The 72,089-nt window shown below is 40.1% G+C and overlaps 1 long non-coding RNA gene across 1 annotated transcript; it reads right to left on the reverse strand.

Annotated features, from left to right (window-relative positions):
* Positions 1–23,696: 23,696 nt before the first annotated feature.
* Positions 23,697–30,136, reverse strand: LOC136295907 (uncharacterized). The gene is made up of 3 exons (XR_010722836.1): positions 30,045–30,136; positions 27,922–27,956; positions 23,697–24,563 (listed from the first exon to the last, which is right to left on the reverse strand). It is a non-coding gene; the product is annotated as an uncharacterized lncRNA (long non-coding RNA).
* Between the last annotated feature and the right edge of the window lie 41,953 nt (positions 30,137–72,089).

The following is a 72,089-nucleotide window of genomic DNA, read 5'->3' on the forward strand; positions in this document are numbered from 1 at the left end:
GAATTTCAGCACAATATTAGCATTCTTCTATTTTTAGCCCTTAGAGAACACCTGGTTTTTCAAAACGGACAGAAGAAAGAAAAAGGTTAACTGTCTCTGCTGCATACAATTGATGTTCTTTCTCTTTGTTCCCAGTATACAACTTTTCACTTACTTCCCTAACATTTAGTGGCTCTTTTCTAATTTCCTACCACTTCCAAATTGATCTGAGGTATGAGGAGTGCAAAGAGGTTTCTTGTTTTAGAAGAAAAACAGACAAGGGCTCAGAGGGCTGCCAGAGCATGAGGTAAAGGTGTACATTTACACACCTAGAGCTGTACATGTGCATATAAAGAAACATAAACATAAAACATTAGTTTATGCCAATGTTTAAATTCCACACCAATTCCTGCATCTTCCAAACCATGATCTACAGGATGCACAAAAAGGGACTGGAAAGAGCTGCCTGTTGTTGTTGCACATTCAATCACCAGTGGTTTTAAATAGAAAGGAAACAGAGAAATTCACAAGTGTTTGAATGAGGACAGTTTTGAAAAGTGAAATAAAAGGCACTTTAAAGGCCCACAACGCTGCAATGTATGTGACTGAGGGAAAGCAGTGTTCATTGCCAGCTTTCATATTCTTCAATCGCAGATTCCTGTATTTAAATGTTAGCACCAGCACAGAGTATTCATTTATCTATCACAGGCACCTCTTTGTACTTCTACATGGTACTTGCCTCTATTCCCATACAGTTACATGATGACATAACATGAAACATTTTTTTCATTTGAGTTAGAACTAGAGGAAAACACATTTAAACTCTTCAGCTGAAGAAATCAACAAATTTTCAGTGATCTGAGACAGCTGTTCTGTGTTCAGTGCAGGTAGATGCTCCATATTCATATGAGAATCAACAAGACAATAAATTTGGAAGCCTGCTAAATTATTATTATTATACTGACACGACTGAAAATTCAGTCTCTTTCCTCTTAAAAGCTATGTTGCATAACCTAGGAAAACTATTTATTCTTTCAGTTAGGACAATGGATGATTTTCTTCTTCCTGAAAAAAAAATACAAAGTGCCCTTCCTTTTACTCTCTAAGCTGAAAAAATGCACATATGTAAAAGCTTTTGGTTTTGTTGATGGCCAAGTACAAAAGGAGGGGAAGAGAGTGTTATATCCACAATATGGTTGAATGGAAGATTTTTCATTCTGCATATGGAAGATTTCCTCTTCTGTGAACAAGTGCAGTAATTTTCATAATTAATTCATTGGAATATAGGGCATAAATTCCCTTATGTTTTTTTCTTGCAACAAATATGTGATTAATCTAATATCCATGCTGCTTATTCTTTCTGAATGACTTCACTTCTGAAAAGTGATGAACCCAGCAGCCAAAAATCAGCAGATGACACTATCACTACAACTGGTTTCCAGAGAAATACCTGTGGTTGGAGCAGAATTCCCACATTGGGGATCAAATCCAGAATTTAAACTGAATTACGGAAGTACCTATAGACATTTTGTTCCCAAGAAGATTAGACTGGGAGAAATTCCATCCTGTACAGAAGTAATAACTTGCACCCTAAGGTAGAGGTGCAGAGTTCTCACCACAAGCAGGAAAAGCAAAACCATTTTAGTCCTAAAATCCATAGTCCAATAAAGCATGTATTTATCTGCTCTGTATGTTTCTTGTTTGTTTTCAAGAAAAGATGTCATTTGGAAGTTAAAAGCTCTTCTGAAGGTGAAGTACTCATCAAAGCGAGGGTGCTACAGTCAGGAATGTTTCGAAGGAGATTTTAGTAGCAAAGTTGCTAAACTCCCTCAGCAGTTTGCCTTGGTTTGCCCCCCTGCGCAGAGAAGAAAGTCAAGCCCCTCTTTTCTTACCTCAGTCTTGTCTCTAACACAAAGCCCCCTGTGAGGGTCCACCCTCATTGTTTGCCAGCCATAATGCACTGAGTACTACATCAGATCAGTAGAGGTTAATAAAATTTGAACTGCTTAGAGATTTGACTAGGCAGAGAAGAGCTCTTCAAGTCCCTGCATCTCCTTCCATTGCTGTTACACTCTGACAGAGCCTCCCCCACAAGTCAGAGGAAGCAATTTTGGCAGGTGAACAGGCTGCAGGGATGACCTGAACCTTGTCCACAGCAGATGAGAAAATATGATATATTGCTCAAATGTCTGAAAGGTTTTCAAGGCTGGTGGAGAGGAAAAACCTGTGGAAATGCGGAGATTGAAGGCTGAGCAGAGGGTAGGTCCAAGAGACCAAAACACACCAAGAGTAGGACTCACTGTACAGACATACTGGAAATTGCATTCCATAAGAACAGCAACTTAAAATGAGATCTATGTTTTATATTAAAGGTGTGTGTATCACTCAGGTGTTTCTCACATGCCCAATGATGACAGGAGAAGCAGGTTTTATTTGCAGACACTCTTGCCTGTGAGCATTTCCGTGGCAGAAAATCTGTATCTCACACAACAGGCATGAGCTTCTGGGGTACTTCTTACTAGGCTAAAACTTTTCTTTTGTAATGAGAAAGAAGCTGGCACCAACTTAAAATTTAATTTCAAATTGATTCAAAACCAGCCCAATTCAGACTTAAAGAGCAGTACTCTGAAATTAAATTTATTGGCCTGAATAGCAAAGACATAATATGACCGAATATACTCTCCAGCTTTAAAACTTATACAAATTATTTTGGACACCGCAACAGTTAAAAATTTATGCGGACACAGAAAAGGAATAATGTTGCTGAATGTTTAATGGTATTCATTTCCCAGTACTGCCTGCAGTAAACAGGAGTGACACGTTCCTCTCTGATGATGAGCTGTGAGGAAGATCTCTCAGTTCTGGGGCTGCTCTCCCAACCCTTCTCATCAGCCTGAGCGTGGCTGCCCGCTGGCATATGGTGCACTTGGGTGGGAATGCACTTGTGCAAAACTGGAATGAAGTGGGGGTTTATGTGATATATTTCCTTTAGCAGAAGTGGAAGCTGTATTGTACTAGACAGATAATGATCTCTAAATACATTCATTGCCTTAAAATCTTTCCTGCTTGTTTTAGCTCTGCTGTGATTTCTTGGATATCATATCTCCTCATCACAATAAAAATATCTAAGAATGAAGCATAAAAAGGGGGGAGATTTAGGTTTTCATCTGTAAAGAAATTTATGTATTCTGGGGCTGTGTGAACATCATCCTTGGATGGTTTTACCACTGTATCTCTACTTACACAGCATCAAATTGATTTAGGTCAGATATTAGGATGAAATTGTTCCCTGGCAGGGTGGGCAGGCCCTGGCACAGGGTGCCCAGAGCAGCTGTGGCTGCCCCTGGATCCCTGGCAGTGCCCAAGGCCAGGTTGGACATTGGGGCTTGGAGCAGCCTGGGACAGTGGGAGGTGTCCCTGCCCACGGCTGGGGTGGGATGAACTTTAAGGTCCCTTCCAACCCAGGCTATTCTATGATTGTTATTTAATTTTCAAATCCAGTGCAGCATTGACATTAAACTTAAACCACATTATCATATATTTTACACTTAGAGAAAAAAAAATCTGAATATATGAATAAGACCTCTGCTATATGTGTTCTAAAGTTTACTCAGGCATTCTTCAAAATGATGGTCAGCGTGTTGATTCTGACTAAATGGAGCTGAAAATCAGGTTTTCTCTATGTACCACATCAGTATACACATCTGCTGATCAGTGTTAATTGGTCCTATATTTCCCAATTTGTAATCTGTGTATGTTTTATGGGGATGTAAGTAGCAACACATTAACATATATAATTTCTCTTTGGAAAGCTTCTGCTGAGCAAGTGACCAATAAATTGCTGTTAATGTAAACATTAATCAAATTGAATGCCAGTATGGAGAAAGTATCCAGTTTAGGTGGAAAATCACCTTTGTACTGTGTATTTTGCTGTTAAACTGTAGCTAAATAAGACTGATATTTTCTGAAATTCAATTACAAAGAAGTATACTTGGTTTAGCATATTTTATGTCAGCTTGAAGAGCTAATCACTTCATCAATGGTATTAATACACACCAGTCTGTCTACAATCCCGAATTAAATGTCTATCCATTGACTGAAAAAAATTTAAAAAAAAAGGAGGAAAAATTTGCATAAGTTAGTATGAAATTATTTAATCTGAGAAAGAAGAGGTCAGCATATAATGCCAGATAGCAATGAGTACTTCAAATAAGTGTAATGACCTATATTTGGCCTAAACAAGCTATTGTCTGAGCATAAATGTTCATGATTGTGAAGAAATGAGAGACTGCAGTTTGGGCATATAAATGGTAATAAAGATATAACATGCAGTCTGTTGTCATGACCAGAGAAAGCATTTAAATTATAGTGCTCCTGTGCATTTTAATAGCACTTTTTTTTCCCCACCATTAAAAATTTCTGTTATTCTTATAGGAGTTTACTTTCCTCAGAAAAATCCCAGCCATTGAAAGAAGTGAAGCTAAACCAGAGTCTTTTATGAACTTCCCAAGGTGGGATTATGCAGATACAGAAACTGAACATTTCCTCAGAAGAAATGCTGAAGTTTGGCCAAGAAAAGAAAGCGTTGGTGAGCAATTCCCAGAGAGGCCAATTGGAACACTGGGATTTCTCAGATTACAAATACAAATAAAACCTAAAATAAGAGAAAGCACTGATGCCTTAGGAAGGCTGACCAGAAACAGAGACTGGGCAGAGCTAAGAGAATAAAGTAGGTATTTGTTGAAAGGCCTCCAGGACACACCTTGGACAGGACAGGGCCTGACCAGGGCTACACCCCAGGTGGACCCAAAATGGTCTCAAAATGGACAAACGGTCATGAGGTCTCACACTTCTATAAGTTTTGGTCCATTTTCATATCGGGGTTTAATTGTCCAATTACAGCTTCAGGTTGTGAGGTCCCATCCTTCTTGTTCCTCCCTTCAGTCTACCATTACTTGTGCTTTTGTGCCTGAAAACTTGTACCCATTGTCCTTGGTCTCCAGCAGGAAAAGGATTTGTTTTGTCTCCCTACTCTGTGAAGAGAGCTGACTGACACTTAATGTGAGGCTCAGAACTCCATCCCTGGGCAGCACAGAATCTGAAAAACATGAAAGCCACAACTTAAGGCATCAACATTACGTCAAATAAGGCCAAAGGAGTGAGATGACTTAAAACTTAAGTTATTCATAAACCTTACAGATGTTCCTTTCTTTAACAATGTCAGGGGTACATACAGAAACGTGCTCAGCCCAAAACATCCTCCTCTCAAAAGTAACTTGAACAGAAATACCTTTGAGCTCCCATGGGATGATTAGAAGGACACAGACCCAAGAGGAGAAGTGATGATGCTGAGGCAAGCTGGGCGACCACGGTGAGCTGCCAGAGACAGGAACTGAGGGATGGAGGGAGGAAAGGCAGGAGGGATCTCCAGCCCAGGCCACTGAATCTGACAGCAGTCGAGCAGCACTCCCATCAGCAGGAGTTGCACAGCCACAACACCTCAGAGCAGCCTGGAGAACCAGGCTGAGGGGGGAGAAGAGACAGACACAATGTGTGAATTTATGCAAACTTTAAGCTGGAAGAAAAGCAGCAGAACTGAGGTCTTAAAACAAAGGGAGATAACTTGCCAGAGCCTGGAAGTCCCAGCCTGCCAGGCCTAAATAGTCACCCAGAGAAACACAGAATGGGACAGCTGGGGTTTGCCTGCTCTTTCTGTCCTTGTTTGCTTTCTAGATACTGAGAACTGGGGAGGCTGGAGAGTGAGGATTGTTTTATGGCATTACATTTATTTTCCTTTTCAAAAGGGCCATTGCTCAAACAAATCCTGCACTACAGAAAACACACAAAGTCTTTGCAGGAGCATGCAAAGGTAGGTGGAACTTTTTGTCACTGCTAAGGAGTGAAGGAAATATTTTGTGAGGGAGAAGAATGTCAAAAAAGGATGTCTGCCTCTTGTAAAAAGAATGGTAGGTCATTTCTTAACTGAGATTCTAATGAGGTTGGTCTCATGATCAAAACGGCCATTTGTTTTCTGTACTACTTCTCACTATTTCCTTTTAGACTTTTCTGAATAATTTATTTGGAATGATATTAGTTTAATTGCAGTTATAACCACCACAGGAAAACTAAAACACAGTGACCTTTTAAATTAGTATTATTTACTGAAAAGAAAGAGGAAACATTATTTCTCTCTGCAGCAAAACCAGAAAAAGCTCAGGAGGTTTTGGTATTGCTTTTAGTACAATTGCAAAGATTTCACGAGAAGGGAACTATAATTAACATCAAGTACATCTTTGACCTTAAAAAATACCTCAAAGGACAATTAGGTTTAGTTCTGAAGGGTTTTAACTTGCATGCTGAATAAAACCATTTTCTTTCCGTAGTCCAAACTTCATTATGTGCCAAGTATGAACATGGTATTTTTGGCTGCAGGGAAGCACCAGAAGGTTCTGGCCACTTTAGCATGTGCATAATCACCTTCAGATCATGCAACCTTTATAAGTTTTCCTCTGCTGACTCCCTTCTAATGGATCTTTAAAGACATTTGTGGTATCATCCTTTACTGTTGCAAAGTGCTTGCATTGTGGATGAATGAACCTTCAAGAGGTTATCAGAACAGTTATCTCCGTGGAGATTTCGTTGTTTTCATTAATACATATTACACTTGCTGCCAGGCATTAAAGTAATGGAGCTCTGGTGAGGTAAAATTAGGCCTGAGCGAAGTAAAATTCAGCCTTAGCAGCAAATGTCAGTAAAAGAGCTAAACGCCGAATCAGTTTTGTGGCATTTGACAACGTTTTGTAAGCAAGACAGAGGTATCACTTCCCTGGACCTGTTACAGCAGGGATCAGATAGGTCTATTTCAAATATCAGGAACAAATCCCCCCCCCCCCCCACCCCCCAAAAGAAAATACAGATTTGGGGTTTGTTTTTGGTTTGCCTTTTTTTTTTTTCTTTTTTTTTTCTTTTTTTTCTTTTTAAAGAAAAACACCCTTTTCACAGTATATTTTTCCCCCTCAAAATCTTCCCCTCTGTCAAGGAACAAAGCACAGTTCTTTTGAAAGATTTTTTTCACTCTTTCCGTATTTTCTGAGACTGCTATTGTCTAGGAAAAAACCCAGAAGATGGTTATTTTCCAAACAAAACCAAAGCTATTTTCATTGCACTGTGAATGAAGTCCTTGACCTACAGAACTTTCTTCATGTCTATGAAAATCTTCAATTTTCTCCATGCTCAAAATACACAGTTTTCCTTTTGTTACCTTCAGAATCTGTCACAAGGCAAATCTTCATTATTCCTCATGTTCTGACCCTTGTCTCATTTAGAAGTTTTAATAGGTACAGAAATCTGGAATCTACCAAAAAATTAAAAACAAGAACCTGAAATCTTGATGGACAGGCTTTTTCAATGGCAACCACAAAAAATATTTGTTTTTTTCAGAAGGTAAAACAGTATTTTACTCACTAAAAATCAAGGCATTAGATACCTAATTCTCTCCAGCAGGAATGAGATTTAAGTGTGTTAATATTTCTGCAAACCCAGGCCTCAGACAAAGATGAATGATCCCACAATGTGAATGGTGGTGATTTTTTTTCCCTGTAATTTAATTTTTCCTTTGTTATCCCCTATTCTCTTCCTCCCCTATTCCCTCCATGGTTTTTACAATTCCTCTGCTAGTAAACAAACAGTTCACTCTTCTAATTCCTTGACTTCAGTGTGCTACAAGTCAGCCTAAGGATTAAAGTTTTAGAGCTGTGAAGTAGAGGATGGGCTGAACCAGCTCTTGCTGAGGACTCGGTGCCCCTGGCACTCAAATTCAGGGGATTTCTTCTGGACTGACCTCAGGCAGGTTCTTTGGGCTGGGAAGAGATCAGCTGGTTTAAGCTGAACTGATTGGAAACCAGTTCAATTGTTATGAGTTGATTTGTCATGTCCCAGACTGGAGGGACAGGCGGAGCATGGATGAGAGGGTTGTTACAGGTCAGGACATCCATAAAAGCAGAGGTTAAAAAAAGACTCCACAGCAAGACCTCTGGAAAATTAAACAACTGCTTATGAAAGCCATGTGTAAATTTCTACAGCAACCACAATGATGTTTAACCCTTCAAGGATGAGAAAAGTTGTCTGAAACAGAAAGGTAATGAGTTTTGAGGGCTTTTTACCCCTCCAAGTTTGGATCATGCTCAGGTGAAGCTGAAACTGAATTCCCAGCTGGAGCTCTGCTGCAGATTGCAAAGCCACTAAATCAGAGGGACAGTGCCACCAGGAACTGAGAATGTCACAACAAACTCCTATAAAATACAAAATAATTTCTCATGCTCTCTAGATCATTACTGTTTTGTGATTGTAAAGAGAGTTGAAGACTGCACAATGATATTTTAGGTGTTCTTGGTCTCATCCACATCCACAATTTTATTTTTTGCAACTTTTTTTTATTATTTTGCTATATTTATTAAAAAGCTTCTTGGTGTAGAACATCTTGTTGGCCTATAATCTTAACCGAATCTTTCTTTACATTGTTCCATTTGCATTTTTTCATTATTTTGTACTGAGTAACCTGTGTAATTCATTGCATGAAAAGAGTTGTGGGTTTTGTTTTTTTTCTCTAAAGAAATCAGACCTACTTTTTGGATCATTAAGTAGTGCATAATCTTCAAATGGGACATTAAAAACTGTAATCAGTGACATCACCATGACAACCGATTAAGAAGTGTCTAGAGAAGCCTCTGAAAATGTAATTTTTTAATATAATACATTTAAATGAGTTCATCAGAACAAAGCACCCTAAGTAGATTTATTGTGCACTGAATCTCTAGAAGTAATTTGGCTACATAGCTAACACTAAAAAATCCTGTCAATGTTGCTTCAATAGATTGGGGGTGGGCATTAAAATTCTCCCTGTGATGTCAATGGTGAAGGGAGGAAGCATCAGAAGGAAAAAAATTGTTTTCCTGGTCCAACAGACAAACCTTCACTTCTTTTACAAGTTTTTCAGTTTTGCTACAGCATGAATTACTGTTTTTCAGTGCATTCTTCTTCCTATGTCATTTACAAAGTCTATTAACATGTAGGTACATGTTACACCAGGTAAGGGCCTCTAAAAATGAGAGATTGCTGAAATTCTGACTGTGTTTTCAGCCCTTGGTTAGGATGATTTTTGCCCATTGTCCTGCTTGCTCTTATAAATGAAATTTGAAGCAGCAGAAACCTCAATATTGCATAGAGCAACAGTAAAATGTAAATAAATTATGCCATAAAATGCCTACCTGCAATATATGGTGTTAAAAGGTTACATAAATTATATGCTCAGTAGTTGAGGAAAAGGCACCCAAACAAAATAATGCATATAAATGTATTGCAAAAGCTTAAAAAGAGAAAAAAGCCAGTACTTCTGCAGATTATCTGTTTGAAGAAATTAGTTATACCTCACAAGAGTAAACTACCCAGCACACTCCCTGCAAAACTCCTGCTTCATGCTCCAAACAGCAGAAACAACATCAGAATTTCTTCTGGTGTCTCCCATTTTCCAACCTGTCAATCCAAGTTATGGCTCGCTCTTGTCTTTTATGTTTCTGTCCCCTGCTCCTGCCAGCTGGGTTTATGATGCCCTTTTCCAGATGAGATCTTGAGTTAGTTGTGTCTGCTGCAAATGAGGAATAAAGCATTTCCAAAATCCTGTCTGCTGGTGAGTGGTGTGGATGCCTGATTGGGGCAGAGGGTGTTCGCAGCTTTCCCCAGAGCACAGAGCTCTGTTTTGTCCCTTTCCTACTTCAGGGAGTTCAGGATCTCCACTGCCCTAACCTGGCACTGCTCTGCCTACAGCATCTGGGGCTGTGATATTTCACATCAGCTGCAAACCTGCCTCATAAACCATGCTGTTGTCCCCTGAAAATTGTGCATCTAGGTGGTTTAGAAAGAATTTTGCCTGGGATGGATAAAAGAGTCTATTGGCTTTGGGGTGCTCACCCTGAAAGTGCTTTAAAGCAGTTGCAGGGAAATGTCTGAAGCTCCTACTGAAAACGAGGTGTTTTGAATTGATATCAGAACTGAGGCATTCCCAAATCACCAATAGCTTCTGAAAACCCAGGCCATTATCCTTACAAAACTCCGGCTCTCTATTAAACTCCTTGTTATTCTTTTCCTAATGAGACACTTTACCAGCCTGTCATCACCCGCTGTGATTAATTCTCTACTTGTAAAATTTTAGCTCTCTCTCTGCTGCTGCTGTTAATGTGCTTTGTACCAAATAAAAATGAAGTTGATGTTTACAGATCCTGTCTGGGGGTTGCTTTAAAAAAGCTCTGCTTTGCCTTACATTAATGAGGCCAAGTGTACTGATTTTTGTTCTAAATTGTCCTGGATAATTAAACACTGTAACGGACGAGCACGGAATGTGTGAAACTCATCATTGCTTAAAGAGCTTTAAAATATAGTATCTATGAAAGTGTATGCTTTATTATTACCTGCCTGTGGCTCACACACGAGATTGCATGTGTTCTTTTAATCTTAGTAACATTAGTGAGTCTGGGGACAAGCAGGAGAAAATAATTCTAAAAGGTAGGATCTATGAATCCCGCAGTTATCTTGGATAAAAAGTGCCATGAAAAAGCTGAAATGAAGGAGATGTTTCTAGTACGTAGATCTCAGTTGATTTTTTTTTTTTTTCATCGCTAAGTAGATATTCTAGGTGGTCTAGGACATAATTGGACAACATGAATGAGAAATAGTTCTGAATTACACTTTTAATGTTCCACAGTAACATACTTGCAATTCAAGACTGGATGCCTGAGCATCCTCCTGTATTAAAAGGAATTTCAGAAGCTACTCTGCCTCACAATTTATAAGGAATGAAGGAAGACAATATCTAATTCATCTAAAAAGCACAGTGCCAGTGTTCAGATTGCAGGCCTCTCAGGAACTAATGCGTTTAAAGAGCTTTTATGCTGGAGACAGTTAGCTTTCTCCCTTTCTCATACTAAATAAATTTAATTAAATTAAATAGGATGAAGCCATCTGCTTTCTTTAAGTCTTCTAATCTTAAAATCTTCTAATGCCTTGCAAATCTCAAATATCCCAACTTCAGACAGCAGATGGGTCTTGCAAAAATGCAGATTTCTAATCATATTTCTTCTTCAGTTTACTCGGATACACATATTTACTAGAAGAATACACACAATTTTGTATTTTAGCACCGTGTGTGTGTTTGTGTCTACTGTTTCCCCACTGGTGGGTGGCTCTTCGTGGGAAATCAAACTGAGCTCAGCAGAGGATTTCACATGAACAGTGGGATCCTTCCTTTCTTTCTTTCCTAAGATCAAGGCTGAAAACCTGGGGTGTGTCTACAGGGATGGGAACAGGCAAACACGAGTTCTCTGCCAGCTCCCAGCTCCGTGAATTCAAATAATTGCCACTAAAAATATCCTGTGGGTTTGTTAGTGCTCAGATGAATGGGCAGCACCCTACCCAGTGCTGGTAAAGCCCCCACAGATGCAAACTCCTGGGCTCCACTGTGCTCCCTGGCCACTCAGACTGAGCTTAAAAGTTCCATTTTAGGACTGCATCATTTGGAGAAACCTGTGGAATGCATTTGAAGGTGCATCTTTATATTTCATACATTACAAACTATGTCCAGATGTGAAGTGAGGACAGAGAAGCATGGTTATCAGCATACCCCTGATATGGATGTATCCAGTGTCACAGGGCTGCTGAATTCCTCTGCAGTTGTGCTGAGGACATCAGTAGATCACACGTTCTGACCATATTCCATGTGAAGCCACTTAAAAGAGCCCATGAGAAGAGCAAGACATTCAAATGCCCATTGTTCAATTCTGTTTATTTTTTTCTGTCACTGCATTCTCATTAAAATTGCTTATCTTTCCTTACTAAAGCCTGCCACATTGATATAATGGATTATCTATGGGAATCCCCTACCAAGTGCTTTTAACATGTACTTAAAAAAAAGAAGCCAAGTGCTTCTGTGTTATTTTGTTTATAACAAATCTAAAATTATTATTTACTGCAAGGCCATAGTTTAAGTAGTTTGGTGTAGTCAGACTGCTCCAAGCCTATAACAAATCAACAAATACTCTGAGGAACCTCTGAACTCTGAGATTTTACCCCATTTCATGCCTTTTGTGACCAAACAATAGAGGAGCACAGCAATCAGAGGTGGCTCTTCCTCATGCTCCCTGTGAAACACTGGATGTTGAGCTCTGGCTGTGAGTCCCTGTGGGATCAGTCCATGTTTGTGGCTCTCTCCAGGCAAAGCAGTAAACAGCATTAATGTTTGAAAAAGGGGAACAGCAAATTTCAGTGGCACTGTAAACCGAGATGACAATTTTGGACAAATGGATGACAGGTCTACACAGTGCTTTTCTTAAATTACATTATTGCAAGTGGCTCCACTGGGTAACACATGAGAGAGACATGTATAAATAATATTAAAATACATTATTACAGGATGCTATCCATTATTTCGTAGCATTTACACATTATAATGTGCATTAGTTCTCACTGTCCCACTCAACATTGACCTAAAAACTAAGGAGGAAAATGTGTGTTAATCATTTAGTGATTACTAATATATTGCTTTTATGTGGCCATAAGTCAAAAGTGTTTTTACAACTGATCTTACAAGTGAATTTTACAATGAAAATGTGTTCCTTAAGGCACAGATGTGATGAACGTAATGTAAATTCTATATATTTATATGTTTAACAAAATTTTTATATAGTTCATGGTTAGGAATGTGGGCGACCTTTAAGAGTGACAATCATATATACCAAAACAAAGAGGCACTGCCCTAAAAGAACCTATACAACATATGGTGGTATTCATATTAGAGGTACAGTTTTATTTTCCCCCCATAGCTGGGTTTCCTCCCATGTCCAAACAAACACTGTTAAAGTCAACAGCAAAAAAATTTCAAATTACCTGAGCCACAGCTGATTTGGATATTTGATACCCCTAAACTCACAATCAGTGTAAAAATGTCTTCTCCCTTCTTGCCAAAGATACACGCGGGAAAAAAAAATATGTTAGCAAAGACATAAATGTCAGGAATGTCAATAGGACTTAGATCACATATGCTGGAATTCTCAAGATATCCAAAATGGTTTGGGACCATTGACGAGCAAAATGCAGAGGTTATCTGAGGAATGACAGCGACACTGGCTCTCCTGTGATGTACCTGCAGGTTATGAGCTGAAAGTTGTATTTCTGCAACTGCAGAATCAAATCGGGAACCTGGTCAACAATTACCCCATAGCTTCCATGTACTCCTGGTATGAAAAACTCTGCTTGCATGGAATTGCAATCTTGCCTTCTCTTTTCAAACACACTGTCCACATGGAATAATAAGATGCTGACATAAAATAAGTTTGGGGTTTACAGACTTGTGAATTTGGAAAAAAGTTTTGTTTCACTACGGCAATTTAGAGGGAGATGGTGCAACCAGACCCAGGGGATTGTACTGCTCTGCCAGGGCTGGGCATCAAGAGGTAAAAAAAAGCCAAAGCTGCTGGAGAATGTCCAAAGGAGGGAGCTGGGGCTGCACAGGCTGGGGTTAAATTCTCCCCACATCCCCAAGTCCCTTGCTCCCATGGAGAGCCTGCCTGGAGTTTCTGTGGAGCTCCCTGATGAAGAAGATGAAACTCCACATCATTTGCTCTACAGCCACTTCAGACAAGTCAGTCTGTGGTGTTGCCTAAGAACTTACTTTCTACCGACCACACCAAGCCTTTCCTTGGAAAAGTCTGTGCACGCAGTAACACTCCTCCTACACAGGGAATTCCTGGCGTGATAGAAAAACTTAATTTTCTGGTTTAGACCGGATATGGGTTTCTTTTTTGCAGCTAAATTTTCTACAATTCTTTCTCCATTTTCTTTCTCTGTATGTTCAAAATGATCTCTAGATAAAAGCACCCTTTGGAGAGCAGCATCTGTTCACCAGACTAGTTCAGTTAAATATTGCCTGATAAGTAATGAAGCTCATATGTTTTCTACAGATTTGTCTTGAAGCAAACTTTGCTGCTACTGGCATTTGAATTTTCTAAGAGTATTTAGAGTTTTTCCTAGGGAAGAATTCTAAAATGAAAAAGAAGACAGCAAATGATCTACGCCACATTTCATTAGCCTGAAAGTCTTAATGAAATCAAAATTCTGAAAGATATTCCTTTTTTAATCTACTGATGGGTAGCTAAATAAGGTGGCAATACTACTTGGTATCTTGTCTGATAAAATACCAAAATATTAATTAATCTGGTTTTAATTTTGTATCTTCACAGAGCTTTTTCATCTCCAGGTTTTACTTGGGGAAGCTGAGGCAGGAAGCAAGATGCTTTTGCTGGGGGCTACCCCATTACACTTGGAGCCCTTTAGGCTTTTGCAACCCCTGTGGTGACATAAGCAGGGGCAAAACTGAGATTAAGGATAGGTCCCTGCAGCTCATTTAACAGCATCAAATACCTGCAGCAGCACCAGACTGTGCAGTTTTTTACATTCACAATCTTTAAGTATTCTTATTCACGTGCCTCTCATACCCTAGAAACTGTTCCTTTCTGATAGAAAGCTCCTGAAAACAAGAAAGACCTCATACATGAAAAGGAACCTGTTAAAAAACATGAACAAGTTTCTCAAGTAAGTGGAGGGACTGTCTGGCTCAGGGGAAGGTGATTGAATTTCAGAGAGGTTTAAATCTAAGACACCTTCTGAATCCATGCCAGATTCCCCGCAAGTGAAAGCCATTACCATGGTATTTGTGCTGAGGTATGTGAGATGAATTTGGTGTCTCAATCCAGCGTGTTTGGAGCAGTCACTCGGATCACAAAGTCACTGTGACATCCCTCAGTAACTGGCATTCTTATTGATGGAATCAACAGGATTTAATGGCCATGGAGACTGCACTATCGCTGCTCACACTCGAGGCATATAGATGAGGCAGGGTGGATGTTTGTGCTGTCACTGACTATACTATCACAGCCCCGAGATAAACAGAGGGATTTCAGCTTTCAATCCTGTCAATCTGGCATTTTTCACAAGGAGGAAACACACTAAAATAAAGAAGGGAGCAGTGCAGCTCCAAGTGACACTAATACTGATGAGTGGCTGGGAGGGCCATGCTTAATATCACTCATCCTTGTTAAAAATAAAAGGCACATGCCATGTTGTCCATGTCCCGATTTTCAGCCTGTTTTAACAGAACCACCTGTATGTGGGGAAGGAGAAAAGACAGCACAGGTGTAGGTTTTTAACACTACACTGAAATTATACCTGACAGAAATGTAGAAACTCTGCATACAGGAGTTCAAGACCAAAACACAACATGTTTCTGTATTTCAAGCAGCTCAGGCGCAACAGGAATCTAACCAGAATGAGTGAGGACTAAAAGCACTTCCATGGAGTGATGGCTTCAGTAAAACTAGTCATTATGGAGAGGGAACATATTATTTTTTTTTATTTTCCCATGACAACGAGATTTCTAACTGTTGACAAGTTCATCAGAAAACTTTGTGAGGTTTATTATGACAGTTCACAGCCCCTCGCTTTATAAGAAAAATTCAACTGGCTGGCAACATTTTGTGGAAAAGAAAAGAAAAGAAAAGAAAAGAAAAGAAAAGAAAAGAAAAGAAAAGAAAAGAAAAGAAAAGAAAAGAAAAGAAAAGAAAAGAAAAGAAAAGAAAAGAAAAGAAAAGAAAAGAAAAGAAAAGAAAAGAAAAGAAAAGAAAAGAAAAGAAAAGAAAAGAAAAGAAAGGAAAGGAAAGGAAAGGAAAGGAAAGGAAAGGAAAGGAAAGGAAAGGAAAGGAAAGGAAAGGAAAGGAAAGGAAAGGAAAGGAAAGGAAAGGAAAGGAAAGGAAAGGAAAGGAAAGGAAAGGAAAGGAAAGGAAAGGAAAGGAAAGGAAAGGAAAGGAAAGGAAAGGAAAGGAAAGGAAAGGAAAGGAAAGGAAAGGAAAGGAAAGGAAAGGAAAGGAAAGAAAAGAAAAGAAAAGAAAAGAAAAGAAAAGAAAAGAAAAGAAAAGAAAAGAAAAGAAAAGAAAAGAAAAGAAAAGAAAAGAAAAGAAAAGAAAGGAAAGAACTTTCATAGTAACAACTGCTGTGTGAATCTCGGACTGTGGGGACTGTATTCTCCTGTTGCATAAGCATCTGAAAGTGAGGGCTGTACTTTGACAGCAGAACAACTTAGGCAGCCTGCTTTAATAATTAAAGTGGAAAGAGAAGATCATTCCTTCAGCACCTGCTTTGCAGCGAGAATATACTGAAGATTTTTCTGTGGAAACAAAGAGGAGAATAAGCACTGGGAATGAGGGTTCTTAAAAATCTTGCAAGAAAATTTCCACAGTTCCAGCACTTGAACTGAGACACGCAAGAGGAATTTCATAGGAAGTTATGGGATGGAAGGAGAAACAGTCACCAATCAGTTCATCACCTTCACAGCTCATTGGGACAGTCAGCCTCAAAATACATTTCTTTGCAATGCTGCTGCAACCACTGAAAACCATGCAGAAGGGTTTTAAGGGACTTTTGTCTTTCTGGCTTACTTAGACAACAACATACCAGAAATACCACAGGAGAACATTTATCAAGATTGATATTACAACCCTAAGTTTTGTTGGTTGGAGGCAGCTTAAGAGAGGAAGTTTCTTTTCATAAGCAAAGTGATAAAACACCATTGTAAAAGAGGCACTTGTGAACACATTGGCCTTTCTGTCTCATCTTTTCACTGCTCAGCCTTTGACTCTTTTTTGCCTTTCCTTGAACTTATTTTTGCATCTTCTTACACTACAACATTAATTTCAGACACTGATTGTAACATCTCTAGGAAATACTAATTATGAAACAATCTTCTAAATTTTATTGGATTTTAATCAGAGAGTTGATACAATTAATAAAATCTACTCCTCTTCTGCATTTCTGTTGCTTCCACAATAACCAGCATAATTTCTGAGTAAAGAAAGACATTTTGCCCTTATTAAGCAGGAATTATTAGAACACCTGTGTGAGTTGCAGGATTAAATTCCACAGAGTTTTCATGGTGCTCTAAAGGATAAAAAGACATTAGTAGAAATCAATGGATACTACAGCACCAAATGATGCACTTTTTAAAAGGTCATTTTATAGTAGGGAGTAAAACCTGGGTTTGATCACTTGGTTATCCTCTGATACATGATCTCCTTCTGAAGATCTTATCAGAGGAAACCAAAGAGAAACCAGCTCGTAGCTGTCACTGGCGGTAAGAAACTGCACCTGCTAAAAGTTCAGATTCAGGTTCAAGTCTACTCCCTGAAGACAAAGAAAATCAAAATGTTCATTGCAGCTATGGTTGTCTTGTTGGATCCACACTCGTGAGGAATTTTTTCCCTTTGGTGGAGGTAACTGTACCAGGCATTACATACATATATATAAATTCATTCTCACTGCTTCCTCGCCACTCACTACTCATTGCTAGGGGGCAGTCACTGGCACAATTCTGTATTTTTATCTATTGCATTATACCAATTTATCTTCTCCCTAGCAAATATAATCTCCCAATTGTTCCTTGAATCCAATAAATACTTTGAAACTGGACTGAGTGGTGCATTTAAAATACCAACCAAGTACAATTAAAATACCAACCAAGAGACTTACAAATAATCCTTTCTGGTTTTCAGTTACAAATTAGTCATATCTGAAGCAACAATGCAAAACCTGTATTTCAGTTGGCTGCCCTGACAAGCTGCTATAGAAATTACATGTAAGTAAATTAGGGTTTCTGATGTAAACACCACTAAAATATATACCATGCTTGTGCTGACAAAATGCAGCAACAGAACACAATATCCACCTTTCCAGATTGCCAGCATCAAAAACCTGATAACAATATGTTTCCCTGCCTGGTTGCTCTCTGGAGATAAAATTAAGAAATTATTCCTGTAACACTGCAGAGAGTAGAAAATACTTCTGTTTTATGTGGAATATCTTTACATTCTCATCTGAATAAAGCAAAGCAACCCAAAGCAGTGTACAGACATGTAAAACATGCATGAAAATGGAGGATAGACCTATATTTAAACAGGAGAAAAAAATTTGAACAGAACATTCCCATAAACAATATTGTACACATAGAAAACTCTTCAAAAGGATCATATTGAGAAAAAAAAAATGGGGCAAAAGAAGAAAAGCACGCAGAGTTACCTGGGCTAAAAATCCAAACCCCCATCACCCTTTAATTTACTATATGATATTTTCATATCTCTAGTCCTTCAGCTCTACACAAAAGTATACAAGTTTGTGCCAAATCAAGAGCACTGGGCATTTAAAATTCCAGAAACATTAGCTCTGCCTTGGTAATCTCTGACCCCTGTTTCCTCTTAAAGGGTCACAGGATTAAAGGCTTGTATCTCAAGTTTATTGGCTCTTTAGTAACCTTTTTGCTTTATTGGATTATACTTGTATAAGTTTTCTACTTACAGCACTATGAGGCTATTCGATATGTGATGCCAAGAAATGGAAGTCATTCACCAAGAAATGTCATGTCATTTGAATTTTTTTTTGCCTAAATTTAGACACATTTTGTGTTAAATCCATTCTCAATATACATAGAATATATTCTTCACTATTTATTTGTGACATTATTTTGTTTCTACCTTTGAGTTTCCAAGCGGACTCAACAATATTCAAACACAATGCAAAATAAATAATAAATCACTTTCTAGCACCTAGTCTCACTGATACTCATTACTTCAGTATTCCATCTATATTTTCACTCTGTTCTTTGTGTTCACAGCTATTTTCTGTCTGTAGCTCTACAAGATCCCTTGTAAACTGCAAAACAAACCCAGTGCTGCACAAGGCCTGGGAGTGTTCTCTATTTTAGTGCACATTACAGGTACATTCTGTAGTAGCTGGGAAATTCACTTAGGCAGTGAACTGTACCCATGCAGATTCAATGCTGAATTCTAAATTTAAATCACCAAAACACTATAGGGTGCAGTTTCATGTCTATGCTTCCTGTGTGGGAACCACAAAGAATATTCTGTCTGAAAATATCCAGCAGAGATTTTTATTGAAATGAATGTGATCCTTCTGGGTACAGGCATTCCAGCTTTGTATTTCCTTGCCTTCACACTTCAGCCCATGGATGTGACCAATTAAGCACATAACAGGGCCCAATACTATCCCAATATAGTTATTCTTTTTTATGGAGAGCCCATTAAGCACACAGACCCTGGCAGTCAGAGCCGACTGATATTAAATGAGTTTCTCAGGGACTCTGGGATTACAGATCAAGAACCTTCACTAAAGTACCTGATTTGCCACAGTATTGGACCTGTGAGAAAAATCCATTGCCTGATATTTCATGGAAGCAAAGCAAATTCCAGGAGGGAAAGGCTGACACTGGGCTGGTTCATGGCTACCGTGGCCACTGCTTCAGGTGTCTTCATTCCCAGCCTGACCTTCACCCTCAAAACAAATCAATTCCCTGACTACTTAAAGGGACTTCAGTAAACCACTGCCTGCTGTATTATCCAACAATAATCATTGCATCTTCTCCATTAAAAAATTATATATTACTTACATAGGGTGGTTTAAACTCACACTCAGCCCACATCCTTTTGATCTGACCTCTCCCAACTGGGCAGTTTCACAGCCTGAGGAGAAATTGGTTCTTTCTCCCCACATATAGGAAGGTGCCAACACAATTCCCTCACTACAGAAGAGGCATAGCATCCATAGGTGATGAGGTTCACACAGAATCATTTGTTAGTTCTGAGCACAGTGGCCCCAGCACCAGCGGAATCTATAACTCCCACACATCCACCACTTCTCAGCGTGCTCAGATCAGGAATCAAAGTTCAAATCAACACAAAAACCACATCCTGAATGGATGTGAAATAATGTATAACTCCAGTGCTGAATCTGGATTGAATTTATCCACTTACTGATGGCAGTGCCATGCAAAGCCAACCCCAAAGGTGTTTTGCAATATTTTCTGTTGCCCTGATTTTGGTGCTAAACACACATGCCAGTAAATACAATCAGTTTTGTTTGCCTGTTTTGATGTAACAAAACATTGAAAATTAGAAAACTGGGCAAAAGAAAAAAAAGTTGCAAGCCTTTCATTTACATAAATTGGAAAATGATCTGAATTAAATAGACATGGTTTTTCTTTATAGTTGCTAACATTCTGCACAGCTTAAAACTTTCTGCTTGAAGTGGTTTATCATAAATAGACATTTCTGAAGGTCCCCCAAGGCAGACAAGTGCAGTTCTAGAGAAGCAGACACCGCTTTGTTTGAAACCAGCCTAAATGTCTTTAATTTCAATGAGAGAAAAATTGTCAAGTAACATGCAATATCAGCTTTGCCCTGATCATCTCTGATGGAGTCTGCCAGCAATATCCATTCTTAGTTCAAAGCCAACAAATTTTATTTTCCACTTTCTAAACTGGAGTATCCATCTCAGTCTCAGTGCTTGCAGAGATGATAAAATAGGTCACAGAGAAACCAGGTAGACTCTGTTTATCCATAGGCAATCTCAGAGTGGAGCAAAATCCCTGTCAGTGCCTCTGCAGACACCCCTGTCCAGCACAAACACAAATTGCAGCCTCCAAGGTTAAATGTTAGCAGATTTCCTCATCTACAGTTCCTTCTCCTCTGACCTGCTCATTCACTGCTCCTGGCAGAGTGCAAGGACTAGATTTCAAGCCTTTGTTTAATTAATTACCACTGCAAGAAAGGAATTGAAAGTTTTTTCACTGATCACGAGGATACTTGAAGGCAGCTCCCAGTGAAGCTCCTGCTCTCACACCAGAATATAACGGAGTGACTGCACTGATATCAGCAAAGCACTCGAGAAATTCATCATTGTAACATGGGTCAGGCAGTAGTCCCTGGGCCCTGGAAGATGTTGACCTATTCCGAGAAAGGTCAGTTTGCTGCAGAAGACAGTTTATAAGTGGAAAAGAGCCCAACATATACTGATGCTGAAGGCTTTTATCTGACCAGGAGCATTTTGCACACACTTGAACTAACAGGAACACAGATATATCCTGAAGTACATAAAAGCTGATTTTGTGTGAGATTTTACAATTTCAGACATATATCTTTTAAAGAATTTAATTTAGCTTTCTCTTTGTTACCTTTGAGCAATAACTTCATCAGTACTTTAAAGCAGAAATTTCTGCTCCTCAACATCTGCATGTTCTTATCTCAGTCAGTGGTTTACAGAGTTTCAGTGAATTTTGCAAGCATGATATTGACTATTACCATTAACCTTGGCTGTAATAAAAACCCCCAAACCCACATCATCCACCCAGAAAAAAAATATTCTGATGAGAAACCAGGAAACCTATAATGCTTATTGACTCCTCTACACAAAACCCTGTGCACCCAGAATTGTCCAAGGCCCAGAGCTCTGTTGCTCTCAGCCTTGCAGCAATTTCGTATGCAAAATAAGTCACTGAGATTCTTTCTGCTTCAGATAAACCATTGTGAAATTTGGATATTTCTTCCACATTTTTATGAAGCTGAAATGAACAGGCTGACAGCATAACTCACACTATATTGATTCCATGCCAGTGCTCGTTAATGGAGAAGCCAATTCTCACTGAATGTATGACCTACTGATGTCCCAAGGCAGCTTTTGTCTCAAATACCTCCAAACACACTGAATTATTTAGAGCAAAAAAACGTTACAAATGCCTGGTACACCTGCACATCCATGCCTGGGTGTACAGGTATGAATATCCATCCACACCTTTGTGAACACCCACACACTGAAATGTGCCTGAATGCACCACCACCACCACATTGCTTTAATAAAACCTCAGGTCGTTCTGCCTCTCACAAAACATCACCTGCTGGTTCCCTGGGGCAAAAGAATTTAATGTGTAATTTGCTTAACTGGAATGGATTTATAGTGACAAATCTGGTCACTGTCAATCTATTGATCTAAAGTTGCAATTTACTGATCCTTTTTGTGTCATTAACCACTGCTTTGGAAAGAGCCTGTGGTGATACAGAGTATTTGTCTGTGGATAAACACTGCAGTTTTTTTGTAAAGTATGAAACCCAAGTCTTCCTTAGATATTCAAACAAAGCTTTAAAAGCATCAGCCATGACATTTTGTATAAATATTTTCCAACTGCCCCGTGGATTTTGGCATGAATGTGTTCCAACATTAAGAAATGATAAGAGACTTAAGAACAGATATACTGTGAGAAGATATCTTCTTAAATTCTTTATTCAATCAGCTGTGAAACAGTATACTATCTTAAAAGGACACATTTGGTAGCATGAAAGACAAGTGCAGTGAGGCTTGAGCTCGCTAAATTCATTGCATTCCTCAACCTTAGGGCTACAAATAGATTATTTTTTAACCTCTCAAGAGGATGGCAGGTATTCTGCAAGCAGCTGGCATTGTGAAGCAATTTAAATCATCCCTATTTGTTAGCTGGTTTAGTGACTGCTAAAATGGGTGGGTTAAGTTTCTTAGAGGCTTTTTGCTTTTTGATTTCACCCAGTAACTTCTAGGCTAATAGCTTGCATCGCCAAGCCCGACACAGACAATGAATCCACTGCTCCAAATGGATTTGAAGACACAGCTTCGGGAGAGCTGGGACTTGACTTTTGAAGCAGAACTTGCAGGATAGGTTAAAGCGTGTCTGGTAAAATAGAGACATAGCTTTTGCTCTGCAAACTGCAGACCTGCCAAACTACTTTGAAATTATTTGTGTAGTCTCTGGGAAATCACTGCAGTTATCTCACAACTCCATCCCAGGCTGTTATGACACCAGAATGCCTTTTGCATCTCTCTTGTGTTTTCCTGATCTCTTTGAACAAGAAGGGCTGGAAGCATTATTCATTCAGCCTCCCAGGTTTGTATTAATTGCATTTATGAAATGGGATTCATTTACTAGGAAAACTGCATGAACCTGTTGAGCATTTCAATCTGGCAACACCTTACTTTTCAAAATTTACTGAAATTTGCTGAAGTCCTAAATTTTTGCCTGCATTTCTAATTTATTGTATATCAATTATCTTCCTTTGAAACTTGCACCCAGCACACAGACAGATGGGTGCACTGAAGCATGATATTAATCAATAAGAAATCCAAAAATATGCTGTAGCATACAGGCATCTCAGGCCATCCACAGGGCTGAGTGTGTTTTGCCAGTCTGGGCAGAGAGTTTGGAATCGCCTTGGTTCTGCACAGAAAACTACACACATTTTCATGCAGATAGAACACTTTACGTGATATTTATCGACAAGGAAGCATCCTTTATCATGCCTGCTGGTGGTGGTTCTGATGCTGGGGGTTCTGCTGCCTCCATCTGCTGCTTTGCCACTGCCACGACAAACCCTCTGCTAGGAGGAGCCAGAAGGGGAGCACAGTCCCAAGCTTCACATGGGAAGAGGAACAAACTTATCACTGCGTAAAGGATGGAAGGATTGGTTGTCTTGGGTTGCAATGCAGGATGTAACCAGCAGTATGTATTCTGTTACCAGCTGTTAAAACCAGGTGGGGCAGTGTTCTTTATCTCTTCGAGGACCCATCCTCCCTCCAGGGGATATCTGCTGTTCATGGGCCATCAAGGCTCACTGCATGGATGATACAATTACAGCATCCCATTGGGAGATGCTCCACCCAGGGGGAGGAGCCCAGCATTCCTACCTGGATAAAAACCTGAGATTCAGAACAACCTGTTAGCACTGGATTCCCAGAGGAAGACCAGACCCATCTCACCACCACTGGACCTTCAGAGGAAAACTGCACCCTTCTACAGGATCATTGCTTCAACAGAACCACATCTGTCACTGCAGGAGGACTTGATTGGACTGCTCCCAACACCCCGAACAACTGGGTGTCAGGTCGTGTTCTGACTCTGTCAGTGGTTTGTTTTTTGTTTTTGTGCTACTGCATTTTTTTTTTTAATTTTCCTAGTAAAGAACTCTTATTCCTACCCCTATATTTGCCTGAGAGCCCCTTAATTTCAGAATTCTAATGATTCAGAGGGAGGGAGTTTAAATTTTTCATTTCAAGGGAGACCCCAGCCTTCCTTAGCGAACAGCTTCTTTCCAAACCAAGACATTGGTCCAAAAGGTCACTATCTGACACTCCCAATCAATCTTTGCCTCTGGTAATACAATGGGATTTTTAAAGATTTACATAATACATAGACTGGGACATATTCAGTGTCATACTTTGCTGTACATAGTATTTTCAATATATATTACAAAGTCTTTGGCATTGCTTAGACTGTAATCCTCTCTGGTTTCTTTCTTCATTATATCAGAAAGGAATAACAAAGCATGTACTGAACGTATACATGTGTGCTTTAGGATTCACACACCTTTTAAATCTGAGTTGCAGATTCACACACACACAGACAGGTTTATTCTACACAGTTAATACAGATGGAATCCTCATGACCCAATCAGAGTGGTATAAAAATGCAATTATTAACACAGTCTAATGTGTGTATTAACAGGGGCGTAAGGCTGTTTCTTTCCTTGTGGGTGTCTTCAAGAGGCCAACCCCAGCAGACACAGATGAAGGAGAAATGCTATTCCCTGTGAAAGCAGGTGTTCCTGATCAGCCAGACCTTTCTAGGAGAGAAGAGAAAGTTCAGTTCTTTGCTTTACTGAGCCCCACCTTATACAAATGTTCCCTATGCCTGGTTCTAGTTTGAACCCGTCTTTTCAAAGCATTTCTAAAGCCACAGATGTTTCAAGAGGCCTTTTTTCTCATGACCATGGAGGTATGCACAGGCTAACAACTGCATTTGGATGTATCTATTTATAAACATCTCTCTTAACCCTGGAATTTGGAGCCCACCTCCCCCTGCATACTGAGAGAAGCAGGTTCTCTCTTTTGAACATTTGTGTAAGAAAAATTACTTATTAAAATTAACTATTGAAATCCAAATTATCACCTCCATTTATTCCACTGGGCTCTGGAACCAGCTCAGGGAGCAAAATGTCTGTAGTGTGGGCAGGGACTGATGGGAGAACAGGACTGTGCCAAACATAATCCAAAAATGTTATGCATTTCTGTAACCAGATGGTTACCCAGCAGCTTAACACAGAAAGTGAAATCCTTTCTTATTATTGCTTACCACACAGAGACAGATAAAGATAACAGGCCTGGTAGTGCCATGCTGAAAACTCAGTAGGAGCTCCTTCCCACATTGCACTTTCATGACTCTTTCCAAGTTCCTCTCTTCTCTTCAAAACAAAAGTGTTCTTAAAGTTTGATGTTCGAGCTTCCTATTTGTGTTTCAGTCTATTATTATACATGACCAAGGATTTTAAATGTGCATTTCTCTGACAAGTATGAATTGTGATAGGTTTTAGCATTCACTTCTTACAGTCTAGCTTCAAGCTCTTCTCACACTTGATTTGTATCTCACGTCTTAGTGGATAACAAAAAAGCACTTTTATATGAGCTATGAATTTTATGCAGATTCTTTTTTACACTGAACCCCATATTCAAAATCAAAATTGCATATAAACAGTATATGCCAAGCAGGCAAATCAATACCCAAATTATAACTAAAATGTGTTACACTTTCAAGAATATAAGATAAATTAATATAAAGAGCATTACGAATCCTTTGAAGCACAACAAAAGGAGCCATGGTTAAAATTTTAACAAGTTCGAATCATTAGCTAAACAAATCCTGACAGCCTAGCTTTGCACTTCCAGTCACACATGCTCAGAACAAAGGCTTGATATGCGAGGCAACTTTAATAGGTCCCTCTGCATATGACTAATTTTTCCTCAAACAGTCATTTTTTATTTCATATTTTACTCTGGATCCTGAAATGTCACATTTTATTAATCTGTGTCACTCATGTGGATTGTTAAAAGAACAGACTAGCACTGGAGGAAGTGCCTCTCATCATTACCATACGTATGTGGGATGACAAAAGAATGTGCTAAAATTTGGAGTAACGATTATTAAAAGTAGAACAAGCAAGAATAGAATATAACCTGTTTTCCTTTAACCACATTCCAAACCACTCTTAGAGAAATGGCAACAGCAAGAACTCGTCCAGAAAAATCCTGGTTAGCATTTGCTCCCTCAATAAAACACAAAATGGGGACAAATTCCTGGTCCTTGCACCAGCCGTGACAGAGCTGAGTCCATCTCAACTGAGAACCAAAGGTGATAAAACTGGGCATTTGCTTTTATTCCTTTTGGGTCATGTTCCCTGTTTGAGTGAGAACATTTCCCAGTAGTCACAGAATTAGCCAAAAGCAGAAATTGCATTTTGGATAAACTGACTGTGCCCTCAGACAATACTGGCTGAGGTGACCTCTAAGACTACAAATACCCATGCAGAATTCAACATAACTCTGTTGTACCTTAATGAAGGTATAGAATACATTTGGGACAGGAAGGGGCTAAGAAAGGTGTGAAGGTTTCTGAGAACAGAAACCTGTTCTAAATGATGCATTTTAATGGTGTATCCTTTCTCTTAATAACAAAGAGCAATTGTAAATAATTGCTTTTAACAAAAACATGAAGGAGTGGAAAGAAGAAGCTGTAGAGGAAAAAAATATAGAAATGAGAGGAATTAAATATACAAAAACTTAATTGAAAGTTGTGTAGAAGATATTATCTCCCCTTCCAAAACATTTGCCTGAGGAACAGGCAGTACAAACACAGTTACACAGCCTATCCCAAAGAGGAAATAAAACCAAACAAACTACTGAAATAATTATCACAGCTCAGTTGTTTACCAGCCTGCTCCAATCAAACTAAAATATTATCACAAAAAAAAAATAGACACTCTGGTCTGGCAGAACCACTGGGTGACGGGGGAAGGTACCTAAGGTTGTAGAACAATACATAATTGTTTACATTCATTAGGTGTAAATATATTTGTATTTCTAATTGATACCACAAATTAATTTATCAGTAATGATCTCAGTTAACTACCCACATCCATACTGCAGCTTTCCTGCCTGTGCTTCACAGAATTGTCTCCTCCTGTCCCAGCTTTACTTAGTGAATTTTGAGGACCAGATTAAGTCTGAGGAGTAGCTGGATTGAGTAAAACAAAAATACTCTTCCTCTCACAGAATGCAAAGTCGCAGATGGACACTGAAAATGCCACTGAGAGTTTTCCATGGAATTGATTTAAATTAGGAGTCTCTCCAACCTTCCAATGGTTTCTTAATGTGGCAGAAAAAAGATGTAATTTTATAAAAGATACTTTGCTATATACTGTGAGACAGCTACCATAGAGTATAAATGGCATTTAACCCTAACTCTATTGTATTTGCTTCCCTGATGCTAATTTGGGCATCTGTCTGAGGAGAAAATACAGCAGATGGATAAAGGCAGAGATGGAGATCCACAAAAAAGAGAAGCAGACAGTGTTTGTCTTGCTACCATCACAGGAGAGTTAAACAATTTAGGCTTAAAAGATGATCACATCATTTCACCAGCATGCCTGTTTCACTGGCCATCACATCAGGCAAAAAAGAGTGAGTGGTGTACAGATGTCAGTGTCAGATCTGGAAACCTGTTCTCATCTTCCTCTGAAGAGACTGAGAGGCAAAAAAAGGGAGACTTTTAAGCCAATTTAAGACCTGATTTTTTTTCCTGTCAGAAAATCTTACTGCAGTACTTGAAGTGTATTCAAAACAGCGTGATTTCCCTATCCAGGTTTGTGGGGTAGAGAGTCTAAGATTAAATTGAAGGTTATACAAAACAGGCAAACCCCACCACTGTTCCTGGCCTTGGCTGAATATGTGCAGAGCAATCTGGCAATAATTCAGCTACACCTGCATTGGTGTCACACCCTGGAATACCCCAGTGCTTACCTGCAAGAGGCTCTGATTAGTGACATATTGTTTCCAACCTCCTTGCAAGGAGCATTGTGAGCAAAGCTGTGTTTCTCCCACACACACATATGGCTACGTAGACAGGAATTAAGAAAATATCTTTCTTACCTTTCTCTGGCTCTCCACCCGGCAAGTAAGACTTCCTAGAGAGGAGGAACAAAGAAAATATTTAGACATCCGAAAATGAAAACACTGATTTCTGTCCTCACAGACTGGATGATAAACAAGAAGAGTCGTCCCTATATTTTGAAACATTTTTACTGAGAAGTTCTGCACAAATCATACAGAGCAATTATGCTTAAACAACCCTTACAAATGGTCCATTAACCCATCAGTCTCATCTGGGAAGATGATTTCCCAGCCCCAAATCTGGCAAACAGTATAAGGCTGAGATTGTGAGCAGAACATAAAAACCAGGCCTCTCAGAAATGAGAAATTGCAACAAGTATAAAGGCTGTTAGATTGATCAACAGCAAATCCCTTGAGACCCATGGCTTCTAAACTAGAACTGGAGAAATTTTAAGTTCAAGTTGTATTTGGAACTCGCAGACATTTCAGTCTGGCCCATTTCATATTTATTCCTATGCCAAGCCTGAAGATGGGAGAATGACATTTGAACCAGGCTCTAATGCTTGCACAGGAATCTTCTATTTACTAAGAAATACAGATTTTTTTTAAAAAAAACATGTCATTTTCTGTGAAAATTTAGATTTTAAATTGAAGTTTAATCTTCCTGCTTCCACCTTTCAGGCTCTACATAACTCTGTTCCTTACTTCTCATTTGATTTAGTCTCTTCTCTCAGCACACTTCACCTATATCACCCCAAAACCCATTCAATCAAGTGTCCAGCTATCCCAAAGCCACATCTACAGTAGTCTACCCTTTCTTCAACAGGATATATTTTATTTTAAAAGCTCATTTACTCACACTGTTGTCCCCTCCACGTTCAACATGAAGGCTCAGTAAGTTGCATTCCCTCTCCAGATCTACTATACAATTTGTTTGGAATCCTCTATTCCATCTATTTATCTAATTTCTTCTAGATTTCATTAAGCCAGGCATTGCTTTCACTCCTAAACAGCCAGGTTGCTTTGATCACAGTAAAATTTCCTCAGGGTAGCAATTCCTGCTTTCACTTACTGTTATATCTTGCCTTTAAAAACAACAAGAAGATAGATGAGAACTTAAGATAAACGATTGAGTGGCTCATATTTTATAAAAGCCAGTTTACTTAACACTAAAAGTGAAGGCGTGTTGACAATTTAGGCAACAATTTGTAAGAGTGGAATGAAATCACTATGATTTATTCTGGTGCTCTCCTGTGTCTATAATTCTGGAAGTTACAGGTAAGAGGTCTGTACCAGAGGAAAGGAAAATACAACCTGGATGTGTCAGCATTTCCAGGAATAAAATATTGCTTGCAGATATTTCTGGAGATAATAATGCACTGCTGGGGTTGAAAGAGTCCTACAGACACTGCCAAACACACGTTGATATAACTTTCCTACACAGGGCTCAGGAAGTCACTCCAATCTGAAATAATTCACCTTCTCGGGAGTGCCTGAAACATCAGCTCGAGCTGAGTGTAAGGAACTCCATAGTGCAGATTCTTCATGTTTTAATCAAAACCTAAAGTTTGCCATTTTACTCAGAACGAACCACTGCCCTTCTATTGCTTGTGAAAAGAGTTTTCAAGTTGTTGTACCAGATAACCGAGAGTGATTACATTTACACCATTTTCTTTATTCCATTTTCTCACCGTAGGCATCTTTGTGCCATGCAGCTTCAAGAGGCAAACAGAAAAAAGCTTTGCAACCTCTCTGACAGAGAATATTTTTGGCAAACACACTGCAGTAACATGAAGTGTCAGGAAATCAAAGACTTCCTGAGCAGTTCAGCAAACATATCTAAAGAAATCCAAAGAACTGAGAATAAATCCTTTACAAGATGGGAAGACCCCTCTTTAAAAACCTGCAGTCTGAATAAAGTCACCTGCTTACACTGAATGCCCTTCCTAGTAGGTATGAAAAGCAGAATGAGAAATAAAATATGTTGAAGTTAAAAATAATTCCATCTCATCTGTGATAATACTTTAACATGTAATTAATATTTGAACATACAGAAGGTTGTTAAAAGGCTTAACTAATTTACATACATATTTAAGAAACAGAAATGCTCCTTCATGGCCCAGGCAGAGGTGTAATAGAAAAAACGTAAATCAAACAAGTACCTTGATATTAAGATTCCTCTAGGAAGATAAATTTAAATGCTCTTAAATTCATAGAATTATATGGAATTTCTAAAACCTCACATCTCTAAGAGATATCCATAACCTCTAAACCTCTCTGATTCACCCTTATATTAAGTGGCACCTGTTCTGCTTGGGCTTAACTGGGAGTAATTGGCACAACCACGACACACAAAAACTCTGAGTGCTGGCACCTGATGCTTTTTAATGCTTTCTATGCTAAACCTGAAAATGAGTTGCCACTACCCATGGACAAGCTGTGAATCCTGGCTATGTGCTGAGTGTCAAGCACTCTTATTAATTAAGCTACTACACAAAGAAGTGAATAAAAGTCTCCTGATCTTGGCCAGTTGTGACTTCTCCCTCCATGTCCAGCATAACCTCCTTTCTACAGTTTCTTCTCAGAAACTGACAAAATTTAACCTTTTTAAGTTTTGGAGGCCCATTTTCACCTTTCATTCATTCCACATGATGGTTACTTCCTGGGTGACATGAGACTTTTCCCAAAGAGCTTAGTATCCTTCAGGGCCTTAGAAAAAAAGTTTGGTGCGTTGTTTTCAATTTATCTGCAGAATGTCAGGTTTTAGAAAGGCTAATTTTAGGAATGGGAAGTCAATCCCAACCTTGAGAGATGAGAGTGTCTATCTACAGCTGACATGGCTTGAGGAAGCAAATTTACATCATTTACATCCACTTTGATGCTGTTGTTAGAACTTTTCCTGGAATTTCACTGCTGCTTTTGAACCTCCAGTTACAGATATATTTTAACTCTATGAGGACTGAAATACTTTTTCATGTGGGCTGAAACAGTTTTTTTTTCTACTTTTTAGCAAGTAAAACTGTATTTAAACTACAATACCTGAAGGAAGCCTACTCATTTAACAGCAACAAAAGACTCAGGAAAACAAAATTATTAACCTAATGAAAAAAAAATCTTTTAATCTTGAGCAATTATCAGTCAGTGATAGGAAAAATCCTCCCAGTACCTCATCTATTAAAGAATGCGCCAACTAAATATACCCCAAAAAGCCCTCATCAGTATATTCAGGGAGAGAAGCTGCCACCATCTCGTTTAGCAAGTGCAAGGGAACAGCCCCAGCTCTCGCTAATTACATGTCACTCAGTGAGCTCGTGCATAGCCCAGCATGTTCCTGGGTGACAGCAGTAAACACAGGCTGATGGAAACTGCTAATTTAGAAATTAGGCACCAAAAATAGAATCTTAATCTGCCACTCCAGCGAGTCTGACAGCAGAAGGGATCCATTAATCTGAAGTTTCCCAGAGCAGCCAATCTGGTCACGAGCAGGGGTGTGCAGGTTATAGATGAGGATCTCAATGCTCCACCATTCCACGTACTTCTGGGAATATCCTGCACTTTATTCTGCTTCAGTTAGCTTGAGAAACAAAAATATCTCTTCAATCTTATGCATTTAAGTTGAATATCACTTCTCTTTTGATGCAAATCTGTTTGCTGTCTGTTAAGTCAGTGGTAGATACTTTCCTTACTAATGACAGAAACAAGTTGGTATGGACTTTGTGCAGCCCGAGCTCAGCAATAGAAAAAAAACCAAAAATTGTCCCTTTGTTGCCAATATTTAACACTGAAAGAGTTCTGTAATTTTGGATTTCTGTAGTGCAGTAGTTTTGAGAGGAGTGAGTTCCAGCCCAAGGACAGACCTGCACAAAGAATCACCTTCCTGCTGTGGCAGAGCCTTACTGTAGCAATTCCAGAGAATAAATTCAGAGAATACCAGGAATGAGGGATCCTAAAGCAGATGTACTGGTTTGCTTAAACATGTCTTTGTTTGGTGCGGTGATGCTGTATTTTAGTAACAGTGAATTCTTATTCCAAGGAGAAAACAAGCACACATCTTCTTTGGGTAAAACTGAGAAGACACTCCTACAGTAAGCAATCACTAACATTAAACTGTATGGATTTTATTGTTAAATTAATATTAAACTAATTGATGTTGAAGACTGGTCAGTAAAAGTAACAAGTTCCTTTGCTGTTAATTAACATGCTAGCATGTACAGTCCATGTATTAAAAAAATGTGTACATATATGTGTGTGCATAATTGTTATATATATAAAAAATGGGGGGTTAATATAAAAGTATATTTGAGAATCTGTAAAACAGTGAAGGGTACTTCAAAGTGATGACTCCATTATATGGCTTCCTGCCTTTCTGAGGAAGCATGAAGGAGCAGTCTTCTTCCTCACCTGGGGTTGAATAACTCTCCTCTTACTCAATTGCAGTTTCATATTGTTTCTCCTCTCCAGCATGAAAACGTTGCACAGAAATAATTCTTTGTGATATCTGAGAGAGACGGCTTCCTGAGATACGGAAAATTGATTCACAAGAAGATGCATTCATACCAGACCCATAACAATATCTTGTTTCTGCACACCCTGGGCCCCAGATCGTGGCTACTGCAGACCCCCAGAGCAGGGGTGAAGCCCATCCCATCCCCTCTGCCCCCCCAGCACAGCCACACAGGCTCAGAAAAGTTAGAACAGGCTAACAACCCCACACCACGCACAGTGTTTTCCTTTCAATCCCTCTGCAAGTTTAGCCTAAATTCAGTATGTTTCCACTCTAGGCTATGTTTACTGAAATAAAACTACATTCAACTATGGGCAACCTGTCTTTGAACATATGCTGTAGGCAGCAATCTAGCAGAGAAATGGGCGACAAGCTGTGAGACTAAACTTTTATCATCGGCTCCATAAATCAAGATGAAAGCTATAGACTTCCTCCTGTGGACCTCATACAGCCTTGAGAAAGAAAGTTAAAATATTTAGATTGAAAGAACAAAATAATATAAGGAGAAGAGGAAAAAAAAAACCAACTCAAAGAGAAAATTAGTTGAAGCATTTGTCCAGTACTAAATAGAGGTCCAGTTCCCAAGAAAGCACATTTTTATATATTTTTTAAAGATATACTTGACATCAATTACTAATGAGTGAGATTAATGATGTCTGGGCCATTCAAAAGGGTTCTTTCTTCAGTCCCATTCATGTTGTTAGCACAGAATTACCACTAATCCAACTGTACAGCAAGTTGTACCAGCACAGCTTTAGTGCAGCAAGTAAGAGAGTCTTCTTGGCAATTATCACCTGTCAGCTAACTAAGAAATTTACAGCACATCATATAGGAAGGTAATAGCACCTGAAGCCCCATAAACAATAAATCCATATAGATTCCATTAAGTGTCCAACATATATAAAATTAGCGTAGAGAATGCGGTTTGCAGTGAGGTTTTTGCACTAATAATGAATACAAAACCAATGTCCTTTGTGATCTCTGGGGAGGTTTTCAAAATTCCTCATTATCTGGATAAAAAAGACTTTGCAATTCTATTGAGACCCCACCTGCAGAGCTACCCCAGCCCTGGGCCCCAGCACAGCAAGGAGCTGGAGCTGCTGGAGAGAGCCCAGAGGAGGCTCCAGCATGAGCACAGGGATGGAGCAGCTCTGCTGGGAGGAAAGGCTGGCACGGCTGGGATTGTTCACCTGGACAGGAAGGAGAAGCTTTGGGCTGAGCTCAGGGTGGCCTTGCAGGGCCTGAAGGAGCTGCAGGAAAGATGGAGAGAGACAATTGCCAAGGGCTGGAGGGCCAGGACCCAGGGAATGGCTGCCAGTGCCAGGGGGCAGGGCTGGATGGGATCTTGGGCAGGGATTGTTCCCTGGCAGGGTGGGCAGGCCCTGGCACAGGGTGCCCAGAGAAGCTGTGGCTGCCCCTGGATCCCTGGCAGTGCCCACGGCCAGGTTGGACATTGGGGCTCGGAGCAGCCTGGGACAGTGGGAGGTGTCCCCGCCCATGGCAGGGGATGAAATAAGATGATCTTTATGGTCCCTTTCAACCCAAACCATTCTATGATTCTATAACTTTTTTCCTACCATTTAAGCTATCCCTTCCTTTGTAGCATTTCTTCTTTCACATTAGAAGGATAAAAGAAATAACCTTACACTGAGCACTAGCATCACATCTAGAAGCAGCATGCAAAGGTAGGGGTTAAATTTCAAAATAAATAAATACATAAATAAATAATTCATCCCTAGGACAGAGATGTCCTCTGAAATCCACAGAGCAAAGCTCACCCCTGAGAACTCCTCTTGTCCTGCATGCTCCAGTCCCATTGATCTCACCAGGGGATCCTCTCAAACTGAGAGCTGCTTATTAGAGCTGAGCTTCGATGCGCACATCTGAGAGGGAAATTTTGTCCTTCAGACAGACCTCTGATCAAGACATAAATTTAGACAAAAAGGAAACAGGAATATGTGAACCATTACTGTATTTGCACAAGCAAAGTGGGTAACAAGACAGGCAATGTGAGTGCCTTGAAACGACCTTTTTATCTCTGCACACCAAAACTGGGCACAGAAATGTGAAAAAACATTCCTGTTGTACCAAAGACAAATGCCAAATTATGAAGTTCATTACTCCAAGCACTAGAAAGAGAAATTATTACAACAATTTTGCCCTTATTTTTCATCTGCTAGTTGTCATGTCCTCTTCTACTCTCCCTCTAATATTATACAAGTTCAAGCTTTTTATTTAATCCTCCCTTTCTTGGAAATAATGAACCACAAAAAGTCAACAGGAACCATGATACTTACCACATTGTCTTGTAAAGGCATCAAATATAAAAGGGCTGTAATATCTTTCTGACTTCCATTCCTGCTAACATGGCTCTGACAGAACACGCATTTCAGAGACCTCCGTATATTTATTTGTTCTTTGAGCTTGCTCATTCAGAGCTATTTAACTTAACCATCTCAGACTAATAGTAAAGTGCTTGAGAGCTAACTGCAAAATATCACAATATTAATCTTTCTGCTCTTTCAGAGCATTATGTAAGATTTTTTTTATCTCCTGATTTGACACCTGATGCGGCCAAGACACAGCAAAACCATTCCTGTTATATAAAAAGGCAAATTTTCCTTATTCATTTAAAGCCAAGACATTTTCCAAATTCAAATTAATATGCACGTACATTATATCCTCTCTGACACAAATCTATGGAAGATGCTATTTACGGTGTGTGCCTTTTTACCTACCTACAAGTTCTTCTATCAGCAGATAAAAGAGATTTATTGTCAAATTCCCATTTTATCTCCTTCTAACGTTTGCCTACTGGAAAAGCATAAATGGGACAGGTGACCCCCTGTCTGCGGGTTTGGATCAGTGCTTAGTAATGCCCTGAGACAATTCCTGCTTAAGGAGCAACATTCTTGTTTCTTTTTTTGTTAGATCTAAATATTTGACACCACATTTAATACTACAGAAGGTGGATTTACCTGTGAAAAATTTTAGGGAAAAAACCCCAAATGTTTCTAAAACTCACTCCAGACATTTGAGTTTAACTTTAAACCTTTGTATTGAAATTAAATAGACAGATGTCTTGCTAATTCTGGTGTGCCAGGGCACGGCGTGTTGCTGAGGTGAGGAATGCAGAGATTGCAGGTGCTGGGCATTTGTGTGAATGAGGATGTGCAGAACCAGAATGTTTAACACTCCGGCATTTGCAGACAGAGAATTTCAAACTTCATTGTTCAGACAGCTGGACTGTAAACACTGGAATGCAGTGAGAGGAGGCTCTGTTCCACAGCCCCTGTGCCACCCCACACCGTGGTGCTGCTGGTTCTGTCACACGGTGACCATGGGAGCAGTTCCACAGGTCTGGAGAAAAGGGACAGTGCTTGGGAATGTTCCCCTGTTGGAACCCTGGAGGCTGAAAATTTCAGGCGTTCTGTGTTAAAAGGTGCTGACCCTCAAACAAGCACTACCTTTGACTTGAGTACTTGGAGCTGGCTCCCGAGATTGAGTGATAGCACTGAATGGCATTGTGTGATCTCACAGGGTAAAAAACTTCGATTTAAGACTTTAGTATATAGCAATACACGTGAGTTAAGATGGAGGACTTTGGGTGCTGTCTGGGTCATTCTTCTTCATCTTCTTCCTCCTTCTTCTTCATGGGTTTGGGTGATTTTCTGTAACTGGGTGAAAAGGTCCACATTGCAGGCCTTGGGTGGTCATTATTGGGTCAGAAATATAAATAATATAGGTGTCACCTCATTATTGGGTAATTAACGCTTAAATAACCTTGGAAAGAGTTAGTGGTACTCTATTTTACCTCATTTCTCTAACTTGCTAGTTAGAGCTCACGGCCGGTGAGTCTGTAAATAGATAACAAATAATAAACATCCAAGTCTGGACACTAACTGCAACTCCCGTGTATTAATCCCAACCTTGGTGGAGAAAAAGAGGCCAGAACCATCACATTCCCCAGCAGTGCTCAATCTGTCACTGCAGATACAGCCTCTGCCTCACCTCAGAGAAGGCCTTTTGAGGAAACTTTGTGGGAAACCAAAGGACACCAAGAAAAAGTGCAGGAGTGAGGTCACAAAGCTCTAAGGATGTCCTGCTGTTTTTCCCTTCATCACTGTGAACCCGGTACCCTTGGCAGGTACAGCTCTATCCTATCTTTGCCAGTTGACAGTGGGAAAAAAGAGACAGACCTTATCTCCTACTGATGTTTCCCAGCTGTCATCCAGCTGGAAAAATTTTGCCTTAACAAAATAAATTCAGTAAAACACTGGTTTTGGTGGCCTTGATAAAATGCCTGTGCTAGCTGTGCTTCTCCTCGGGCCACTGCCTGTGGGAGATGGAAATGCAGGGCTCTGCTGGCCTCATGCTCACACAACAGCTCCAGATCTATTGCTGCAGTGCAGGAATGAATCTGAAGAGAGGAGCAAACTGTGGCCATGGCCCGACTGGATGTCGCTGTCTCGGGGGGAAGGGAGGTGGTGTCACTGCAGGAACAGAGAGCAGTGAACACACACGGGGAATGATCCAGGCGAAAACTGTCCAAATCCTACAGCAGATTTGAGATCTCTGCTTTTCAAAGCAGATCTCAGTAAATCTCTGAGAGAGCACTGTACACGCAAGCAGTAAATCTCCACTAGAGCCACGCAGGAAAATGTAAATGGTAAATTATATAGTAAAATTTCATCGTGGAGCATTTTGGAGAAGTATTTTTAGCTTTTAGTGCTGGAAATAAAAAACTCCAGCCCTCTGTGTTCCAAGGAAGAGAACTAAAAGCAGATTTAAATGCAGATAAAGCAAAGGTAACACCTGCTGTTACATCCTCAATTACCTGAAAGGTGATGCCTGCATTAGAGACAAGGAAACATTGACTGTACAGCTCTTGTAAGTGCTACGGGTGCACAGGAATTACACAGCCCAACTGCAGCAGCAGGAGGGGAAAACCTGCTATTTTATCTAATAAAAACCTTATTTTTTTTTTAATTATACAGATCTTTGTTTTAATTATTTATTATTTCCTTCAAATTGTCATCTTCTGGACTTACAATTTTACATTTCTCTTACTTACTTGAAATGGATGATTTAGGAAACAAGGAGAGATAAAAAAACGTGAAAGTCGTAACATGATTCATCTGAACCAAGCCCCCTTATCCTCCACTCTAGTTTATGACTCCAGGTGCTACACTGACCACCTGCCCTCCTCATCCCTCTGCTTTTGCCCTAACAGGATTTATCAACATTTTGCTTGTGATTCTATTAAAACTTGATGTTTGAATGTTTTCCTGCTTGGATGAGACACATTCTTAAAGCTACATAATGCATTTAACAAATCACATTACCTGGCTGAAGTTACGTTTTTCTGGAGGATAATTAATTTTATACTATTCCTACCTACAAAAAAGCTGGAGAGGACCTTCCTAGGGTCTGGAGTGACAGCACCCAGGGCATGGCTCTGAGTTTCAGAGGGCAGGGCTGGATGGGATGTTGGGCAGGAATTGTTCTCTGGCAGGGTGGGCAGGCCCTGGCACAGGGTGCCCAGAGAAGCTGTGGCTGCCCCTGGATCCCTGGCAGTGTCCAAGGCCAGGCTGGACACTGGGGCTTGGAGCAGCCTGGGACAGTGGGAGGTGTCCCTGCCCATGGCTGGGGTGGGGCTGGATGGATTTAATGTCCCTTCCAACCCAAACCACTCTGGGTCTGTGATGTTGATGACAGCAGGGGCCGTACTGAGGTATTTTCACCAACCACCAAAACATGTTTGTTCTCTTTACCCATTATCCCCATCAACACCTGCAGCATCCACTGGGAAATATTCTCTCCACTCCATTCTTGGTTCTCTCACTCCACCTGAAATGTAGGACATCACACATGCATTCTTTCAGGATAATTTCTACTCTAAAAGACACGGTTTTGGTTGTGACTGTAATTTTGAATAATTATAGTAATTCTTGTGTATTATTTTATATCCAGCCACTGGATGCCATGTTGTGCTTGATCTGAATTTTGTGTATGTCTCCTACAACAGCTCTTTTGAATTGTAACCTGTGTGAAACCTTAAGGGTGTGGTTTAATCATGCCATGACCCCTTCACCAGAGACCTGCATCACCTGGGCCTGTGAGGAAGGTATTAAAGTGGAGTAGAAGGTACTAAAACCTGCTTCCAACAGCTCTCCCTGCTCCCTCCCATCCACTGCCCTCTCTCTTGTCAAGGGCTGAGTCCCTGGCAGGGTGTCTCAGCACTGCTGAGGACAGGGCAGCCAGACTGACTGGTGTCACCTGTCCCATCCTGAGACAACCCACAAATGGAGTTTAATTCTCTTGGTGTTTTGAATTGAATCTTTACTTTAGCAGCCATTAAACCCAGTAAGAAGCAGTCAGTGTGTTTATAAAATATTGGTATGCACAAAATCACCAAGACAAAGGCAGCCTCTCCACTGAACGTGGCACAGCGAGTGACAAATCTCTTTAAAAATTAAACTCTTTTCACCACACAATCCACACAGAAAACTCAGATCAACAATAAATACTTTAGTGTCAAATATCGAGCCAACATGAATTATCCAGTGTGCACTGCAAAAATGAAACCAGGAGAGAAAATAAGAACAGTCCTTTAAATTACTATAAACAGGAAAAATCTTGTTGTTTTTTAGGAATAGAAAAGTAGGTATGTTAACCACGTACCCTAGGGATGGTAAGAACACATGAGTGATGCAGAAAGGCCCCTTCTACTTGTTATAAAATTAAAGTATAGATTTAAAACCTCTTGCGAATCCAGGTAATGGGCACAACCATCACCGACCCCATCCTACCAGTCTGTCTGTTCTCCTCCTCTCCTGCCCAGTATTCAGGGGAATAAACAATTCACTTAAACATGCAAACAGTTTTGTTCGCTCTGAGTGGACACCTAAAACGTGCCAAAGAGCTTCCCAAGACAAACACTAACACAAACTACTGAGCCCTAGGCTGTGGAAAATGTTTTTTAAATGTATTCTGTCCTGCTCTCCTCAGGCACAAATAGGTTCCCATGAAAACATGGTGCAGTTATTACATCTTATCTCAGAAGAAAAGCCAACTTATCTACAAGCAATCCTGGGAGAGTTATTTCATTATATTCATATTTATGCATTTTAAAATTCCGTGCAGTGCACAGGTCAGGCTCAGCAAAGTCTTGGCTGCAGAGTAACAACAGCAGGACCCTCACTGGGACTTTAATTGCTGGCAGAACTCCTCGGCTCTCTTTCATATGAGCAATGTGGGGATATTTTCTTAGTCAAATGCTGCCTTGCCTTTTGATCCTGTTCCTGCTGATGTTGCTGAGTGATAATGATCTGTGCATCTGGACTATTGAGAGATATAAAAATTAATAGCACAGTTAAAGCTAGTAGGGAACTTTTATTTACTTTGACCTAAATTACCAGGACAATGGAAATTTCAATGTGACTAAAAGGCAAGAAATTTAAAGGCAGTTTTAAAAATGACCCACAGTTAAATTTTCAAGCCTCAAAAATCTATTGAAACAAACAGACTGATAAGATTTAAAATAATACCAGACATACAGTCACTTCCGATAAGAGCTTTTCCAATTATACCCACTATGGTGCTCCTACAAACATTTTCTATTGCAGCACGACTCTCTCCCCTTGTACAAAGCAAACACTTGGATTTTGCTGAATTTGTCTTACATCAGTACTAAAACCAACAAAAAAAGCTGCTGCACAGGTCTTTTTTTTTTTTTTTGCAATTAATTTTCTCCATTCACTCAGATAATCACTAAATTAATAACTCTAACAGGAATTTAATAAAACACTAACTTTGGGCCACTGTAGAAAATATGAGAAGAGACAATCTCTAAGACACATAAGCTGGACATAAAAAAGTATCATAAAAGTCACTTTCACATTTGATTACGCATTTTATTATACTCTATATGCATCTAGAAAGTTTTCCCATCAAGATTCAATTCTGTCACTCCCAGCCATGCCCTTGCACCAGCCCCCAAGATAAACAGAGGCTTAGGAAGGACTCACATTATATTAGAGGACATACTAGATCATCACATGACTATTTATCTGCAAATCAATTGCAATAAACTCAATAAATGTAATTACAGGAAATCCTGCAATATCTATCTCCTCACAGCGCAGTATTATTTTGCAATCAAAAAAGTCCTGATAAAATCAGGTTTGTACAAGTATAATCTGCACTGACAAAATGGTACAAATGGTACGAGCATAAAGTCCTTGGGAGAAAAGAATGCTGACCTGAAGAATTTAATGTTGGCAAAAGAAGGTGGTCCTTGCAGAAGGAGACTTTTATGACTACCAAGTAAGCAAATAACAGATAACAGTCTGATTACTTCAGTTTCACACTTACAGGGTACTGGAAAGCAGAAAGATAATGATTTTATTTCAAGACATCTCAATTTAAGTACAAATTGATGAAAACAGAAAAAAAATATATTTAAAAGGCACATAATCACCTCGCTTTATTAAGTGAAATGTTCCATTGGTTAAAAGTTTGGTGGTATTATCTACCAAGATTGATATTATAACAACAGATTATTCTTTCCAGTGAGACTGCAGACAGAGAAGTGAGGCTGTAGAAGCATAATATTGCATTTAATCAAATTTCTTAGAAATAATAGTTCTATTATATTAGCATTTGAACAGCTTTCAGTGAACCAACAGGCAGTTGTGCCCTCATCTTTTATTTCTAATCAGCTAATAAATCCACAGGTTGCCAAAGCCATGCCCAGATGTTGGTGTGCATCCTCATTCCTCATCATCTGACTGCAGCCACGTGCACTCCACTTAATGACTTCTGCACAAAATGTCTACAGGAAACAAAAGCACATTTTTAAAAACTAAGTTTCTCTAGTTGGTCCATCAAGCTGCCAACCTGGTATTTTGTTTATTGACTGAGCATTTTGGTTTAGAGCCTCTTGTAGAATAAATCACAGTGGGTGAATTGGAAATGAAAGTACAGGGGCCTGTTGGGGTTTCTGAGGGGCAGGACGGGGATGGAGGAAGGCATTATTCCCAAAGGCCAGAAAAAATATAGGAAAGCATCACAAGCAGTTTAAATCTAAAAAGAAAAGTGTTATTAGGCAAAGAAAAGGTCAAGTTTAAAACTAATTGTTTGGAGTACTTTAGAGAAAAATAGAGAAGTGAAATTAGAATTATGCCAGAAACAGTACATGGGAAATAATAAACTAATACACCAAGAAAATAGGATTTAAAGAAAAACAAAACAAAACAAAACAAACTGTCTTAGGAACTTAGGAAGAGTACAGCAGTTCAAACCAAAAAACTATTTATTCTGGGAAGAGTTAAGCAGAGCCTTAATTATCTGACTTTGAAGATGGGGGCTTAGTTTTTTCTGGTTTGTTGAATTTATTTGTTGAGTTTGAGGTTCTTTCTGTTGTTGTAAGGATTTTGGGGTTTTTATGTATGACTTTTTTTGTGACTTCCCCCTTCCCCCCCGCCCCACAACTGTTTTCATTAAGCTCTGTACTGGAAAGGACAGAAAATAAATATCCCAAATTCACTTTCCACGTCACTCACAACTGAGCAGGTCTCTGCTGTACCCCCGAAAGCCATCCCTTTTCCAGACTGAAAAATCCTGTTTGATTTAATGCCCTATGTACAGAACATGACCCATATTTGATTATCCCTGGTGTGCCTCATGGGAAAACTTAAATTCTTTGGACAAACAGACATAAAATCCCTGGAATAAATTATGGGTCACCTGAATGTACTTTAAATAAGACCTGAGATGTTTTAAGCCAAATGAGTTGGGTGTGGGGAGCAGTGAAGTCACAACAACCTGGACAGAACAAATGGAATTGTGCTCAGAGTGGCCCAGCCTCACTCCCTCCAAGTTTCCCAGAGCACAAAGCAGGCTCCCCAGCCCACCCAGAATGCCCAGCCACTGCTATCAAACTGTGCAGGAGATAAATCCTCCCAGCTAAGCACAGAAATAAATGACATATCAGAACTGTTAAGCTCCACAGCTGTGAGAGTGGTGCTTTAAAAATGAAGCACATAAACCATACTGGAGAGGTGTTTGATAATGATCCCACAGTCACAGTCCAAAAGCTGCCTGCTCAACAGAACCTTCTGGGGACTTGCACAATGCTTTCCACAGCTTCAGGGTCCCAGTCAGGCTCAGGATTACAGCTGCTCAGGCCAGGACATGGGGAGAAAGCAGAGCAGCTTAAGAATCTTTGCGTTAAAGCCAAAGGCTGCCAGCAATAGACAAATATTAAAGTAAAAATTAACCTGAAATTCTAACTTCTAATTTAAGCATCTGAACCCTGCTTGTGACTGATGAAAAGCCACCTGTGCTGGTTTTTAATCATCCCTGCTCTACTGGGCTGACCTGAGCATTCAAATCATGAGAATCTATTTGGAAGGATGATTGATTTCAGTCTTTCAAACAGACTCTTCATCCACATAGGAACTGAAAGAAAAAGAAATAAAAGCTTGATGGTGAGCTGCCTATTTAGCTCCCCATACTTATTTTTTTCCTAAAAGGTCAGATAATTGAAAATCGCAATTTACTTGTCTTGGAAAAAAAAAATCCAGAAGAAAGCAGGAGCTGTGATACAGACTTACTAATAGCACAGTCGAGACACGTACTTACTCTGTGCTTACCTCATCTGCATTGTTTTCATTTACTTAATTTCAATTAGATTGCAAATTATACAGGGATTAAGGTGTTTCTGCTGTGTGACCTATTCAATTTTGCAGTCAATTGATTTCTACTTATTTAGTAAGTGTTTGGACATTAGCTGCCATGGCAGTTAGATTTGCACTTGAAGTCAACTCTCCAGCATGGCAAGATGCTCACAAGTTTTGTCCCTCAAGAACATGATAGAGGAAATAATAAGGTGCAGGAAAGGACCTGGACGAAGATCATCTGTAAGAGGATTTAAGTCACCAGTGGAATAATTAGGCAAAAACCAAACACTATATGTATAGTAGGACATGTTAACAAAGCACTTTGCAAAACCCAGGGTTATCCTTCCACCCCATCAGAGTCCTAAGATAAACATTTTGTTTCAGCATCTTTCAGCATCTTCCATAAAGACCTTTCCATAAAGAACAGTTTCAGCATCTTTCTTCAAAAATACCAATAGGAAAACACTAATGGGGAAGAGATTCAAAGAGCACAAAGTGTTAACTGCTCCAGCAAAGGGGAGGAGAAAGGGGAAAGGCCGGCCCAAAGCTGTTCAAGCTGGAGAAGAAAATTCCAGGGGAAAGGGAGATGGGAGGACATGACAACAGTCTTCAAATAAAGTGTACTGCAGCAGACAGGAACAGTGATTACTTACGTCTCTGGTCAATATAGCAGCAAGGGGATTAAGCTGCAGCAAGGAAGAGCTGGGTTAGACATCAAGAAAAATGTTCAAGTTACTGTAGTACTGAAGGAGTTCACTGAAGCAGTTTAGTTTCTGTCAGTAGATCTCTAGCAGTTGGACATGCAACTGTCAGAAATGACAGGGAGTTCGTCTGGATTTTCACAAGGGGCAGAAATAATGAATGGCCTTCTGGGGTTTTTTCTGATCGTATGAGAACCTACATGATATTAATCTCCTCTGCTGTACATTCCTGAAAACACTGAGGCCAAGTTCTCTCTTAGGCAAGGGAGTTTTAAGAAAGGGACCTAGAATGATTCTAAAACTTTTAAAACTAGGTGTAGTGAAAAGAGGGTCACTGCTGGCAAGCCAGGGACTTTGATTTGTTACTGGCAGAGATGTCACAGGTGAGTGAGGCAACACTGGGACGGTACGGTCAGTAAGCGCTCCCCTTCTCCATGCATCTTATCAAGCTGAAAGGCCAGGTTTCTGCTGACTTTTCACTTCCTCATCAATGAGAAGATGATGATGATGGCATTAGCAAAATTAATAAAGAAAAGATAAATAAAATCGAGATAAATAAAATAAAGATAAATAAAATAAAGAAGAGGGATTCTGGATATTCCAATTAAATGTTTAGAGTGTTCAGTGGGACACCAGTGTCTTGTGCAGGTGTGTGAAGGGAGAAGGTGCCTCAAGATTTGCTGTCAGACTTCAGAGCTGCGCAGAAGGAATATCAGCAGAGGAAGTGCAGCCGTGCCCTTACTCAGGAGCATTTACACCCGGCTCTCCCTCAGAAAGCAAGATCAGCTTTACTTCAGCTGCTAACATTTTGCTCATAGCATGTAAGGGGAAGAAAGCCTGGCAGCCCATCCCCTTCTGTGCCTCTGCAATTGCAGTTTTCAGCGTGCACGAAGCTTGGTGCCAGCAGCTGCATTCCCTGTGTCCCCCCCGGCAGCAGTGGCTGCACAGAGGAGCATTTGTCATGGACATGCAACCCCCAGTACCACCAGGACACAGCAGGACAGGGGAATACTGCTGGCACTGCCTCAACCATTTGAAATGCAACACAGGTAGAACCTGCCAGATCTTCTCCAAAAGTGTATTGCAATTCTTTTTTTTTTTTTTTTCTTTTGTCCAAGTAGAATTTTCTTTTTTTCTATTTCATGAGGACTTCCTTCACTCAGCCCCACTCAGAGCTATCGTGGCACCCTTTGCTAAAAGCCATCAGGAAAACCCTCACTGGTGACTGCAAGAGGAGTTTTTTAAGTTAATGTTTGTGCTTGCTGAACATGTCTGATATTAACTCAATTTGCATTGCTCTTGTTTAGCCTTGCTGTTTAGGGGGTTGTTCTAACCTGCTCTGTGGATTGAGGGGACATGTTTGCCACAACGTATTCCAAGAAAAAATTGATCCAAATTAGTATTCTGGGCCGCAGCTTTAGTTGTATTTAATTTTTTGCTTACTGAGTTTGCAAAGCATAGAAATAGCAATCCCCCACTGTTTCCATCATGTTTACTTTCTTGTTATATGTGTTTGCTCTGTTTTAGGGTTTTTCCTTTTGATTCTTATTTTATTTTTAACAGTCAGGGCACAGTTTCTTGAAAGAAACGCAATCAAACAGGGGTACAGATACTGCTCTGCAGATTAACAGGTAATGAAGAGTATGTTTGTGTAGAGGACATGTTTTTATGTGCCTCATCCTAAAAAACACTCCTGTCAATACAAACACGTTCAGCTTATCCATGGAAATCAGCACTTCACAGGAAAGGGATCTGAAAGGGAGCAGATGAATCCACTGTTCTTGTTAAGTGCCTTAAATGTGATCTAAAGGAATTATGAGCAATTTACTCATGAAATACCAGAATGTAGCAATAGCGCTGCTAAGTGAGTATTTATGAAGAAAAACAAAGCAGAATGATTTAACAGGAAGGCCTTTGAGAAGAGCATTGAGAGGAAAAGCATAACTAAATCAAGAAACTCCCATGTAACAAGTAGCAAAGAAAGAAAAAAAAGCAGTGAAGAAATGAAACTAAAAACATTCAAGAAATATATTCAAATATTCAATTTGATACCCTTTTCTCCCCCAAGCCTTGTTCCATGATGAATATCCACAATCCTTCCAGCTAGGAAATCACTCTTTGGATGCAGAGCAGGAGGTGCAATGAGTAAAACAGAAACAGTCAGGAAGAAGGAAAAAAATACTGAAAAATACAGTGGCTTTGCATAATGCATATCCACAATCAGCAATGTGGTCATTGATTTCTGACCCAAAAGGTAAATATAAATAAATAAAGAGCTAAAATAGTTTCTCTTACTCAAAGACAAGTTAAATATAAATAGAACAAATACATTATTATTACTACTCTGAGTACCAGAAATGATACAGTAGCTTCAATGAGTTTTCCCCATTAGAAATTGAACTTGGAAATAACAATAAACCACAAAACCCTGGATCTCCTGGACCTCTGCCCAGGAGCAGCAATGCTCCTTAGTGCCCAGTGATGCAGGATTTTTGGGTGGTAGGTGAAGGCGCGTTATCCAGGCTGGATTCCCAGGCACTCCCGCATCCATGTGGCTCTCCACACCAGACACCCCTGAGCAGCTGTACAGGAGAAGAGGCACAGGGGTCCTGTGCTGAGACAAAACACACTTTTAGGGCTACCCCGTAAAAAGCCACGCTCTCTTGCTCCGAGCAGGAAGGAAGTGCTTCAACCTCCTAAAGCCTCTCAGTCACTCAGAGGCAAGCACCTTACTTAAAGCATTTGTTTGACCACAGCCAGGAATTCTGTGCAAGACTGGGCTCTTGGAGACTGCCTGTGTTTAGTGCCTTCTGCTGAGGCCTGGCTTTGTCACCTGAGCACTCCCTGTGCTTGCAGGAAACCTGGCTGCCTCCCCAGTGCAACAGGGGTTTATCTGCAGCATGAGAACTCGGGCTCCAGCCAGCTCCAACCCTGCAAGCCTAAACTTGGGCAGAACCACTGAGTCACTTAGGCTGGAGAAGGCCTCCGACATCACTAAGTCCAACAATCAGTCCAGCGCCACTGCCATACTCACCACTGAACCGTGTCCTCGGGTATCCACCTGCTTTGTGAACACCTCCAGGGATGGGGACCCCTCCACTTCCCTGGGCAGCCCATTCCAATGGCTGAAAACCCTTCCCATGAAGAAAATTTCCCTAATATCCAATCTAAATTTCTCCTGGCCCCGCCTGAGGCCGTTCCCTCTGCTCCTGTCCCTGTTCCCTGGGAGCAGAGCCCGACCCCCCGGCTGTCCCCTCCTGTCAGGGGCTTGTGCAGAGCCACCAGGTCCCCCCTGAGCCTCCTTTTCTCCAGGCTGGGCCCCTTTCCCAGCTCCCTCGGCCCCTCCTGGGGCTCCAGCCCCTTCCCCAGCTCCGTTCCCTTCCCTGGGCACCCCCAGCCCCTCCGTGTCCGTCTCTGTGAGGGCGCAGAGCTGGACACAACACTCAGAATCACAGAATATTATGCATTGGAAGGGACCCTCAAGGATCTTGGAACAGTGAGAGACTCTAAATACTGGTAAGAATGACAAATAGAGATGAAAGGCAATAGGAAATGAAAGAAGAAGTGGAGAAGTGATTCACACAGCGTGTGTCAATGTGCAGATGGGGCCCAGCACCTACACACTGGTCACCTCCTTGGAAATCAGGGCCACAGCTGGGACACGGACAGGGATATTAAACCCAGCTTTCATTCTGGAGCTGGGATACCAGCCACAGTGTGAGTGAGAGATGGGCTTCATCTGGAGCAGCTCTGCAGGAACCTGTGGCGGTGGCTGTGCCCTCAGAGCCCTCGGGCCATGCCCATCCCTGCTGGGCTCACACTGGCACTGCCATGGGGACATTCCTGCTCCTCCTGCTCTTTGGAGGCTGTTTTCCCACCGTGCACAGAGCAGGGACGCTGCTGCTAGCAGGCCCTAACCTTTCACCTAAAATCATTTTACTGGTTAAACTCGAGTTTTCTGCACCTTAACAAAACCAGTGCAGGCTGCGAGGAGGGCAGGGTGATTCCTTGCCAGGCGGCCACACAACGGGAAGAATCAGAGCTGGATGAAAGCAAACAGTTCAACGGTCCCTGGAGAATCCCAAGCACTTCAAAAGGCAGGAATCAGGGATTCACTGTGAGCCATTCAGACCTGCCCCACACCGCAGTCAGTGTGGGTCTTTGGCTTCAAAGGACACATGAATTTTACACAACATGAATCCTCCTAATTTCACACCGTTTCCCAGCAGTTTTATCAGCTTGGTTCATGCTCTGTGCAAGTGCTTCTGCTACTAACACTCTCCTGCCTTTCATCATGTGTGATTTTGTTTGCCACGTGATTTCTTATAATCCAAGTAAAACATTGCAGTAAAACATGACGTCTTTTCACATCCTACTTTCATTTCATAATTTGTATTAATAAAACTGTACAAATATAACCCATTTTGCATAGCACCAAGACTATTGGTAGCCTCCTACTAAAAAAAAAAAAAAAAAAAAAAAAAAAACAACCAAAAGCTTCCCAAAATCTGAGGAATGTTTCAAAGTATGAAGGAGACCAAGAAAATTTTAGAAACAACACATTAGCTTTATGCAAAATGTAAGTTAGATGCTCAGATCTGACAATATATATCTAATATAAAATATCTAATGCATGAAAAAAGCAACACATCACCCTATTTTTCCCATATGAACATTTCATAAATAAAGCTGGTTTGATAAATATTAATATTCCATTTCCTTTCACTTACTAAAATGTCACAAACCCACAAGATAGCAATTTTGTGTAAAGTGCAAGAAGATAATATTCCCTCATACAGGGAAACCTGGAAATTATATTGAGTGAGACTTCTTTAAACAAAAAAGATAAATTTAAAATATTGTAACTTCTGTGGTTTATTTGTTAGTTTTATACTGAAAGGATTAATAAATCTTCAAAAAACTTAAGATGTGTAAGTATAATATCAGGTTAAAATATCAAATAAGTAATCTTAATAACGATGATATATTCCCATCCTGTGAGTAAGAAAAGGATTTTTCTTTCCGTGCAGTAGATCCATCCCTTTCACCTGGAAAATCCCTTGTTAAAAGGAAAATTTCCCAGCTGTGGATTCTGCCTCTCAGGTTGGTTTTTTAAAGCCCAGCTGCTAAGAACTCCGAATGACAGGTTTATGTGGAGGCACAGCAGTTTCACTTGGATCACTGGATCATTGTTTTTTCACAGCTCTCATCCTCGCACACTGTTGAAAGGAAGCAGCAAGAAGCTGCAAATATTATTTTCCAAAGTAAAGACCTGTGTGAATGCCAAGTGCTGACCCTTAGGGCCTCTCCCCACCAGCACCTGTTGCTCCTCAGAGCCATTATCTGGGTTGTCGCCCCTAAGGTCGGGTGTGGATTTTTAAGCATCATAAATATATCGTGTTCTTCCAGCAGAGACTGCAGAACACTCAGACAAACTTCAGCTCTGCAGCCACCTAAATGATCTAGCACTTAGCAGTTTTATTTTTCTTGTTTAACAAAAACGATCCCTGGCTAGTGTAGCATGAATAACCTTCCTCAGGATAGTTTAAAGCCACACTGTAATAAAGTATGCATCCTACTGCAATGATTACAATGTCATCTACTCCATTTCTGCATGAACAGCCTAAATTGTAAGTTATTACAGCACTGCTTGCAATGTGCTGGGGTTTTTTTTTTTTTAACTAAGAACAGTCACATGCTTGGGGGAGAGACAGGAAAAGGCTGCAGAGTAGAGGTCAGTTAGGACAAACCCAGGTGGCAACTGCAGTTTTTACATTTCAGTTTCTCCATCTTTCTGTACAGTCTCCTGCTCCAAAAGGCTTGGAGACACCAATTAACTCTTTCTATGGTTCTGTTGTTGTAGTTTTTATATTTTTTAATATTGTAAGCCAAGACCAGGAGTTGGAATTTGATGGTCCTTGTGGGTCCCTTCTAACTCAGGATATTCTATGATTCTGTGATTTACATTCTAAATTTAAACTTAACATGTAATACTGTGCATTCAATTCAATAAGTGACGTTGAATGAAAAAATCATAGAATCACAGAATAATATAAAGGTTTGGCATGGAAAGGGACATTAAAGCCCATGTTATTCCACCCCTGCCATGGGCAGGGACACCTCCCACTGTCCCAGGCTGCTCCAAGCCCCAATGTCCAACCTGGCCTTGGGCACTGCCAGGGATCCAGGGGCAGCCACAGCTTCTCTGGGCACCCTGTGCCAGGGCCTGCCCACCCTCCCAGGGAAGAATCCAGTGCTTCAAGCACATTCTTTTAGAAATGGGATGCTATAAAATACTGGAATCATCTTCTTCTGGAAGCCATTCTTTCAAAAACTCTTGGGTTTGCACCCACTGCAATATTTTCATGGCTGTTTCCAAAAGCCAAATGTTTTGCTCCAAATGGAAATCTGTGAGAGGGCCCTGAACTGAGCCACCTGCTCTCGGCACAGTCCATGCACATTCACAGAGGTTCCCCTCCTCGTGCTGCATTCTGCCTGCATCCCTGACGTGTCAGTCCTAGTCACTAAATGCCCAAGAATTACATGGTTCCCTGCTGTGCAACCTTTTCAAAGTTCAATGCCTAACAACAGGGGATTTTTTTCACTTTACGTCCACAGTGTTCCGTGACGTGCAAACATTCCTGGAAGTGAGGAGATGTACTTGATGAATGCAATATCCTACAGAATGCACTGATGAAAACCAGCCTCCAAACCATAAGTTAACAATAACTAAAATTGTTCAGAATTAGAGAATATCAAGCTACAGAGCATGTTGCTCACTGTTGGTTTAAAAGCAGTATCTCCCTAGTCCAGTTCTCTTTGGATATTCCATGCCCAGTTTTAGACCAGGCCTGCACATCTCTCTTTGCATGCAGGGTGTTATCACCATGTGCACATAACTCCTAATTTAGGCTCAGACATATTTAGATATGAACATCTGGAAAGAAGAGAAGTCGTATTAGGCAATTCCTTTGATCTGGCACACATATTAAATGTATCTAAACTGCATGTTTGTCATGAAAGGCAGCGTTTTATGCAGCTAAAAGTATGTTTACATGATTTAACATTTGTTAACTTTCTATTCTGCAATTTAACTACTAGGACAGTATCTCTGATAAGGCCATGCCAATGCTCACAGCTCAATGTGTTAAATACAAGAAATTTCTTCTGGTGGGGATACTTTGGGGAATGATCACATCATTATTTTTTCTGTACTAGTGTTTTCCCAATTGGCAGGTGAGCCATGTAGTCCCTCAAAGCCCCTGCTGCCCATTGGGCACAAACTAAGCACTAAAATCGTATCTCTATAACAGAGATGCAGCACTCAGACACAGAATATCCATTATTCCATGCTGTTCTAGACCAGTTGTTTTCTGAAGGACTCCAGGGTGAAAGGACCACAATGACATAATGGCCTTCAATTTATAGTGCTTTAAACATTCAACAGTTTCTGTGTTGCTGCATTTTTCAGCAGTGGTAAGAAACATTAATAAGAAAATTTAAAATTCTAGGTCAGTGTTAATTTCTTAGAAAGAGTGAAAACCTTTCAGGTATTTCAGCACTTAAAATACAGCAGTTACTCTATTAAAATTTTGGTTTTGAGGGTCAGTCAGGTTCTCATGAAAGAGATAAAATAATCCTGAATTGATCGAGGGATATTTATAAAATGCATTTCACAGACAATCCAGGGAGATGATCATTAGTTGTGGCACAGCTGTGTCTTAACACAGGTGGGAATGGGACCCATGTGGAAATCACCCTTCACTTTGCAGTGGTTTTCTCTTTAGTTTTCATTTGTTCCATGGAAATTACCTGGTAAGAGACCATGTGATTAACACTTATAAATTATCAATAAAGCTTGAGAATAAAACACCCAGAGCATGCTAAGGTGACAATACAGAAACTGTGAGACAGAAATCCTTTTGGGAAGCTCTCTGTACAAAGAAACATTTCAGTCCTTTTCTCAAGTTAAATCAAGAGGTTTGTCTGAATAACGACTATATATTAAGAAGGAAATGTTAAACCCAGAAGGCAACTATGAATACAATTGTCTAAATAGCAATGTCAAGCCTAGTTAGTGCAGAGTTTGTGGGAAAACTTATTTTTGGTTTCCCTTTACAATGAAAAGTGAAACATTGGCTGACAAGAAAGAGTATGAAATGAAACAAAGCAATGAAACAGCGCTGTGTGATTTAACTCCAGACAGCCTCCAGCTCAACCCCCAGAACCACTTATCCAAAATGTTTATTCCTCATGGAGGCAGAGTGGGAATCTCTCTAAACCCTTTCAAAAGTGTGCCTGGCCTCAGCCAGGATCCCCTCATAAGGATGAGAAATCATGGAATTTTCACAAATTGGCAGGTGTGTGCTGTGGAATGATGGAATCAGCCTCACTGCAAGTGATTTCTGTTGCAGGGACCTCACCACAGACATCAGCAGGTGTTGATGAACAGTGGTTGCAGGAGGTATTTCAGGGAAACAGAGGAAACACCACTTCAGGATCCTACTTCTGTGTCAAATCCAACCTGACCAAATCATGGCCCTTGGCAGGAACAATTTAAACACTAATTTTTTTAATGTTTGGGGCAAAAATAATTTATGTAGAGTTTCTAAACATAGAATCATGGAATTGTTTTGGAAGGGGAGCTTGAAGATCATCCAGTTCCAACCTCCCTGCCATGGGCAGGGACACCTTCAACTAGACTCAAAATTTAATAAACAGTAAATAAATTAGACACTTGCCCAAGAGCTGGTATCTATTGTTTCAAATGAGAGGCTTTAACTGGACCAACTCTTAAACATTCACTAATCTTTGCACTGAAGACTTCAGGACTGGCAAAAAACAAACCCTGACGAAATCCTGAGTGCAGCACAGGAGCCAGCTCAGCCAAGGAGAGGAGGAAGCAGAGATTTTTGAGTTGTTAAGCACGGAAAACACCAGACCTGCTGTAACTCTCACAGAAGGCTGTGCTTGTGATGTCCTGCTCAATCAGGAGCTCTCTAGTCTCAGCCTTCCCAAACATCGGGGTAGAAAGTCAGGCAGGGAATGCAGAGTCCACAGGAAGGTGTGGCTTGGCTGGGAGAACTGACTGTACCTGTGCCCAGCCAGGAGGAAACACCCAGACAAAGGACAGGTGAGAAAAATTGGGAAGATGAGGCATCACTGTGGCTCCAAACCCAAACAGTTCTGTGAGAACAGACCAGGTCCTTAGCAGGATGCACTGCATCTCCTGTGTGCAGGCAGGGGAGGAAAGGACAGGGGAATGGAGAGCTGGAGCAGCACTGATGAAAAAGAAAAGATAAAATTATCCAAAGCAGGATTGCTGAAGATATTCTTTAGAGAATGAAAATCCAAATGGAAATTTGCAAAGGCAATAAAAAGGCATACGAGTGAGGATGCATAGAAAGGAATAATACAAGCAAATTTCAGTGCAATGCTACCGACAGCCAACAAAGAATATGGAAGTCTAAAAAGAATACAAATATTGTACAGATTCGCCTCCCATCCATCAAGTAAAATGAGAGAGTTATAATTAACAGCCAACAGAACTTCAATTGCTTGCCAGATTCTGAAAAAAAAAAATTAAATAATCAATTAATAATCACCTACAAGATAATAAAGTGATGGAAATAGGCAACACAGATTTGTCAGGAGCAACCAATTAAATGTCCTTCCTTTGCAGGTAACTGCTATAACTGATAAGGCAGAAGCAGTAGATGTAATACAGCCCCACTTCTATAAAGCTTTAAACACTGCTAGGCATGGACTCTCCATTGGCAAGCTAGGGAAACATTACCTGGATAAAACAACCCTTGAGCTAAATCCTTAATTAATTTAAAAGATATGTTCAAGGAGCAATTACCAATATTCTGATTTTGAACTGAAAGAGGCATTAAGGTGGAAATTCACAGGAGTCCACTCAAGCAATATCTAAATTATCCTCCAGTGAAGAGGGCCAGGGAAAAAGGGCAGGGGAAAGAAGTCAGGAGGACATGCAGGCATTGATCTTTGTGATCCAAAATGATCTTTACAAGCTGGAAACAAAGTCAATGAAGACCTCTAGGATGAAATCTGGTAAAGGCAGATTCAAGTCATTGTGTGTGGGAGTAAGTCATGAAATGCATCAAGAACAACTAATAAGAAAAGGGTCAGATGGCATACTTGAAGAAAAGAATAGAGGATGTAGATTTTAAACAGCTGCAAAACACCCCAACCCCCAAGCTCATCCCTGAGGCACAAGCAGGACTGCAAAACACGGACAAGCATTCCTGACAAGTGTGAGTACCAGCCAGGTTCTGAGATCCCAAAATAGAGGATGTCAAATTTCAGGCTCTACAAGAGGGAAACAATAAAGACAATAGATTTTAGAACATGACAGATAAAGAGGAGCTGAAGGAACTTGATGTATTTGATTTACAAAAGAAAACATTAAAGCGAGATTCATGAGAGACTTACAATGCAAAAATCTGCAAAATGACAGTCATCCTAAGCAGGGCAGGAAAGAACAAATGACAGGCATTATAAATTGGTTCAATGATTTACTTTAGATATTAGGAAAAGTTTTCTGACTAAAAGAGGTACTAAGTCGTCAGAGATTTCTAGAAAGGCTGCAGAAACCCCTTTGATTTGTTGTTGCTATAAACACATTAGACAAACAGCTATTTTAGTGCATGAGTTCTTACAGATCTCCTAGCCTTAATTTTCAATATTTAATGGGTTATTTTGCTACAGCCAGAACAACTCTAGACCAACAACAGTCTAAGCAAAGTGAAGAAATTATTTCTAAATACTTAAGGAAAAATTAATCTTTGCAATTTTAGTGAAAGTCACTAAAAGACAGAATAAAATAGATATTCAATTCTGAATGTGATTGAAACTCCTTAAAGGTGGCAAACACTGATACGCTGCATATTTTTATTGATTTTTCTTTATTTAGAGAAAACTTTTTTTCCCAATAATAATTTGTCACTACAGATGAGGTTATGTAATGGCAAGGACAGTTGAGCTTATGTTGCTCTCTGGGGTTCACCCCTTCTATTCAAAGTCTGATTGTAACTGTAATGAAGAAAAATGTGACAACTTAGTACTTCTGACAAAGTACTCCTAAAACCTCCTTCAGATGGAAAAAATGAACCCCTTTGACACCCAGGACAAGAACTTAATGAACTGTAAATCATCACATATGGTGACAACATCCCTGCTGTGGGAGGGAGCAGAGAGGGACAGAAAAACACATGGGAGAAAACCACTTATTTCCAGTCACTTCATGGAATGGCTGTAATCCAACCTCTGAATCCAATCTAAGTGCCAGCTTCAGGAGCAGAAATTTTCCCCTTATGAGTACAATTGATCATTTATATCTGTTCTGATCAGCAGAGAAAGATACCCAGTGATTGTTTTGCACAAATAAATGATTTACCACCCAATCCAAATCCTGTCCTTTCCTAAACACTAACGATAGGCCCAGTGTCAGGAGGATTTTCAGCCCTGTGGGGAGGATGCTCAGAACATTTCTCACACACTGAACCCACCCCTGTGCCTTCCACAGCCCCACTGGCTGATTTATTCCTGGCTGCCAAGAAATCACACTGCTCCCCTATTTACAGTGTCTGGGTTTTTATCTGTTGGGGTTTAATACGGGTGTTACATTAATACCTTTTGTTTATTAACATAATTAGCTCTTCTTGGAAATATGAATAAGCCACCGAGTAGTTGATATGAACTTCAGGTAATATGAAAGGTGGGATGTTAGCCTGAGGACACAAATAACCTCAAGCTCTGTATAACAGAGAATTGACTGCTTAGTTTAAACCAGCCCTTTCTCCCTCTCTATTTTTCAGCCTATCAACAGGAGTTTTTAGGTTTTAGGAGCACACAAGCAACAAAACTTGGATTTTTTTTTTCAGGCAAAAATTGCGCCAGTGTTGTTATTACCTGATAAAATGCTGACCAATTTTTGGGCTGCTGTGGTATCCCACTGACAAGGCTGAATGCTTTCACACAAAACCAGAAACAAAACAAATTCTCTTTCTTTTCTGGCTCATGGACCAGCAGGCACATAACAAATAAGTAACATAATGAACATACAATGTTTTAGTCCTACTTATTGATAATTATCTTTCACATATCTGAGTAAGCTTATGTTCCTGAAGGTGTAGGGATACCCTGGAGGAATAACAGCAAGAATTAACACTCTAGTGCACATGCTAATTAGGATTTAATTAGGGAATTTAAAAAATGCAGAGTGCATGTTTTCAGCAAGTGCAAATTACCAACTTACTGCTTATAGGGTTGGGGGTTTTTATTGCAAATATTATAATTGTCACTTTATGTAAAATTCAAGAAATTTAAATTCGATTTCAGTTTTTAGGAAGAAACAATTTTTCCTCTGGCACATTTTCATCCAATGTAATTCTTGTAACATTCTATCCCAATTTATACTTTTTTTCTACATTACTAATTCAGCGTGAAAGATATTAAATTGCTTTTCTTTATGCTATTACAATGTACACAGGATGTTCCCTACAAATTGCACTATAACATTTTCCTGCAGCCTTTGCTGTTCATCTGAATAACAGTTATAACCTGTGGGTCAATAAAACTATTCCCTCAAAAAAGGAAAAGGGTGCAGGCCTTTCTGGGTTTTTTTGTTTGTTTGTTTGTTTGTTGTTCTTGTTGTGTTTGGTTGGTTTTTTTTTTCCCCAGGAAAAAAAGCAAAATGAAAATGCCAAGCTCTGTTTTAACACAGCAGTGCTTCCCCTTCCTGCTCCCACCTTTCTCTCCCAAGCAGATGTTCCACTTCATTTGGAGGCTGGTGGGATCCTGACATCAATAGTCTGGGAATCTGGACCCTGATCTAAAACTGCACAGTGCTAACAGGAATTCTTCCAATCCTTTCCCTGCCATTTGGCCATTCTCTGTGTCTGGTCACTGAGAAATCCACACAGGAGAGAAATAAACATGCAATAAAAGCAAATTTTAAAGATCTCTCTAGCTGGGCTCTGACAGAAACTTCTGGCTAGGGACTTCCTAATGAAAGGGAATTAACAAGATGATTAAAGTGTTAAGAAAACTCAATTTGCATCAGTATTTTAATTCTTTCAAAACAGACCCTTTAAACAAAAGGTAATCTTGTCAAATACCTTTCTCCCTTAATTATTAATGCTAATTGCTGTTTTTCATTGCTTTCTTTTCAAAATCAGAACTTTTCCAATGTGCTTCCTTTGCTGTTTCTGGATGTGTTTTTCAGCCCCAGTGCTCAGTGAACCCGCAGCCTCTGCCCGGTGCATGATTTGTGTCGTGGGAAAGCCAGCTCAGGAGCACCCCCTGAGACTTCCCACTTCCCCACTTTAATGCCTGGACATCTTTAGAAACTACTAATTAGACTCCAGCATGGTTAACATCCTTGTGTCTCCATGCTCTCATTCACTGTGGATATGGCTGAGGGGGGAGAAAGCAAATAATGGCTGACTTGACAAGAATCTCTGGGACCGATCACCAGCGAGGGCACTGATGGCACAGCCTGTCAGAACCACCAGAAAACCATGGCAGGATTGCTCAGGACACAGAAAAACCTGTGGACCACGACACCAAAGCTCATTTGAGTCAGCAGTCACCACCAACACTGAGGAGCAGTGTCAGTTTAGGGGTTGGAATGGCCACATTTCTTATCCTTGTTTTCATGGGCTGCATTTTGATTAATTTGCTAAACCAAGATTTGAAAAAATGGAAATTAAAGGAAAACCAAGCAAAAAACCCAACTAACCAACCACAGACCAAACAAGTGGAAGATATGTCAATAAGACAGCCCTGAAGCTGTATTTAGGTGTCTGAGTGATATTTTTGTGCTGATATTTAGGCAGGCAATTTGGGTTCTGTATCACTGAAGTCATGAGATTATTACTGGTGGGGTGGGGAGAGAGCCCCTGAACTCATAAGCACTGAGCACAGCTGGATCAGCCAGAAAGAAAACAACACCTACAATTAACTGGGAGATGCTGATGACACATGTTTGTGGTAAAAATAATTCATCTAACTTTAGATACAAATCATTTTTCTAAAAGAAAAAACAAAACAAAATTAAACAAACAACCATAAAAAAAACCCAAAAACCAACCAAAACAAAACAAACAAACAAAAAACCCCAAAACCCCAACCAACCACCCAAACAACAAAAAACCTCAAACCCACACTAAATTCTCAATTCCTCCCTTGTCATAAAAATGGTTGATCTACTCTAAAGTGATCTATTTCACTTCCTTCAGTGTTTGTACTGAAGCTTACTAGGAACAATCAAAACATTCCAGAAAACACATCAGGAGGGAAGATTTCTGACCTTTAGTAGTCACCAAGTTCAATAATAAAATTCATTGTTTCTGAAGATCATGGTCCATGTAAAAACTAAGTGAAGTATATTCTTGAACACTGTGATTTTGTTTCAGTGAAGTTACATTTAAAAAAAAATACTAGAAGCTTAAGGAACTGTCTGGCAGTATGGATGTGCTGTTAGAGGATAACCCAGAAGAAAACTGGGACTTCAGACTTTGTTTAGTCTTCCCTTTGCTTTCATTCAGCATTCAGCTTCACCCTCACTCAGACAAGATTAAAACATAATAATAGGCAAGAGCTAATAAATTTGTGCTCTCAGTACATCACTCAGCTGTCTCTGATATCACAATATTTAAAGGATCTATCACAGCATGAAACATTTCAGATAAGTCTTTGTAACAATTGCAAATGAAATAATTTAAAAACAGTTTTATAACCCACTTCCTTCCAAACACTTTTCCTTGCCAATAGCTGGACTGAATTTCACGACAACATAGGAATATGATAAGAACAACACAAAAAGACAAAGTTTTTATTAAAACATTGTTTCAGGAGAGACTTTAAATGAGATTAAATTTAGCAGATGTTTGTAGTTAATTAGTAGGTCATGAAGTTTCATTAAATGTTTCAAACCACATGAAATTTAGCAGATGTTTTGTAGATAATTACTAGGTCACTTAAAGAAATATTTACTTTTTGACTACCCACTGTGTCTAGAGTAAAACAGGTGTTTTTATCAGCACTTCAAAGCAAGATGAGGGGTAGGCTTTATCTTGTAGAAATTGAATTTATCCTGCTGAAACGCCAAACGCCGTCTATTGAAATACAAGATGCAGCTTTTTACAGAAATGCTGTAAAACATTCGAAAACATCAAACCAAGAACTTGAACAGCTGTGACCTACCCTGCTGTATTTTCAGCGACATCCCCGTGGAGCACAGCACTGGATGTATTCCTGTTACACTTCCATCTGCAACCAAACCAGTGGAGGGCAACAAGACCAGGAAATAAGTTGGGTCTCAATTTCTTCCTGGAGCAACTCATCTCTCTCCAGCAATCCCTCCAGGAAGCCTGGAAAGATCAGGTTTGGGTTTTATTTGTAGGCTGTAGGAGAAGGATGGCATTTCTTGTCAGGACCAGAGGCTCTTTGTCTCCACCTCCAAGGACGGAAATCAGGGATTCACATGGGGGAGAAATTCAAGCACGTTCCAGGCAGAGCCCTGCTCTGGATGACCAAGAGACTGCAGTAAAAGTGGTGCCTTAAGCTTTAGCTTTCATATTTGCAGATTCTGTGCTGTCCAGGGGTGCAGTTCTGAGCCTCATATAAAGTGTCAGTCAGCTCTCTACACAGAGTAGGGAGGCAAAGCAAATCCTTTTCCTGCTGGAGACCAAGGACAATTTTCAGGCCCCAAAGCATAAACGGTGGCTGAAGGGAGGAACAGGAAGGCTGGGACCTCACAACCTGAAGCTGTAATTAGACAATTAAACTCCAACAAGAAAATGGACCAAAACTTATAAAAATGTAAGATCTCATGACCAGTCAGCCATTTTGTGACCATTTTGGGTCCACCTTGGGTGTAGCCCTGGTCAGGCTCTTGTCCTGCCCAAGGTGTATCCTGGAGGCCTTTCAATAAATACCCACTTTATTCTCTGGCTCTATCCAGTCTCTGTTCCAGGTCAGCCTTCCAAGGCATCAAAAGCAGTTTTATTGACAGACCTCCAGCTAACACTGGGGTAAACCTGCAATAACACAGGGGTTGTTATCACAGCCCAACACAGGAACTGCACCTCAGCAAAAGCAGAACTGTCCCAAGAGCCCACCCTGCACAAAGAGAGGAAATCCAAGGAAAACCCTCATGCTCTGCATGGCTTGTTGTGCCCGAAGTCTGCATTCAGAGCCTGGCACAAACTCACTGGGAACAGACACTCAGCAGTATGTAAAAACTACCATAAATGATGGGACCATAGTTAAGGGGGTTTGTGCAAAGTCTTGCCTTAGAGCATTCCTGTAGAATTTCAGCTGCTTAGGGCAACTCTGCAGTCTGGAGTATGATAGAGATACCTCAGGTGTTTTATACAGCGGAATTGTAGGCACTGGATTTTGGTTTTTCTTACTGCAGCTACAGTGACACATTTTGTGTTCTGGAGGTGAAGCTGTTAAAATAAGATATATTTGGCTCAGCAAGGCTGGTTGTACCATCCAAGCCATCTCCCCATGGGATCTCTAAGTCACATTTAAATCTGGAATCTGCCTTAAACAGCACCAAGGAGCAGAATAACTGCTGGGGGACACCACAAGCTCTGGCAATTTGTGTTGGCATTTGTTTTTATCCCACAGCATATTTAACACAGATTAACCCCTAACCTAATCACTTCAGCCTACTCTGTTATCTCAAATTCTCCAAATAGTTGCAATGACTGATTTCACAGCACTTCAGCAGAGGGTTCAGTGGAATTTAAGGTTTTATAAAATTATAATTTGGCTCTGCAAAACAAACTTCATGATTTTTTAAAATTTTAAATTTTTTTTTTAAATTCAGTAGAGAATTCTCCGCAAGTGATATTTTTTTGGCACAAACAATGTAAAAATGAGGGATTGAAATGCAGAAGATACAAAGTTCCTGATGCATATTCCATTAGAAAAAGGAATCACTGTTTAATTTACTTCAGGTGGAGGGGGTTGCCCATTCCCAGACTTTACAGGAGTGGAATTGGAGCACTGGAAATATGAGACAGGAGCTTCTTTGCTGGCAGGAAGAGGAAACACCACAGTGAAATTAAGTTTAACTTCTACAGAAGGAAGTAGCAAGAGCTAAGACCAGAACTTAAGGGGTTTTTTTTTCTTTCTTTGTGGTACAGGAGACTACAGATAATGCTACATCAAAAATCAATCCATTGTTAGCAATAACATTTCTCTGCCTCTTACCTTTTACTTTTCCCATCCCATTTTCTTGAAATAAGCTGAATAAACATTAGGTTGCACTCCTGCCACGTTTTTAAGCAAGAAATTTCACTTTAACCAGCCAGCCAACATTCAGATGCTTTTCTTAAACAAAGTATGTGAATTCTGACTAACTATATATATATATATTTCTAGCTCCTTCTAGGCAATAGATCCATTCTATTTAAAGCTATTAAAAATCAAAATACAGGACAGAGTGTTTAAATATAGAGTTTGTAAAGACAGAAAGAGGCAGCATTTATGCTGTCTGTCATTCCTAATTGACTGTTACCAACCTAACAGGGCATATAATGATGAGAGAATGATGAAGAAAACTCCAAGAACTGAGACCATGCATGGAGCATCCGAAGGTGCTCCATGGACCAAGAAGGCAAAAGAAGTTTTCATACTGACCTGAGTGCAGCTGAGCTTCTGCAAAGAGGAGGAAAGTTTGTTCGCATCTTACTGTAGAGATTCCCAGAGACTTTTGGGGAGGCATTGCTCTAGGGCAGTTTTCTGCAGACAAAGTTCTGCTGTATTTTCTTCCACCAGCCCAGGGATTATTAGAACAGGACAGGGAACCCTCTCTGAGCCTTCAGCGGTCACCTCAGTGGCCCCCGCTGGAGGGAGGAGGACAGGTGACCCAGGTGTCCTGACCAAGAAATGGGTGGTGGAAGATCAGAGAGGCTGCTCACAAACAAAAACCAGGGAAAGATTCCTGCCCCAGTTCACCTGTTTCAGTTGAAGTACAGACAGAAAAATGAGAATATTTTCCACTTGTCATGTGCTTCATACTTAAATAGCCAAGATTTGAGTCCCAGTAAAGATAAAGCAAACTCCTTATTCACAGTGCATCCTAATGAGAGCTCACATCAATTTCCAATAATTTATGCAGGAGGCCTTTTAAATCAATCCTTTTCCTCATCATGGCCTTCTCCATTTCCTTTTTCTTCCTTCCTGATTCTGCAATTAAGTCATAATGCTGAACGTGGGATAAATCAACATCCTGGCTTTCCAAAACATCAAGCCCCCTTGAATGGATCAGCTCCCCACTTAGGATGCTTTCATGGGGAATGTGGCTTTGGCTGAAGGTGAGGGAGCAGCACATGGTACTTCCCTTGGTGGGTGTGGATGCATTATTATAACCCAGGCAATGGATGCTGATGGACAGCTCACAACAACTCCACACACAGGATTCCATTTTGCCCATGGAATCAGAAGGAAGAGGCTGTCAGAGTTGGTGGGAACTCACAGGAGAAACAGGAGAACAAAACAGAGCTCTGCCACTAAACACACAGCAGAGGAGAGTATAGGCAAATACTCTGATTCTTATTTGGCTGAAATTCTTGTGCATTTTCTTTTGTGTCCGTGGTGTGAGAGACTACAGAACGTGCCTTACAGTTCCTCCATGGCCTGATTTGTGTGCATTGATCACACAAATCCCACTGGCACAGTGCAACCCTCCTGGTATTGATTAAACACACAAATACACATTGTGACAACCAACCTCCACAGGATTCCACACATTCCTACTTCAGGTAACACCTTTTGGATTTAACTTCCTTCCAGTTACATCTATCCTGGTCTAGCATCTTCATCATGAGATCAAGGATTACTCTCACTAAAATAATTCTATTATTGTTATTATTGTTGTTGTTAAAAACAACCATGATAGTAAAAAGTCCAAATCTAAATTCAACATCTTTCTTTCAGATAGTTAACTTTACACCCACTGTTCCACACCTGTAACTTTTCAAATAAAAGTCTGAAAAAGTAGTGCTCCTTCCTGAGACTTCTTTAAACAAGTTAACTCAGAAGAAAGGTCATTTCATTGGAGTGCATTTCAGGTTGTTGTGTGACTGAGCGGCAGATTGCACCACACAAATACTGACCAGTGAGATGAAAAATGAACAGTACAGGGTACAAGCTTTCAGGACCTGCTAATTAAATATTATTTGCAATATTTAGAATCATGGAATATCTTGAGCTGGAAGGAACATCTACTGCAGCCACTGTCCCAGCTCCTGACCCCCCAACAGTCCCCCCTGTGCCCCCCTGGCAGTGGGGTCCAAAGGCTCCTGGAGCTCTGGCAGCCTCGGGGCTGTGCCCATTCCCTGGGGAGCCTGGGCAGTGCCAGCACCCTCTGGGGGGGGCAGAATCTTTCCCTGATACCCAACCTAAACCTTATGACTTTAGGCCTTTAGTGCAGCTCAGATTCATATTCCCCTTACCTAGTTTCAAAACATATTCCTGCATCACTGAGATCCCATTTTGTGTGCAGTTGGCACATGTTTTTGGAGCTCTCCTGCTCAGGACCATGTATTACAAACATTCTCTCCCCCATCACTGTTTTCAGCTCTTTGATCCTTCCCACCCACACAGCTCTGAGGATTTCACAGGGTCCCCTCAGCCTTCCCACACCCTGCAGAGCTGAGCTGGGGAGGGCACAGCAGAGCTGCAGCCAGCCCCGAGCCCGTGCCACAGCAGCTCAGACTGGGCTGGGGATGGCACACTGAGTTTGGAATGGGACAGGACATTTCCTGGGAATAACATGCATCTCAGGAGTTCTGCAGGAGATAATTAATATATTCCTGAATGTCTTTAACTCCTGCCTCTCTCTTTCTCTCTCTGTTTCAAAAACACTTGTGAAACATTCCCTCACATTTGTGAGTCTATTTATATTAAGCCTGACTGTGGGAGATCCATTGCCTGGGGTCCATAGCACATAGAAAAACAGACAAACAAACACACAAAATTCTCCCTTCTAGCGTAATATTAAGTCTGTGCAAAAGTTTGGGGTTTTTTTCTCTTATTTCCTCCTGTTTCAGCACCCTTTGCAGGCGTTTAGCCAGTGACCAAGCTGACTGTGCTTGTGCTGGTATGCTAACATGGGTTTGTGTAAGTGCAGGCAGATTTCTCACACTTCAAACAGGTTTGTAACTCCAGGAACTTACTTATTCTTCCCAAACGAATGCTGGTAAAGATTCTATAAAAGAGAAAGAAGGGGAGGGGAAGCTTATGAGCTACTAGATCAAGAGAAAGGTGAAAGATCTGAAAGACTCATTAAAAAAAAAAACAACACTTTGAAAGCTCCTAATGGCATTTCTTCCAGTACACCAGTGAGCAACAAATGCCACTGCCAGGGGAGGGGGAGATGGGAATTTCTGTTGCAGGAGAAAGAAAAACAGAAATCCAATCCTGCAAGGACATCTCAGAAACCCACAGTGCTGCTGGGCAAGAGCAAATCAGAAGATTGAGAAGATGTTTCTGAGGACACTGGAGAAGTTGAAGAATGGATCAGGACATACAGAATTCTGCTAATGAAGAAAATTACAGAAATCAAAACTAAAATTTAGCTTTTTACTGTATTTCAATTTGAAATCGATAGACTGGGTGATTCTTAACTAAGGGGCTGGAACTGGCCATTCAGCATCCTTTCATCTTGGCTGCTGCCCTTTCCTGGAAAAGTTGACAACCACAGGAGTCTGAACAGGGGCTGTGGCCACATTTTTATTTGGTATTATGGTGCTCTTCCCCCTAAGAAGAGCACATATCTCTCTGAACAGTGTGGTTCAGCACAGGATCAGCAGGAGCTGTTGCTACAGCTGCAATTCAAAGCTTGGGCTCAAACCTTCAATGCTTCTGAGAGGCTATAATTGCCTAAAAGAAATGGCATTATTTCCTCCAGACCAACTTCTTGACCACTGTTCCATGACCAGCTGTGGTTTTTTAGCAAGTGGCAGAACATTCTAAGATTAGGGGGAGCACAGACTACTTAAAATGACTTTGTGCTATCTGAAGAGTTGGTTTGCTCAGGTGTGCATTGGGGGATAGAAATATTGTTGGCTCTCAGGAAAAAAAAAAAAAAAACAACTCAGGTTTTATAAGAACAAAGTCATGGTAAATCATCCCTTTAATTTGCATCACACTCTCCCTGTAGTTACTATTTGCTGCTGCAGCAAGGTTCTGTCTTTTGCCAGTGAATTGTTTTAATTGTCAGGCCAACAAAGAGCTTCAGCAAAACTTCCCAGTCAGAGTTCTCCAGTCAATGGTAGCAATCCAACCTGTCTCTGGAATTTTTTTTTTAATTAAAATTTATTTGCTAGAATTAATTCGTACTGAGTAATTCCAGCTGAAAGTGCCATCCATAAACATGTTTATCTATTCCTCCCAAGTCCTTTAGCAGTTCCCAGAATTCTCTCAGATTACACAGAGATTTAAAAGCCATAAGTAATGAGAAGTATCTCACAGTAGTTTCTGCTTTTAGTTGCATTCATATTTAACTGAGTTGTGCTTGTCTGATTTGGCTCCACCATGGATCCAGCAGCAGATGAAGGCCTCCTCAATTTGTAAACCAGGAATTAACACAGTTTGCTTTAACACTGCAAAATCTTGCAAACAAACAGATCATGAGAAGTACCAGCTCCTCTCATTTGAAGTGCCACATTCACACCTTTGCTGAGAGCATCGTTTGGCTGCAGACAGCTTCTGCAAGGTTGGGCAAACAATGCAACAGAGTTGATGTTCACATGCTGAGAGCTGTATCCTGGAAACAGAATGACAGTTTCTTGGGTAATTCCAGAATATAATGGCACCTTGTATATTCCTGCTTCTTTTTCACATTTTTTTCCTCTAGAGATTGTTTGGGGGGTTCTGCTTGTTTGTTTTGGTGAGGGGGTTATGTCTGTGTTGTTTCTGATCCTAAAGCAATGGCCATTGGAAGAGTTTCTGGGGATTCCACTGAATTACTTAGGCATAAACCAAGCAGAAGTGGTCTGACCGAAGCTCTGCCTGCAGGCAGGCAGGGAAAAATGTGACAGAAATTCTACTGGTTTCCTCGGCAAACAGGATAAGTCTTCTTCTGCAACTCCCTGAATTTTAGTCTGAGGTATTTCAAGTTCGGGGAGTATTTTCTGTTAGACATTGGGGCATTCCCCAACAGAACCCACGCTTTGAACTTTTAAGAATGATCACTCTAATCATAAATGCATATTTACTAGAGAAAAGGGAAGAGAGCAGTTATTATATATTGGGGTTTTCATTAACCATAAAGTCATTAATATCCTCAAAAGCAAAATTTTTGAGGGTTTTTTTTTCAAATTTGCCAAGAAACAGTTTAATACAACCACTCCCAGACAGAGATCTGTAGTTTCAATTAAAAATATCATTCCCTATTACCCCAACACAACCTCTTAATATTAATTTGAGGTTACCTCTGAGCCACAGCAACTTAGCCTCTTCACACAAAGTCCTGTTATTTCCAGCAAGTCTGCAGATCTTTGGTTCATGCCCCCACAACCCAAAAAGCAGCACTTTTTTTTTTTTTTCAGTTAATATTACAGAATAAAAGCTGAAATTATCAGCATCTTGCCAACTCCCAAATGGCAAAGTCGCATAAACCCTTATTTAAAGAGCAAAACCACAGTGTCCCCATCCTGAGTCATACAAATTGCTGCTTTAAAAGGATCTACTTGCTGAAAAGGAATATGCAGAAATGTCCCTGCATCTTTCAGTTAATTTAATTTGTTTTCCTTTTTTTTTTTTTTTTTTTTGTGACCTTCAAGTGCCATCACAGGAACAAGCTCAGAACACAGAACACTAATTAGGACACTTCAACCACTCCTAATAAGTCTTAATAAGCAGTCTGCTGTACTGTATGAATCAGCACCACTATATGAGGAACTCCTGCAGTTTTCAGGCAATATTCCACCACAGTCTGTGCATTCCTCTGCCAACAAAAAACTCACCAGCACCTCTGCCAAAACTCAACACACAGCTACTTCGCTTGTAGTTACTTAAAATGAGATTAATGAGTACTTGCTTTAGCTTATTTTTTACTTATTAGGAGTTTATTCAATTTTAATGTACCCTAAATCAACAATTATGGGACCTTTGTTGTTGTTTGCTTTTAATGCTTTAGGCACTTTCAGGATTTACTGTTCACATCTGAAAAACTGCAGAGGTGCTCTGGGTAATTTTTCCTCTGGAAATGTACATTTACAATTAAAATTAATTGCAATTATTAAACACCAACACTTTGCCTCAATTATCTGAGCACTCACATTAGAAAAGAGAAACCTTAAAATATTTATTTGCAAGAATTAGAGAACATTACTTTGAGCCTTAGTGAAGTCTAAAATGCCCATTAAATGTCTGAGTGAGCTTTGGAATACTCAAATTCCCATTAAAGCTAAAATATTGACCACAGCACAGACATTTCTTTTTCTGAACTCACCTACAAGTCTAAATCAATTCCTCAGTTGTCAGATACTTTGAAGCAACTGGCTTTTTGAAAATATCAGGGTACAAAGAAGTGATGAGCATCAATCCCTTGAATAAAAGTATTTCCCCTCTTTTGCCCTTTCTTAGAAGCACAAGAATCATTTATGTTGGAAAAAATCTTTCAGATCACCAAATTCCACCCTTATCTTGATTCGTAACACTTTTTTTAAAAAGGAAAAAAACAGAAAAATATTCCAAAGTATCCTCATCATGTGAGGTTCTGTGTAGCACACATTATTTTTACACCTCACTGCTTTGAAAAAGAGCTTTTCTAAAAATCATCAGGGTATAATTCTGTGAAGTTCTGTTTCATTTCTCAATTATTTGCAGAAGTATTCTGCATGATATCCAACTTTGACACCTTTGCATATGCTAGTCATCAGCAAACACATAATTTGGTTCTAAATGTTTATTCTGAAATGTCCTGGCTAAAAGGTCTTCAAATATTTGCAGCATCTTTTGCAAAGCGGTCATCCCTGACCTTCATCCTGGACTGAAACAAGGCACTCTGCTGGAGCTGCCTGGGACACCTGAATATTTCATAGCAGGGCTTTGGATTTGTGTGTGCCATGGGACTTTCCAAATTCCTGCATTTCAGGACATAGACAGATCCCAAGATGGCCTGGGACATAAATAATGAGTCCACAATCATACCACAAGTTTAGATGTTTGCTGTTAACCTCTGCAGAACCAGACAAGGCATCAAAATTTCCCTGCCCTCCTACCTCCAAACTTAACTCCAGTCTGCCTGCTAACACCTCTTTTTGTTTGATTTATATTAACAACCCAACAGTAACACTAACTGTAATCTCACTTATATAAAAATACACTGCTCCAATGAAGTAGACAAAAGTAAATAACTTTCTAACCAATTTCTTAATTTTGTATGTGCCCATTTCTGCTATCTCAAATACAGTACAGAATAAAAGTAATCTACAGAGCCTTCAAGAAGCAAATTAAAGCAAGAAATATCTCTATTTTTTTATCCTAGTAATACTTTATTTAATTGTAATCACCTTGAATTAATTTAGACTTTTCCTAGCAAAACATTATTTTCTATTGACCAAACAAAATCAACCAACCAAAATCAGTAGATTTACTAATTTCACATCTCCTGATGAAGGCAACTTATTTCTCTACTTCAGAATGCTAAATAAGCAACCTTCTTCTTGTTACTGAAATAACATAGAAACGCTGCTATTCAACATACAGTAGCACCACCAATACCGTGAAGTTCTTAAATATTCAGATTGTGTCATTAAAACAGGTTGGAGTAGAATTGATCAACAAAAATTGCTACAACTCACCTCAAAACTATTTGGTCATGATGAGGTAAAAGACTAAATTGTATGTAAAATCATATTCTTAAATCAGCCCAAATCAGCCTGGCAGTTAGGCTGTTAACAGTTTAATCCTCTTGGTTGACAGACTTAAGAAACATTATATATTATTAATACGGCTGGCTAATTTCTAATTAGGAACCCATTAGCAGTTCTAACAACAAGAGATTTTGATGGATTTGCAGTCAACCTGGCCAAAAAAAAAAAAAAAAATTACTAGGAGACCTCTTGCATGGGATTCTTCCATCTGTCCATTATCATTTAATGCCAGTCAAATCTGGATAGAAAATAGAAAAAATGTGGGTGTGTTCTGACCTAATTTCATCAATGCACAGTGACCTCTTACCTTCTTCTGTGGACTTCTCTCAGGGGATTACGTTAGCTTGTCTTAAATCAAACTGCTTTTTCTTAATTAAGAATTAAAACCCCAAGTTATTTCCTGGCTCATTCATTCTCCTAAGTTTGAATGTGCACCCTGAGAGAAATGCAAGCATTAAATCATACCTGTACGGCCTATTTGCAAAATGGAAGAATAATAATGGACATTAGCAGGATCTGAGCTCCGAAGTCAGGACAGTTCCACTGGTTCTACAAGGGAGCTCCCAGAAAACAAAAGCATTGCATGAGGGGTGTGAGGCTCTGCATGGGTGTAGGAGAAGGGAATACAGGTGATCTCACCCCACATAAGTAAAAGCTGTGTTAATTACCCAACACAGCCTCTCCCCTGAGTAACAGCTATAGCCAGTAAGGATGAGTGAGATAAAAGAGGAAGTGAGGTGGTGAGAGGAGGTTCATCATGGAGGAGGAACCTTGAGGAGCAGAAGGAGAGAATAATGAAGCAGGATCCTGGAGAGAGAGAATCCCTGCTGTGGGGTCAGTCTGGGTCTGCAGTCAGAGCCTGTTGTTGGAACTGCAGTCACAATCTAGCCAGGTAAAAGCCTGCAGTCAGAGTCTGCAAACCAATACCTGCAGTCAGAGTTTAGCAGGAAATAAACAGCAGTCAGAGGCTGCAAGGGAAACCTCCAGCAGGAGCTTGCTGCTGCTAGAGTCAGAGAATAGTTGGAGTCAGGGTGGCTGAGCTGTAAAGAGGAATAAACCAGGACCCTTTTCATGCTGCGATAAACAAGAAGTCTGTGCCTTGGCTCATTTTTACCCTCTAATAAGAAGGCTGCTGCAATACATGGGCAGACAAATGGACAGAAAAAATGAAGAAGCTGCTCAAAGCTCACTGAGATGTCCAATAACCAGCGTTACTCCTCCACAGAGAGGGAATATTGATTTAAACACTACTTAGCTATTTTTCCCTTTTGTTGCATAGGGCTCATAACAGCCAAATTAGTCTGGAAGAGTTTTGAATAAGCTTTTTAGAGTTGTTCCTATGATCAACTCAACTCACAACCTCAGCCCAGCTCCTCTTCTGGAGGTTTAACAGCAACAGTGAAACATTTGAAAGAGGAAAGCTGTAAATATCAAAAGGTTCAGTTTGCCCTGCTGTCTTTGTTTGGAAATACAGGTGTCTGCTAAGAAGGCAGGAGATTCCCTTGAAGATGCAAACCCCCTCCCTCTGAATTATTATAATTTTGAAATTAAGGGGCTCTCAGGAAAAGATATGGGAATAGGAATAACAGTTCTTTACTAGGAAAATAAAAATATAGTAGCACAAAAAAGGAAAAAAAAAAGAAAACCCTGACAGAGTCAGAACACAACATGACACCGTGTTGGTCAGGGTGTTGGTAACAATCCAATTAAATCCCCCTGCAGTGGCAGATGTGGTTCTGTTGGAGCAGAGTTGATCCTGTAGAAGGATCCAGTGGTGGTGAGATGGGTCTTATTTTCCTCTGGGAATCCAGTGCAAACAGGCTGCGCTGGTGTTCTGAATCTCAGGTTTTATCCAGGTAGGAATGCTGGACTCCTCCCCCTGGGTGGATCATCTCCCAGCGGGATGATGTAATTGTATCAGTCATGCAGTGAGCCTTGATGGCCCATGAACAGCAGATATCCCCTGGAGGGAGGATGGGTCCTGGAAGAGATAAATAACACTGCCCCAGCTGGTTTTAACAGCTGGCAATGGAATACATACTGCTGGTTACATCCTGCATTGCAACCTAAGACACATGCACTGAAGGGACAGGAGACCATCAAGAAAAAGGAAACCTGGAAACTTAGAAAAACTCAAATGCCTTCTGTGTAATACCTGGAAAGACTCTGGAATCAGTAGGACTAAAGGGATGCTTTGCCATGTCCAGGTACTGCTGGAGCAGACGCTCTCAAGTGTTGAGGGCATGTTTCTAAGGAATACTGGAAAGATTTTTAAAACCGCCCATCAATGAACTGTGGCTTCTTTGTAAATCTTATTTCAGATACTCTGACTCCTGAGAACACTGAGAAGCAGTTCCCATCATTTCACTGGGAGCTGACATGAAATTCTGTTCTGGAGAAGAATGAAGCAGTAAAGAAAGAAGTTCCAGAATTTCCTAGAACAGGATGCAACAGAGTGAGCAGCATCTTGTGTCCCAAAATTCATAAAGTACACGTTGAAAGACAAGACATGGTGAGAGGAGTAAAGCCAACCTGGCCAAGAACAGCTGCCTACAAACATTGATCTGGTGCTTTTTCTCTCAAACCTGTGGATATTCACAGGAATAAAATTGACTGAGTGGCAGCACAGCTCTCAGTTGGGCCAAAGATGGTTTGGAGATAATAATTGGATGCCAAGTCACAGAAGAAAGAAGGTTATAATCAAAGGAGAAAATTTGTCATGGTATTCCACTTCTGAAATAAAGCAAAAAGCTCATGCATTATCCTGTGCTTACAAACCATAAACTCTGTGAACCTGTAATCCCACTCAAAGTAGCAAAGGAAAGGTCTCTTATTGCTGTGGTGTTTTTTTGAGAGTTATTCCACCCACCCACTCTGGGATATACAAATTCCCTTTTCTTTCCCTTCTCTTTCAAATTGCCAAAATCAAGTGGGGTTTTTTTTCCTTGTTAGTTTGTTGTTGTTCTTTTAAGAGTGATGAAATCTGAGTCAGATTTTAAAAATATTAAAAATTTCACACCCCAAGCCATAAAACCAAAACCAAACTAAAATGTCCCCAAGTATTAACATAATACTAATATTAATTTATCATACAATCTGACATTCTTCTAGATTTCATTAAGAGCAAGAATTAATTTGGAGGTTATCCACTACTCTATAATAAGGATTTCAAGTCAAGCATACACTGTACATGCTGAAGATGTCTGCAATAGGTTAGCCAGTTAGTCCTAAAACTCTCTGCCACTAAAATGAAAATGACCCTGTAGCCAGCCCTGTTTCTAGAACGTATTGTAACACACTGTGTCTTATTACTGATTCATTTAAAGATTCAAACTGCCAATGGAAAGCTCAAAAGTAGCCACTTATGATTAAGTTTTAAAACCCCGTA

This window comes from Chamaea fasciata, unplaced genomic scaffold (assembly GCF_029207755.1).
Source record: "Chamaea fasciata isolate MVZ Bird 193981 ecotype frontalis unplaced genomic scaffold, bChaFas1.0.hap1 SCAF_12, whole genome shotgun sequence".
NCBI classification, from domain to species: domain Eukaryota; kingdom Metazoa; phylum Chordata; class Aves; order Passeriformes; family Sylviidae; genus Chamaea; species Chamaea fasciata.